Source organism: Indicator indicator, chromosome Z, assembly GCF_027791375.1.
Source record: "Indicator indicator isolate 239-I01 chromosome Z, UM_Iind_1.1, whole genome shotgun sequence".
Taxonomy (NCBI): Eukaryota; Metazoa; Chordata; class Aves; order Piciformes; family Indicatoridae; genus Indicator; species Indicator indicator.
The window spans coordinates 78922461-78994549 of NC_072053.1; the positions used below are offsets into that span (position 1 = coordinate 78922461).

Here is a 72089-nt window from a genome sequence, read left to right on the forward strand (position 1 = left end):
AAACTTGGAGCAGAAATCCTATGACTACAAGTTGTTCAGAAAGGACAGGAGAGGAAGGAGGGGAGGAGGTGTTGCCCTTTATGTTAAGAAATGGATAGGTTGTGAAGAGCTGTTCCTGAAGAAAAGCCAAGAGCAAATCAAAAGCTTAGGGGCAGAAATCAGAGACTGAGGTAACAAGGCTCAGAGGCTGTCATCCTGCTGAGTCAAGCACCCTGACATCTGCTGGGAAAGTAGCACAGCAGGCTGTAGATAATCCAGGAGACTCCTGGAGTACCTCAGTGATAACTTCTTAACACAGGAAACAGATGGCCCTACCTGAGGGGATGCACTACTGGATCTGATGGTCACCAGTGCAGGAGAGCTCATCAGGGATGTTAAGACTCAAGGCAGCCTGGGCTGCAGTGATCACACACTGGTGGAGTTCATTGTCCTAAGGAATATCAGCTGGACAAGGAGTATAACCAGAACCTTCAATTTTAGGAAAGCCAATTTCTGTCTCTTCAAGGATTTAGTCAAAAGAACCCCCTGGGAAACCATCTTCAGGCATAGGGGAGCAGAACAGAGAAGAGCTGGCAGAACTTTAAGGACACTTTCCTTAAAACATGCCCAGGTGTAAGAAAGATTGATAGGGCTCTGAGCACCCTGATGTAGTTAGGGATGTCCCTGCTAACTGCAGGGGGGTTGGACGACATGACCTCTAAAGGCCCCTTCCAGCCCAATGCATTCTATGATGCTGTGATGCTGAGATGCAAGAGGAATGCACGCATCAGTTGGAGCACGTTCCTAGCTTGTTCTGCTAATGGACTTGGGCCACCTGTTGCACCACTCTGGACCCAATTCTTTGTCTATCTGATTACTGTAGGAATATTGCTAACCACCACCAGAAACATTAAATCATTTCTGTGCTCTCTGAATTGCAAAGCAAGCAAGGATCTTGTGGCAGCCTTAAGATTGCCTCTCTTCCTACCTCTGGGATATCCTACCTTATATTTTGCTTGTGACACATCCTCAGCATTTAACAGCTACAGCTAACCTAGGATCACTACTCTGTCAGGGAAGCTCTCTTTTGCAGGGTCTCTTTCTATTCCTCAGGACACATGTAGATGGCATGTGAAGTTCTCTTATCTAGAAAGGTTATCAATGCATGCCATATGCAGTGTCTTTCAGTGTCCTTGTGAACTGCTGAAAATGAGACCATCCATTTGTCTGACTTCACAGGCTCTCCTTCAATCACCGTAAGCATACATATGTACCACACCTGCATCAGCTCCAGCTGCTGCAGAGACACAAACATCACTTTGCCCCCATTTCAGATGTGTTTCACACCAAATACATTATAGGACTCTTTGCAGTGTGCCTTTATGTGGAACAACTGATGACTTGACATGCTCCTAGGCAATGTTCAGGCAACATTGCTTTGAGCAGGGATTTGGACTACATGATATCAATAGATGTCAGCCAACCTCAGTCATTACCTGATTCTGAGGGAAAAAAATATCTCAGTGGTTCTATCACTTTGTCAATAAGCTGCACATGAAAGTATTTTCCAAACTCTGACCTACAGAGAATACTGTCCTGATCCTTTTTTAAGTTGGCTAACTGCCCACAGAGAGGTTTTGTGCATAATTGGCTTTCTGAACACCACCTTACTTTTCCTTCCATGCTTATACTTTTATTTCATTTGCACTTGAAAGCAACAGCAAAGGTGTTTCCATTTATGGAGCCTTACTCTTGGAAACAATGATTTTAGTTTTGATCTATAGAAGTCCAAAAGGAAGTATCTGGTTTTGTTACACTGCTAATTGTTTCAATCTCTGTCTCACTTCATCTGTCTCACCTAGCACACTCTGGATCTAACACACTCCAATACCTTCACAAACACCTATTTAAATATTTAGAAAAAAAAAATCACCTTTATATAAACCACTATTCCCTTCACATACATTCAAGTGACAGCCACGAGTACCATACTGCTACTGACCAGTGAAAAAAGACAGAATAAAATTATATTTAAATATACAAGAAGTGCAGGAAGAAGCAGAAGAGAAATTAACTTCTATTTTCAAATGGAAGTTACTTCCCACCTTGTATTTTTCCATACAAAATACACTGCACTTTTATCTTTGTACTGAGACTGCTGAGCATCTCACAAATAGTGCAGCAGATGGAACAAGACAGAGGCAAGAGTTCATCCCTTTAAATTGCCCATGTTCAGCCATGGACCTCATTCCAGAGGAGACTCACTGCAACAAGTGTGGGAAAGGCTGAGGGGAGGGAAGGGGAAAATTTCCTAGAGTTTTCCCCCCAACCCACACTTACCAAAGGCTCTAGTTCTCTGCGGTCTACGAGGTTGAGCTCTGTCACAAAGTAGTAAAAATGCTTGTAACAGGTATTGATGTGGGCCTCAGCCCCCATGAGCATGATACGGTCAAAGTGATGGATGTAGACGTGGACAAACACTCGAAAAAGACGGCAGAGTATCTTCTTGCACACCTGAAGGAAGTTCTTTGGGAAGGGAACACCTATGAATAGAAAAAGCAGTGTTTGTCATAACCATCCTTGTTATCTTCCAAAGAAAACAGTTCTGCAGCAAAGCATGAGTTTGTAACTGCAAACTTGGTTATGAATTCCTAGTCTCCTTTCCAACCTAGAGGATCACTTAATGCACACATTTACCTGATTGTTAGCACCAGAGATAACCAAATACTTAGACAACTTTAATGGATCAAGACTGGCAGGTACAGAGTTTTTTCCCTGAATAATTTCATAGAGGAACATCAAGTACTGTAACATCCAGAAATGTGGCTTTCCCTGTAGTGCACACTGTCCCATTAGCATCAATGGCTTTACACCTTCAGATGGATGTTCCCCATACTGATACATACAGAGCTTGTCCTACAAGTCACAGACACTCTTCTGTCCATCAATGGTGGGATTTCACATCATCACATTTAGTAATGAGTTTTAAATAACTGACCAAAACACAGACTTTTTTGCTTTCACCTTCCTCCCAGTTATGAGTACCAATTTGATTGCTCTCATAAGAGAAAAACTCTTTAAGAGACACAGGATGGCTCTTTCATAATACCTTAGAAGTTACACCACTTTGCAGCCAGGGACTCCAAAGCAGCACCAAAACCAACATTTGGAAGTAAACAGCTGTGCTTCTACAGCACAGAACAAATAATTCCTTCAGAATTTCCCTTGTTTAAAGACTGATCTTGAATAGCATTGTGTACCACTGAGGTGCTCCCAAAAACTTGAAGGATTCTTCTCCTTCTATCATTGTGCCTCAGATATGATGACTTTAATGCCCTAAAGTCTACTGCCACCTCACTTCATTGCACATCTCTCGATCTTCTGGTTATAGTTCAAAATTTAGTCAGATTTGAAGTACCTAACTGAAGTACCTAAACTGCTTTTAAAAAATGCAACAAACAAACCTCACAGCTAGGGAGTCCCATACTCCCTAAAAGGCCTATTTTATGCTCTCAGTAAGAAAAAGATTTATTATTTGCAGAAACAAGATAGAGGTATTGAATTAACACTGCTGCCAGCTTTCTAGCTTTCAAATTTTAGTCTCCTGTTACATAGTGCTCAACACACAGAAGAGTGGTGAATTAATGGACAAATTGCCTAATTCCCTGACGATATAGAGCGAGAATTTCCATGCTGAAAATAGATATTTAAATTACAGATTACTCAAATTATCAACTGTGCCTGTAAGCAGTCTGGGTCCTGTCAACAGAAACATGCACCTTATTTTGGAGTCGCTGGCTAAGGAGGTACCAGGGTGTATTCATTGTGTATGTGAACACAGCTGTGTCTGTTAGTATGCAAGTGGAGAAGCACAGTAGCAAGCAGAGGTGTCCTGCTTAGTGCACCCTGAGTACCTCTACATTTGCCATTCATGGAATCATGGAATGGTTTATGTTGGAAGGGATCTTTCAAGGTCTAGTCCAACCCTGCTGCACTCAGCAGGCACACGTGAAACTACACCAGGGTGCTCAGAGACCTGGACAACCTGAGCTGGAATGATTCCAGGAATGGAGCATCTACTCACCACTGCTGAGTAAGAAACAATGTGGGAAAGAGCTTCTGCACTGGGTTCACCAGAGGCAAATCCTTTTGATATAATTTCAGGTAGCTTTAGAAATGTAGTGCAGTTTTTCTTACTCACTATATATGAACAGATCTATCAAAGCCCACCTACTCGGTTTGCTCTTGTCTGTATTCACCTCAATGCTAAAGCTAATATTGGAGGTCATAGAGGAGGAGGCCTAAATGCTCCAGCCATGCTCCGAGACATTGCTAAACTATAAAAATCATCACAGAGTCACAGATCATTAGGGGTTGGAAGGTACCTCGTAAGATCTTCTAGTCCAACCCACCTGCCAGGGCAGGATCACCTGGAGTAGGTCACACAGGAATGTATCCAAGTGGGTTTTGAGTATCTCCAGAGAGGGAGACTCCACAATCTCTCTGGCCAACCCATTCCAGTCTTTTGTCATCTTCACAGTAAAAAAGTTATTCCTTATGTTCACATAAACCTTCTATGCTCCAGCTTGCACCCACTGCCCCTTGTCCTATCACTGGGCATCTCTGAGAAGAGCCTGGCTCCATCCTCCTGACACTTACCCTCCACATCTTTATAAACATTAATGAGGTCACCTTTCAGTCTCCTCTCCAAGATAAAGAGACCCAGCTCCCTCAGCCTTTCCTCATAAGTGAGATGTTCCACTCATAATACATACAGATGTCTTGGCAACATTTTAATCAAAACTCCATGCAATTACCTAAACACCTGGATTGTAACAAATGTTTGCCGTTATTTCCAAGGGCAAAATAAACACAGTCTATCAAAAAGCATAACAGAAATCCCAGTTAGCTGCTTGCTATACAGAAGGATCACATTTCAACCACCAGAGCTTGGCTAAATTCAGGAATGATTACAGCAGCCTGCTCTTTATTTTTCTATAAAACCTACCCAATCAGAATTTAAAAAATATGCCCAAGAAAATTTTAAGTCTTAAGAAAGGGAGAAGGGGGATAGCTGGTACTTGCCACTGCAAGCTGGTTCACTGAACTGAATTCTTAAAGGTACTGTAGTTTCTGATCCAGAACAGGCATGTCCCCAAATGGAGAACAATTAGTTTCATATTCCAAGGGCTGACACATGATTGCTCCTGAAGAATGTTACTGCAATGAAGAAACTCATAACTCTGTATTAACTGACTATAACAAGCTGAATAAATGAAGCTAAAAAATCCTCTCTTATCTTCTCTGCAGCCCTTGATAGAACTTTAGAGAAGTGTGGCCAGCAGGTCAAGGGAGGTGATCCTCCCCCTCTACTCAGCTCTGGTGAGACCCCATCTGGAGTACTGCATCCAGTTCTGGAGCCTCTATTACAAGAGGGATCTGGACATGCTGGAAGGTGTCCAGAGGAGGGCCACCAGGATGATCAGAGGGCTGGAGCACCTCTCCTGTGAGGAGAGACTGAAAGAGTTGGGGCTGTTCAGTCTGGAGAAGAGAAGGCTCCCAGGTGACCTTCTTGTGGCCTTCCAGTACCTGAAGGGGGCTACAAGAAAGCTGGGGAGGGACTTTTTAGGATATCAGGTAGTGATAGGATTGGGGGGAATGGAATAAAGCATGGAAGAATGGAATAAGGCTGGACATGAGGAAGAAGTTCTTCCCCATGAGAGTGGTGAGAGCCTGGAATGGGTTGTCCAGGGAGGTGGTTGAGGCCCCATCCCTGGAGGTGTTTCAGGCCAGGCTGGATGAGGCTCTGGCCAGCCTGATCTAGTGTGAGGTGTCCCTGCCCATGGCAGGGGGGTTGGAACTAGATGATCCTTGTGGTCCCTTCCAACCCTGACTGATTCTATGATTCTATAATAGAACTAACAGTTACAGGCAGTAAGTGCAAAGGCCACAGAGCAATGCTTCTGCTGCAACGGAGGACTTCCATTTGACAATGTTTTAGCAGCACTAGGTAGTCAATCTCGGAAGATGTAAATAAGACAGAGGAAACAAACAAAACCCAACAGCAATAACAAAAAATAAAACCAAAACCAACCAAAACCCCACAAAACAAAGCACAGAAAACAAACAAACCACACACGCACGCACACACACGCACACACAAAACCACTACCAAACCAAACAAAAGCAAAAGAAAAAACCCAAAACAAACAAAAAAGTCCCCAATCACAACTGCCTGGGATGCATAAAACACCTGCAGTGTTCTCCCAGCTCCTCAAGTGCATTAGGTGTTTCACAGGATCAACCAGGTTGGAAGAGACCTCCAAGATCATCAAGTCCAACCAATCACCCAACCCCATCTAATCAATTAGACCATGACACTAAGTGCCTCATCCAGTCTCTTCCTATTCAGACAAGCTGTGTAGTTGCACTTGCCATTGTGGAATTTCTCTCATTTTGCAAAGCTATCTGTGTTTTATCTACTCTTTAACAGTGAAAAACTGCTGTCACAGACTCATCACCTTGATACATCAGAATTCATAATGGGTCTCTGATTTCTCTGTCTTTCATGCAAAACTTTAACAAACTGACAGAGTGTCCCAAATAGTTAAAAAGTGCCTCCTGGTACCACTGAAATAAATTGGTAGCTGCACAGGGAGCTAATCTCTTCAGGCTTGGAGAGCCTGCCAGTCAAGTCACTGGAGTACAGAGGAGGCTCAAAGTCTGATCAGCCTCAAGGCAGAAATGAGCACAGTGACGTGGTGGCGGTACTGGCTAAAACATACATTCTGTTTCTCTTTGTGTTCAAAACAAGACAAAGGATGGTAGAAATTCAGTCTCAAAGAAAAAATTAATCTAATGCAATAACCCAGATCTGATCTCAATTACAGAACAATGAATGCAAAGTGATGACACTAAAATGTAGAAAAGCACAGTGTTCTGTGATCTAGATTTACCTTCTGAGATCAGAATTTGGCCTAGTGTTTTGTTCCTACTACAACTGCTATAGTTACAAACTAATCAACCACTGAACATATTCATTACAAGTGGCTCTTGGATTAGCTTAGATTTAGACTTAGATTTGGAGTCTTGACTTGTCAGGGAGTCTGTTCTCTGTCTTCAGCTCAGTCAGAGTAGTCTTTGTCTTCTCCCCTTCCAAGCCGGCATTTAATGTGGAATCTAGGTTTAATAAATCCTTTACTAGAACTTTGCAATTACACCAAAAAAAAAAGAGAGGAAGAGAAGAAAGAGAGAGAGAAAGAGAGAGGGAGAGAAAGAAAAAGAAAGAAAGACGGAAGGAACTCGTGAGGGACGGAGGGAGGAAGGCAGGAAGGAAGGAAGGAAGGAACTCGGAAGAAAGGAACACAGAGGAACTCAGAAGGAACTTGTAAGGAACTCAGAACTCATAAGGAACTCATAAGGAAGGAACTTGGAAGGAACTTGGAAGGGAGTGGGAAGGAACTCGTAAGGAAGAAACTCATAAGGAACTCAGAAGGAAGGAACTTGGGAACTCGGAACTTGAAAGGAAAGAAGAAAGGAAGAAAGGAAAAAAGGAAGAAAGGAAGAAAGGAAGAAAGGAAGAAAGAAAGAGAGAGAGAAAGAAAGAAAGAGAGAAAGAGAGAAAGAGAGAAAGAGAGAAAGAGAGAAAGAGAGAAAGAGAGAAAGAAAGAGAGAAAGAAAGAGAGGAAGAAAGAGAGGAAGAAAGAGAGGAAGAAAGAGAGGAAGGAAGGAAGGAAGGAAGGAAGGAAGGAAGGAAGGAAGGAAGGAAGGAAGGAAGGAAGGAAGGAAGGAAGGAAGGAAGGAAGGAAGGAAGGAAGGAAGGAAGGAAGGAAGGAAGGAAGGAAGGAAGGAAGGAAGGAAGGAAGGAAGGAAGGAAGGAAGGAAGGAAGGAAGGAAGGAAGGAAGGAAGGAAGGAAGGAAGGAAGGAAGGAAGGAAGGAAGGAAGGAAGGAAGGAAGGAAGGAAGGAAGGAAGGAAGGAAGAAAGGAAGAGAGAGAAAGAAAGAAAGGAAGAGAGAAAGAAAGAAAGAAAGAAAGAAAGAAAGAAAGAAAGAAAGAAAGAAAGAAAGAAAGAAAGAAAGAAAGAAAGAAAGAAAGAAAGAAAGAAAGAAAGAAAGAAAGAAAGAAAGAAAGAAAGAAAGAAAAGAAAGAAAGAAAGAAAGAAAGAAAGAAAGAAAGAAAGAAAGAAAGAAAGAAAGAAAGAAAGAAAGAAAGAAAGAAAGAAAGAAAGAAAGAAAGAAAAAGAAAGAAAGAAAGGAAGAAAGAAAGGAAGAAAGAAAGGAAGAAAGAAAGGAAGAAAGAAAGGAAGAAAGAAAGGAAGAAAGAAAGGAAGAAAGAAAGGAAGAAAGAAAGGAAGAAAGAAAAAGAAAAGAAACCCTACAAACCCACCAAGTCATAGAATCACAGAATCAAGAAGGCTGGAAGAGACCTGAAAGTTCATCGAGTCCAACCTGTCACCCTAAACCTTATGACTATCTAAACCATGGCACCAAGTGCCACGTCCAATCCCCTCTTGAACACCTCCAGGGATGGTGACTCCACCACCTCCCTGGGCAGCACATTCCAATGGCCAACCACTAAGTCCAAGTATTTTTGCTTCTTTTTAATAGTGAAAAGAATTTCCAAGAAGAAAGATGACTGTCTCCCTATCTGCAAGGTTTAAAGAGACAGAATGTAAACCTACCAAATTAGATTGCTGAGTTATGGCTATTAAAAGCCAAAGAAATACAAAGATGGCACTGGAATTTTTGACCTAGCTGCTACTTGCTGAAGAAGTTATTTCTGGATGAGTGAACTGGCAGCTTTGATTCATCTGTCAGGCTGAGCGCCAGTGCTGCTGCTGTATGAGGAGGAAGTAAGAGAAGGGTTCTTTTTGTTAACCTGGTATCCAAAACCCCAGAGCTCCCCATTATGTCCTAAGAGCGTGCAAGCAGCTTTTGAACACCCTAGTCCCATAGTAGAAGCTCCTTTAGCTCTAGGTTCTGCAGCCCATCCATCACTCAGATTCAGCCTGGATCTGTGCCGGAAAATACAATGGTAATCCAAGAAAAATTATTACAGACTGTGTTCAAAAAACTCGTGCAATGAACATGCTACAATGAGGGTAAAAAGCTAGACATAAAAGAAGTATGAAGAAATAGATGGCTGTTACACTCCATTTAACTATTACAGACTGACACTATGGTGTAGTGATGTTCAATACGCAGGACACAGATCTTCACTTATTTCTGCATCAAGTCATACTTTCTGGTTATACTGTGGTCAAGGATTCACTCATTGTTTCTCTAGAAATGTCACCTTCTGTATTAACAAAAAAAAAAAAAACCCAAACACCAACAACCTCTTCAATTGCTGCCCTGCATCAGTATCAGTAGATTTCTGCTTATGGAAAGAGAGTTAAGTTTACCGTAATGGATGGAGGATACAACTGCATTGCTCTCCATGTTATTAGTGTGTTTATTTTCCCCCTGAAAACATCGCTGTGATCAGTTTTCTACTGCTCCTGATTCAGAAGTATTTACCAGTGGGACTATTTCCAGGACAATGCACTTTCCAGTCTCAGATTGTAGTCAACATGTTCCAAACATTGTGAAGGCGCCAAGACATTCACATCCCACCGACTTTGTGCCCAGACCTCTGCAAGGGCTTATAATATCATGCTGCCTGGGGGAGTGCAGGGAACTCTTACAGCATCTTCACAAATATTTCTGCATGGACACTTTTCTTTCAGCACTTAAGTTCCTGGAATCTTTCAGCTGTGTGAAAAATGGGGCTGGTTTTATACACATGTACATACAAAAATTTTAAATATCTACCCCAAAATTAACTGCATAGTTTGAGCCTTCTCGGTTTTGCAGAAACTAAGTTTGAAACATGAACACTAAAGACAGAACCTGGAAGATTAAACAAAATTAATTCACCCCCAAATCTGTTCCCTTTCAGTCAAGACAGACTAAAGATTCAGGCAAAAGGTGCCTTTTAAGTTGTGTTTAAGTTTGTATACAAGACGACTGAAGAGAACACAGAGTCAATAGACTGACCCCATTGTGTGTCCATTCATTCAAAATTTGCTAAGTGTGGTCCTTTATAAAAATTTTTGATACAGTCTTAGAGCTCCTCCAAACTATCACTGAGTCACAGTAAGTCTCAACAGAAGTATTGCTGCTGCTGTAGAAAGTATCACTTAAAAACTAGACAAATGGAAAAGACGTAAAAAAAGTGTATATAAATATAAAAATTACATATAGATGTAAAGAGGAAGTTCCCCCTGAGTATAGAAGCAATAGGTACATTCCATAATACTTTAAATTCCTTCCTAGCAGCAACTTTTGGGTTAGAATAAAGGATACATCAATCCCTGCATTTGAGATGTTTGTGGCACCCTGACAAATCAAAAAGTCTGTTTACAATATAGACGTTTTCAGGATGTACTACTAAGCATTTAAGATCAGTTGCAGTATTTCCACAGAACTTTCCAGTGCAAATATACAGCAGCTCTAGAAATATTAGAGAGATAAACAGAAGTGTAAAACATGTGGCTTCATAAGTCAGCACACAGATCAGTATTTCAGATCTACTCATCTTTAAATTACTGTTTTCAGCTATTTAAGCTGATTCAACTGAGAACAACTGAAACTGCCTTTTTAATTTCCCTGACAAAAGCTAGATGTAACAAAAAAGGACCATTTCTGACATTCTGATTTGTAATTGCTTTAGAAACACCATAGTTTGGGGAAAAAGAAGGGCTAACATGACTTCCAAAGGCAACACCTCTTAAACCATTCTTTGAGTATGTGATTCCACTAAAGCATCACCTCCCTGTTGACAAAAAACTGGGGGGGAATCACCACAAACAAAACCCAGGTAACAAAAGGACAGCTGATGGTAAGATTCCCTAACACTGCCATTGCCCATTTTAGGTCTTTGCTCTTGGGTGTTTACGTGAGGAGGGGTGGTTGTAAGCACAAGCTTAATATTAAATATAGGAGGCAGGGCTTTGTGGAATCTAAATTACATCCCATCTGCTTTGTGCTTTCTCTCCATCTTCAGTCTGTCTTCTACTCTACCTACTTCACATTTTTCTCGTGTTAACACCAAAATATTGCTCCACGGTGGACTGCAAAGCTTTCTTTGTGTCTGCTGGCCTTCAAGGCTGGCCACTCTCTTCATCTTGGTATCTTGTAAGATAAGAAAACTTTATAGAATCAAACCATTTGACTAACAGTTTGATTTGGTTTTGATGCCCCACAAAACGCTTGACTGGTTTTGCACATATTCTTATGAATGTAAATTCATTTAGCATTTTTGTTTGCCTACAACTTACATTACTCTCTTATCACAGTATCACAGTACCTTAGATGTTGGAAGGGACCTTCAGAGATCATCCTGCCACAGTAGGATCACCTAGGGTAGTCTGCACAGGAATGCCTCCAGATGGATTTTGAATGTGTCCAGAGAAGGAGCTCCACAACCTCTCTGGGCAGCCTGTCCAGTGCTCTGACACCCTCACTGTGAAGAAGTTTCTCCTCATGTTGAGGTGAAATTTTCTGTGTTCAAGCTTGTACCTGCTGTTCCTTGTCTTATTATTATGCACCACCAAAAAGAGCCTGGCCTCTTCCACTTGACACCCATCCTTCAGATATCTACAGATATTGATCAGTCTTTTCAAGACTAAACAGCCCCAGGTCTCTCAGTCTCTCTTCATAGGGGAGGTGTTCAAGTTGCCTAATTATCCTCACAGCTCTCCATTGGATTCTCTCCAGCAGGTCTCTGTCTCCTGAAGTGGGGAGTCCAAAACTGAACACAGTACTCCAGGTGTGGTCTCACCAGGGCAGAGCAGAAGGGTTGAAGAATCTCCCTAGACCTGGTGGACACACTTTTCTTGATGCACCCCAGGATACCATTGGCTGTCGTGGCCATAATGGCATATTGTTGTGATGAGAAAACTCTAAACTTCATAAAACCTAGAGAAAAACTAACTATCAGTATTTTTTCTTAGATGCTTTTGGGCCTGGTTTGCATAACTGAGTATAAAGTAGGCAAAACTGTAACAGATGTAGTGAGGTTATCCTTACCCTTCTAACCTCCATACCTAGACACAGAGAGAAGCAATGCATATTGAAATTGCCATGAAGTTTTACTTGTACTACAATACGTTGAAAATCTAAGGTTTCTGATTTCTGGGTGATCCATGCAGATACACACACACTGCTCAGAACTGGAAAGGAAAACAATGATGCTACTTAATCACAGTATTTGCAAAAAGGACAACTCTACTTACCACCTACACAATACAAGCCCCAGGAAGAAATGGAACGTTGGAACAACTATTCTGCATTAAGATTTTCTGCACAAAGCTTTACAAAGACTCTTTACAAAGACTCTCTTTTGTATTTTGCATAAAATGCCTAAGGATAGTTCTTTCACTTGCAACAACAAAATCAGCATGCATGGGAGCCCAGGAAAATTATGGCCAGAATTCCCTATGATTCTTGAGACTTGTCCAAGAACTGAAAAAAAATTCTGTGGTTATTATTGCTAGTCCTTTGTAGTGGCAAAATATCCTGCCCGATCAAATACTTCAAAGGATAAAGGAGTACTTCAAGAAGTCCGAGAGTTCTTAAACAAGTTGGTTACTTTGTTCCTGTAAAACTAGAGGAGCTGCTGCACTATGTCACAGCTACTAAACACCTACGTTTGTAGGTGTGGCAAAGCTTCTTAAAATAATTCCATGCCCAACTTGAAGTCACAAGGACAAGTCATATAGGATGCTATAGTGCAACAGACATTTCTCACTGCAGTGTTACAAAATTTATCTTTGATTACTCCCCCTTGATAATCTTGAGTATTAGTAACATAGCTAATAGAGGAAGGAAAAAGCCTATGCTTTTTTAGTGCTCTATGTAGCTCTACATCAGTAACTCGAAGACCTACTACACTGCCAAACATAATGGAAATTTTCAGCTCACCATCCACATAGTTGTCTTCCCTGAAACTTATTGCTCTTACCTGCCACCTCATTCCCTTCACATACTTTGCTGTTATGACGATATGCATGTCTGATCTATTTCTGGAGCTGGCTTACTGTAGCCTGCTGCAAAGTGCAGCAGTTTGGGTACTGGTTCAGAAGCAGGGCACAAGGCAAACACTGTCTGTGGGAAGGATGAAAACAACAGCCCAGAACAGCAGCTGGGGTATGCTCCTTCTTGTTTCCACCTGTTTGTCCAAGCTGAATTAGATGTAGAGGCAACTACATTACATCAAAAAGACTTAATGAAGAATAAGCAATTTAATTCACAAGTGATGTGAAAACCACTGTTCTGGCTCAGGCCAGTACTCTACATATGATGCTTTCTCCTTATGCCCTCCTTGCCTTTGATCATTTTCTGCTCAAGTGATTTGCTGAGCCTACTTTTGCTTTTCTATTTAGTAGCCTGCAATGGATCTGTCAACAAACCTCCTCTTCAGCTACCACTTATATGTGACTTTACAGTTTCCTTTGCCAAGGTGCTCTGATGTCTGCCTGGCACTGGGTTTCTTGTGTGCCTCAGTCCCTTGGTGAGTTCTTGGGTTGTAAGGGCAGTAAACATGACAGTCCTGCTGGCAACATTGGTACCATACCCTGCTAGCCAGCTCGTCTCTCTACTATGGAGACATGTCTAAGACACTTCCCTGTTCCTAACTCAGAAGCATTTCTATACCTTTGCTCACCCTCGTTGACATCTCTGAAACTTTTCAAGCTTTAACATTACTTTCTGTGACGAGAACGGCAAAAAGGTGTGGAAGAAATGGATTTACACAACTGCATGATTGTGCTTTTTGTTTTGCTCCCAACATATTTCCTAGTAATTGTTCACATTTGGTTGACACTGAACTGTCTCTCTTGATCTGCAGAGCAACAGTCTCCTGTGAGATGAAGAATTTACACAGAAACCAGGACTGTTTTCCCACATGCATCACTTCTTACTTTTATAGTTCCTTTTTCATTGCTCAGTTACTATCTCACAGCATTACCTTCAGCAGTCCTTCAAAGTCAGTCACTGTCTTGCTGCCTTGAACAACTCTGTAACATCAGCAAATAACATCGTGTTGTTGTTCACTGTTTTTTCCAGCTTGTCAAGCAATTGAGGTCCCAGCATGTTGGGCTGCAGAACTCACAGGTTGATCGTCAGTTTCACATTGGAGGACTTCCAGCTATTTACTCCTACCCTTTTCTTCCTTTTCTAGCCAATCCTTTCTGCATTTGTCACATGCAGTCTCAACACTGCAAAGCAGCTTTTAGTAAGCAAGTATCTTAATTGTATCATGAGCAAGAAACCTGTTTTTTTCCAAGGGGATTTATTGAAAATGTATACAAAACAAGGACACGAGGAAAACCCTTTATACAGTGTTCTTCCATTGTTTTGATTCTTTAAAAAATAACCAGAAAAACCCTCCATATATTATGAAGTAAACTCAGACAATTATGTGACAAGGTGCCAAAAGTAAGTCAAAGAAAATCAAGTCATCCTCTTACAAAGCCTCTGAAGAAAGAGACATTAATGTACACAAGCAAATGATTCTGTGATGGGTTTTTTGAAACCTTTTCTGTTGGCTACAGCCATACCCATGTTACACAGATCTGTTATCCATTCAGTTGTCAAAAAGCAGTCAGTGCACCTGGGAAAGGCTCACATGAAAAAAATACATGGTGTGAGGAGAGAGACATGAATAAAGACACAAAAGGTAGCCAGAGAGATGGATTTCACTAATAAAAATAATATTTAAGTCAATTGGCTCGAGAGACAAAACAAAACACCATCAAAGCGGATCACAGGGTAACAACAAGCACCTAATGCCTAAAGCTAAGCAACGGGAGAAAATGTGGTTGTCCTGTTCCCTGCAGTAACATCTCATTAACAGGAATGGTTAATCTTTCTGGGAATAAAAGACCAACTTCAGCTGCCAGTGAAACTGAGTACAGTCTACTTCAGCTGCCTCTAGCTTCTGCTCCTTATTCTGTTAGCTCACCCACTAATAATCTCCTGGAGCGTTTAGCTTTCATTGACAGTTATTCATAGCCAGTCAGCTATGGCAGTGTAACCATTTTCTGCTATACCAACTTAGTGCATAGGCACGTGGCATCACTGAGAACTCATCCAATGCCCTCCATGTGCAGGACTTTCGTAAACAGCTCCTCACACTTTCCAGATTACAGAAAACTCTTACAACTTTCCTACAGCTCTCTACTCTTTCAGGCAGTAAAGTTTCACCATGCTGCTGGAAACTAAAGATGGCTACAGTCTCAGAAATATCTGGCACCTTCCCAGAAGCCCATGCAAAACAGATACAGTGCCCTGCAAGGAGAAGTGAACAATGACAAGGATGATGGTTCACCCAGACTGGAGGTGTTGCTGAGGTTTAGTTGGTCTACCCCCTGCATCAAAACCTCTTCAGTAAAGAATAAAAGACAGGTCATCGTCATAAGCAATTCACTTCTCAAGGGAGCAGAAGGCCTGACCTCAGGAGCACCCAAGAACAGCCACTTAGGAATTAGCCCTTCTTCCTGCAAAAATGTGGTAGGACCATTAGACTAACTGAAGTGCATCTACACTAATGCATGCAGCATGGGGAACAAACAGGATGAGTGTGAAACTGCTGTGCAGAAGAAAAGCTATGATGCAGTGGCCAACACAGAAAAGTGGTGGGACGTCTCGCAGCAGTGGAGTGTTGCAATCAATGGCCATAAACTCTTCAGATGGGATAGGGAAGGAAGGAGAGTTGGTGGGGTGGCCCTGTATGTCAGGGAGTGTTTTAATTGTGCTGAATTTAATGATGGTGACAGTACAGTTGAGTGTTTATGGCTAAGAATCAGTGGGAAAGCCAGTAAGGCAGATATCCTGGTGGGAGTCTGTTACAGACCATCCAACCAGGATGAAGAGACAGATAAAATAAGTATTCTTTAGGCACCTGGCATAAGCCTCAAGATTGCTGGCTCTTGCTCTTAGGGGGGACTTCAACTTCCCTGATGTCTGCTCTAAGTACAATGGAGAAGAGAGTGAGCAGTCCCAGAGGTGCCTAGAGTGTGTGCATGGAACCTCCTGACACAGATGGTGAGGTAGCCAACTAGAAAAGTCACTCAGCTGAACCAGCTGTTTGTGAACAAAGACTTGTGGGTGATGTAACAGTTCGGGGATGTCTTAGGCAGTGATCAGTAAATGGTGGACTTCTCAGTTGTTGGAGTAAAGAGACAGGTTAGCAGAACTGGACCCTGGTACTTTGAGTGGGCAGACTTCAGCTTGGAGACTGGTGGACAGAGTCCCTGGGAAGGCAGTCCTCAATGGCCAAGAAGTCCAGGAAGGCTGGACACTGGCTCAAGAGGGACGTCTTGAAGGTGCAGAAACAGGTGGTCCCTGTGCTGAGAGACAATTTGGCAGGAAAGTTTGGCCTGGCAGAATAGAGAGGTTTGGTTGCAGCTTGGGGGGAAAAGGACAGTCCATGATTATTGGAAGAAGCAGAAGGGCACTCAAGAGGATTACACTTGCCATGGAAAAGCCAAAGCCCAACTGGAAAGTCATCTGGCTTCAGCTGTTAAAGAGAACAGGAAATGCTTCTACAAATATATTAGCAACAAAAGCAGGACTAAGGACAATCTCTATCCTTTGTTGGATGCAGTGGGGAACAGAATGGTCAAGGATGATGAAAAGCCTGAGGTACTCACTACAAGAAATGCATTGAAGCACTAGGGGTCCAGAGGCAGTAAAGATGGTAAAGGGTCTGGAAAATAGGTCTTATGTGGGATCTGGGGTTGTTCAGCCTGGAAACAAGGAAGCTGAGGGGAGACCTTCTTGCTCTTTACAACTCTTTGTAGTGAGGTAGGTGCTGGTCTCCTCTCCCTGGTACCAAGTGATTGGATGAGTGGAAACAGCCTCAAGTTGCACCAGGGGAGGTTTAGATCGGCTGTTAGCAGGAACTTTTTCAGGAAGGAGTTCTCAAACACTGGAATAGTCCCCCCAGGGAGTGGGATGATTCGTCACCCCTAGAAGTATTTAAAAGACACATGGTGGTGAGTGAGGTGTTTTTGCATCAGACTTAACAGTGTTAGATAATGGTTGGACTTGATCATCTTAAAGGTGAAATGATTCTTCAATTCATTGTGCTGAATCACACGCTGCTTCTAATACATTCCGAGCATCCAGAAATCAAGGTTTCTTCACAGAATCTTTGATTTCTGGGATTCACAAATGACAGGGCTTAGACAATAATTTCTGACATTTTAGAAGCTATTCCAAACTCTTTCTTTTCCATTGAAACCATCAAAACAAAACCTAAACATTCAGAGAGTTCTATCCTTCTGCTTAAAAAAAAAAAAAAAAACAAACAAAACAAAACCTCGCACACACACACAAAAAAAAGGGTTAGAAATGCCAACAATGTCCAAAAACCAAGCAAAATATAAATTGGAACCTTTGAGGCTTTGTCTCTTGGGAAAACCATGTTAGTAGCAAGGCAGCGCATGAAGTTCGAATGTGGTACACAGATGGAAAGTTCAATAGGTATCTTGAAGTACCATTAGATGATTTTACAGCTTGTCCTTGGCTAACAAGGGGAAGTTACAATGTCGTGCTAAGAACCATCTGCCAAAGCCAGCAGAGGCTGGCTGGTTGAATTAGCATCTGGAATCTGCAGCTGAGAGTCCTCATGTTCATTTTTCTGTCTGCCTCAATCAGGAGTTAACAATACAAAGTTTAAAAAGAAAGCAGTCTCCATTTTGCTCAGCAAAGGACGTTGCGAGTTCACAAGGAAAGATAAAGTTTTGGGATCATATTCTGACAAATAGGTCGTAAGTCAGAACTTCAATCCCATGGGAACGGGATTTGTGGTGGAAGTTCCCAGGTTTTAATTCCTATCACGGTCACTTCATTTAGAACAGATGAATGTAGATACTACCAAGGAAAATGCTGGGGACACATAGCAGCCAAACACAGACAAAATATAAACACAATATTGTTCACTGCCATTTTATTCAAGAAAATATTATGAAAATCAAAATACAGTTTCATATGAATTTTCGTTACAATTACTGACAAAACAACAACAAAACAACTACCACCAAGTCGCATTAATCTATCACTACTAAGCCTGATCTTCAATATCCCCTTTTTTTTTTTTTTTTTTTTTTTGCAGTTAGTCACACTGCTTTAAAGGCAATTTTCAGTTTTAAACCATTCACATTTTAGCTGTGACTTGAGGCATGCTCTGTCTTTCCACCCTGTCTTTTTCTCTTTGCCTACAAGACACTGGTCTGTCCTCCAAGAAACCTTTTCTGATCAAGTAATGGTGTATAACTAGCTAGACTCTGGGAGGTTTTGTAGAAACCAGTTTTGCCTCCCACACCTTCTTCCATTTCTCCCTAGAAAGTCCCCTGCCTGTATCTCCCAGCACTGCTCCCAGCTCATGGAGGGCATTCCAAATACATGAAGCATAAGACGCTGATCAGTAATAGTCAGCATGGAGTAATTACACTTGTCCAGCCTGATGGCCTTTACAATGAGGTCACCAGCTAGGCAGATAATGGGGAGAGCAGCTGATGTTCTTTACTGCAACTTCAGTGAAGCGACTGTATCCTATAATGCCATCACAGACAAGCTGACAACATACGAGTTAGGTAAGTGGACACTAACACGGACTGAAAATGGGCTAAACCATTGAGCCCAGAGGGTTGTTACTAGTAGAAGGAAATACAACTGAACTGTATAATCCAGGAAACAATCACTTCTTCTCAGAATTTCTTACCTGAACAGCTAGTCATACATTACATATTATGTAGACTACTCTGATTACCTGAGCTTTGGTCTCTTATTTGATAAATTAAATAGTAACATCTACCTTGCTTTATAGGGCTCTTCAACAACTAAACCATTTAAAACTTTACCAAACAAGCCCTAAAACTCCAAGAGAAAGGCAGCCACAGTATGCAACTAATTGTGAAGCACATAAATTCTAAACAGATGTATTGTTCTAATGCCCAAATATTCACTGGCACTTTTCTAAAAGGTCTGTGTCATCTGGCACATGGTTTGGAAACGTCTCCATTACAGAGACGCTTGTCTGCAGCTTTAAGCTTTAGGGATTAGACTCTTAGAGGGCTGAGCTCTTTCTGATTAGAGCTTATGCTGTACAATTACCATTATTTCATCATGCTAATGTTGACAGCATATAGTATATATTGTTAAATACTATGTTTCTCAGTTCAGCTGAACATCCTCTTCTTAAAAGGTATGCTTCCCATATGCAGATGAGAATTTCATCTTTCAAAGACAAACTGTTTGTTGTCCTCCCTTTCCCCTACCAACTGTTAATAGAATTTGATTATTACTTTCTTGATCATCTATGATACCAGCAGCCTTCCTTCTGTTTCTCATGAGTCAAAGTCCCACTGATTCATGTTATACAGTGGAAACTTGTATTTTTTTGTCATATTTTCAAGCATATGAGAGAACACAGCCCCCCTGGTGTTACTCAGACATGTGATTCACAGTGAGACGGAGAGAAGAAAAATTTTCAGTCAGCACTGTCAGTAAAGCCTGTTTCACTCCATACCATGTTGCTGAGATGCTCTGAACATTTGTCAGATCTTTTCTAATATTTGACTTTGCTGTAAGTGGGGTTTTCTGCTCAGTCATAGAAACGGTAATTTATCAGGAACCACAGCCTGTATTTACCTCCTATTTACCTATTCCAAAGATTCCAAGTATGGCTCAGCGGACTTTCCAAGCAAAGCAAAACTGTGGAAAAGGGAGACTCATTAAATAGTAGAGAGATCTGTGTTTTAGGAAATTCCTGTGTCCATTTCCATGTGGAGGCATCAACTGCTTTGGTGCCTCATCTGCTAGAGAGGGTCATGTGTCAGTCTTTGTGGTAAATACAACTCAGACCTTGGCTTTGTGGTTTTCTTTACTTGAAAGCAATTCTTTGAGGTTAAATGTGTAACCACAAGACTCTGGGTCTTGTATGAACAGTGTCAAACACTAAAAATTCTTTGATATATCCCCAGTCCAGATGCTGCACAAGTGTGTTTTGTGGCACTCTGCCTCCTACAACTGAGGAATGTTTACTGTAAGAGTTGTTTAACCCTGTGACACAGAGCTTACAAGTCAGCCTGAGAAAGGCTGTCAGGCTACAAAGCCTTCTCTGGGTACCCTGTTGTAAATATGAGTTATGGGGGATTGGACTAGATGATCTCCAGAGGTCCCTTCCAGCCCCTATCATTCTGTGATTCTGTGAACAGCTGTCTGGCATCTCACAGTGCACTGCTTAGGCAGGCGGAAGCTTCATTAATCACCAGTAGAGGAGAAGGGAACTTTTTTGCTTTCATTAAGACAGACAAAGCAGTCCTGTCTACATGGCTGGTAGAAGGTGAGGGTGAAGATAATTACTCCACATTACTTGTGTGACCCATCAGATTCTTTGCAAGACAAGTGCCTTTTTTTATTAAAGCTATATTGATAAGATTAGTCTTCATCTTTTGGCTTCACACACCAAAAGACAGATGTAGGATGCACATTTTGTTTCCTGTTTCGCTGCAAGAGCTTCTTGGATTCCACTGAATGATGGGTGCAAGCCAAAACTGCCAAGTTCGAAGAAAAGACAATTTTGCCAGCAGCCATATATGTTACGAGGAAAATGAAAGAGGACATGAATTAGATTCCAGCTTCTGTTGTACATCTGTGCAATTCCAACAGTTAAGTAGCAGGTAGATTTTTTTGTGGGGAAACAGGTGCTGTGTAGAGGTACCCTGAGAGCAGATAGAAGATTTGATGGAGTTCTACAGTGCTTAAGAACCATGAACATGTGAAGTTGAACATCTCACACATACTCCCACAGCACAGTTGTTTTAGGAGCAAGGAAGAAAGTAATGTAGAAATACAAGTTTGCATGCGGCAGTGGACTGAAAAACACAACTCACATTATCAAAGGAAAACCCTAATTTTTTGCAGACACTGTCCAGTGTTACAAAAAAAAAAAAATTAAGTCATATGATTCCAGAGTCAACTTTAGATATAATCCCCACCTTATTATTTTTATTTTCTTCTACTAGGCCAATGCTAGGCTTCCTTCAGCTGAACAGAGACCACTAACCATGAATCCTGTGTGGTTACGATAGCTTGGTAACCATGACAAAGGATGCTAGCAAACTCTTCTCCATTACTGAGTCAATAATGACTTGAACCTGCTGTCAAGAATAATTCAGCTTTTCCTCAATGCAGAAGATACTCAGTCTCCAATGTGTTCTGTTTTAATGAATGGTAGAATGACCTAATAGAGTCATGTGGAAGAAAAACTACAAGCCTTGGTTGACTCTAATGAGGACAAAGGGACAGTGAACAAGCAGGAGGCTTGAATGTACTGTAGAAAAGTTTCTCTAGCAAAATGAACATTGTCCTTCACAATGCAAAGACTGACCTATGTTTTTTTTAATTCTCCTCTACTTCTAAGCAGACTCACATGTTTGTGTTCAGGTTTGCACAATCTTACTTTAAAAACCCAAAAAACAAAAGTCCAGAGACTGCTCCCTTTCCTGTAACCTGTTAAGGTTCCAGGACTTTCCATCAACCTTAGGAATCAATACAGTAGAAGGAACATAGCTACCTTCTTCAAGATCACATCAGATTTTCTTCAAGATACTAAATAACAAAGGCACAGGGTATTGACAAACCCCTATGTGAAGGACTACAGTGGCCCACATACCACAGAAGTGGTGAACCCAATGACCACAAAGTTAAACAAGAGTCACATTGAGACTCTGAAATAAACTTCTTCAGAACCACCCGAGCTTTCATTTTTCAGCCTTTTCCAATGTAAACACAAGCAAACACACTCACAAAGAAAAAATAAACCATGAGTGATAACCCTTTCCACAAAGAAAATTTTTCTCGTATAAAGCTGACCTTCTCCTGGTGCAACTTGAGGCCATTTTCTCTTGTCTTATCATTTCTTACTTAAGAGACCAGCATCCCACTTCACTACAACCTCCTTTAAGGCAGTTTAGAGATCAAGAAGGTGTCCTCTAGTTTTCTCCAAACTAAACTCCGGTTCCCTCAGCTGCTTTTCATACAGCTGTTCTCCAGACCTTTCATCAGCTTCATTGCCCCTTGGACACACTTCAGCACCTCAGTGTCTTTTTTCTGGTAGTGAGAGGCCTAAAATTGAACCCAGATTGCAAGATGTAACATCAACAGTACAGAGCACAGGGGGATGATCACTTCCGTAGACCTCCTGACCACACATTTTCATACACATCACTTTAACAACACAAGGGGATTTTAACCACGTCTTTTAAAAGTGCATATTGGATTTCCCTAAAAAAAAACCAAAATAAAAATCTATAAAAGACATGAAGATCATAAAAGAAACTAATGAGTTTTCCTGTTAATGTTTCTAATGTTGTTCTGTGTTCACAACCTTTGTGAATCTGGCAGACCAAAAATCTGTCTGAAAAGTGGACAAATTTAAAAGCAGTGTTGGTGCACATACCCCTGGCTGAAGGATACACTTTACCCTTACTTTAAAATTCCACAGGATCACAGAATGGTGGGGGTTGGAAGGGACGTGTGAAGATCATCTAGTCCAACCCCCCTGCTGATGCAGGTTCGCCTTGATCAGGCTGCATAGGATCGCATCCAGGTGGGTTTTGAAAGTCTCCAGAGAAGGAGACTCCTATGACCTCTCTGAGAAGCCTGTTCCAGTGCTCCCTCAAAGGAAAGAAGTGACAAATGGTGCCTCTCAGGGGTCCATATTGGGACCTGTACTGTTTAATAGACAGTGGGATCCAGTGCACACCAGCAAGTTTGCAGATGACACCAAGCTGAGTGGTGCTGTCAATATGCCAGAGGGGTGGAATGTTGTCCAGAGGGACCTGGACAAGCTGGAGAGGTGGCCGAGATGAACCTCATGAGCTTCAACAACAGCAAGTGCAGGGTTCTGCACCTGGGCCAAAATCCTCGCTATCAATACAGACTGGGAGATGAGCTGATAGAAAGCATCCCTGTGGAAAAACACTTGGGGGTGCTGATGGATGAGAAGCTGGACATGAGCAGAGAGTGTGCACTTGCAGCCCAGGCCAACAGCATCCTGAGCTGCATCAAAAGAAGCATGGCCAGCAGATCCAGAGAGGTGATTCTGTCACTATACTCTGCTCAGGTGAGATCTCACCTGGAGTACTGAGTCCAGATCTGGACCCCTCAATACAGGAAGGACATGGACTTGATGGAGTGGGTCCATAAGAGGGCCATGAAAATGATCAGGGGGTTGGAACACCTCCACTATGAAGACAGGCTGAGGGAGCTGGGGTTGTTCAGCCTTGACAAGAGAAAGCTCTGGAGAGACCTAATAGCAGCCTTCCAGTACCTGAATGGGACCTACAAAACAGCCTGCAGCGATAGGACGAGGGGCAATGGATTCAAACTAGAGAAGAACAGATTTAGATTGGATGTTAGGAACAAGTTCTTTACCATGAGGGTAGTGGACACAGTGGAACAGATTGCCTAGAGAGGTCCTTGAGGCCTTCTCATTGGAGATAATCAAGGCAAGACTCAACAGGGCTCTGGGCAACCTGATGTAGTTGAGGATGTCCTTGCTTATTGCAGAGAAGGTTGGACTAGATGACCTTTGGAGGTCCCTTCCAACCATTCTATGATTCTGTGAAGTGTTTCTGTAAGTTCAAATGAAGCCTCCTACATTCTAGTCTGCACTTACTGCTCCTTGTCCTTCCACTGGGCACCACTGAACAGCCCAGCCCTGTCCTTTTGACACCTGCTCTTTAGATATTTATAAGCATTGACAAGATCCTAAATCTTCTCTTCTCCAGACTAAACAGCCCCAGGACTTTCAGCTTTTCCTTGTAGGACATCTTTGTAGCCCTCTGTTTTCCAGAAGTTCCCTTAGAACCATACTACTGCAGCACTCCAGCTGTTTCACAGTGAAGTTAAAATAAGACTGTACTCTAAACATGACTGACATTTTATTTTCACACCTCTATGACCACACTTTATTCCAGTGATGGTTACCATGTGTCTGAGGCATCTGAAGACCCCACTGACAGACATCTCTTCCCTTGGTCAGATTCTGCATAAAATATGTCCCAAAGTACCAAAGTTCCTCTCAAAAGATTGACCTCAAGGATGAAAATACTTTGTGGGAAGAGGGACTACCCTGATGTGATGGTTTGAAACTGTCTTTTTAATTTTCCTTCTCAGAGTTCAAGCAGAGAAAGCAAAAGAATGTAAACAGATGACTACTGGGTGTAAGAAAGCAAACTAATGATTGTTCTAAACACTTCCATTGGATAGATAGAAATGTTTAAGAACCACTACCCAAAACAAAGTAGGGGCAGTCAGGGCAACTTGCCAGGCTGTCTGGCTGCTGCTGCTTCTTCTGGCTGAAGATAACAGTTGGTTGCCAGTAGTCTGGCAAGCTAAGTTAACAACCTCTCTGCTTTTAACTAACTCTGCTTTCTGCCAGGGGGTCTGAGGGGAGGACACCCCTGGGAGAAAGGCCCCTTGGGAGGTCCCCTCAAGGGGAAGCAAAGGGAGCTTGGTTGTGCTTTTCTGTTGATTGTATATATTTGTAAATGCGAATTTTGTATATTTGTACATATTCATTGCATTTCACCATAGATGGTAGATTTGCTTGTAAATACAGCTTTCATTTGCTTTCCAGACTGAGCTAGCCTGGTTATTGTCGGTGGGGAGGGATTTCAGCTCTCACACTGATACACCTGACTTCTTTACAGTATTTCTGAACTTAAGTAACTCAAATCTAGCAAAACAAACATAGGCAGATGTAGCCAATATGAGAGCTGATACTTGTGAATCTTACTGTATTTGTTTTCAAAAAAACGAACCAGCAAAGTCATTAAAATCTGTAAATGGTCCTCCTACATATTCAGCTTTGCAGCATATCAGACAAAGTCTGTTTATAAGGTTTCACACAAGGAGCTATTCTCCTTGTTGTCAGGGAAAGCAATGAACACGGCACTGTGGAACACTGACTTCTCAGTTCACACAAACTCACTTTCCAAGGCAACAAATGTTCAAGGTATTGAATTTTCCACACTTTTCAGCCAGGCACAAGCTCAACCCAATATGCCATAAACTGAGCACACTGTACATACCAGCCATGAAGTGAAGATAGCTAAAAAGAAAAGACCACAAGTTCAGTGAAGGAAGAAGCTGTGCTTGTGGAGTTGCATGTCATCTCAGAGACTAATTTAGGCCATGTCCCACAGCATATGCAATCATGATATGCTGGGGAGCTAAATTCCTTGAGAAAAATGGACCTGGCAGCCACCAGACAGACCACTCCAGTTCCCACATGAGAACCACACCACTTCTTGCAGGTGTTCTATATTTCTTTCTTTCTTCCAAAGCAGTTTCAGAGGTAACAGAGATCGTGAAACATTTCAGCCTTTGCAAAGCCAGCTAACACATTCCTTTCCCCATGAGAGCTTTTTCTCCACCATTCATTATACCACTTAAGTGGGTTTTCATTAAATTTCTTTAGCATAAAGAAAGGAAGAGATCTGCTGAGACCTGCTTTTCTAAGTTAGCAGAAGTCCTTTACAGCCCTTGTTGACTGCCACAACAGAGTAAACCTGGCACATGAGGCATCAGCCTTCTAATATGCTTTCCCCAGGTGAGGCAGCATTCCTTCATACCAGCAGCACCAAACCCCTCTCACAGAAAAGCAGAGAATGTGCTAAAGAATTTGTACTTACTTTCTATGGCACATATTTTCTATTATTATCAGAACTTGACTGAAAAATGGGTTAATTTACATGTTTGGGCTGGAAGCAGACCTGTATGTTCCTCTATTGGCACATCTAGCATTCAGTCAAGAGGGTACATGGGAAGACAGCTGGGGAGGATAGTTGTTAGCAGCAGTCACCCATTAGTCAGCAATGATTTGGCCTGAGGATTGTCTGGACTACTATTAGTTTCAGTCCCTGTTTCTTGTATAAGCACAATGGTTAGATACCAGACAAAAACAGAGAATCAGATTGCTCTGAAGTACAATCAGTCAGCAAGAAAGTAATGCATCAGTTAAAAGGCAAAATTGATAGCTATCTAGTAAAATACATCACCCACCATACAGATGGGGCCAATACCATTTGCATCAATCTTTTTTTGATGGTACTCTTGAGGTATACTAGGTTTGTAAATCAGTTCATCTGCCAGCTTAGGTTACACAGAAGTATCTACTAGATCTGAATCACAAAACAAGAAAAAGAGGGGAGGAGGACAAAACTCCAACATACAATCTAGTTGTAAAATATCTACATGATATCATCCATATATTTCTAGGCACCAAACTTTCTAAGCAGCTATTGCATGGCTTGCAAAATTTTCTTTATTTCATTGGCACAAGAGATTAACTCAAAGCTCTTGGCAAATACATCCATGCTGAAGGAGAGACCAAGAAAGGGTAGTAACAGTGAAAAGAATTCTTTAGCACAAACCCAGCACTGGTGTGACAGGTGTAGAGGAAGAAGAAAGGGTTGTTTGGAATTTACAAGAATCTTCAGCTGGTACCCAGAGCTATAACCATTCACTACTAGGTGACTGAATGACCATCAGTCTGACTCCTTCTCACTTCAGCTTCTGGCAAAGCTTAGTTTTAAAACGAAAGAAACAAACCAGCTGTAGAGATTGTACACATTTTATTACAGGGTGGGTGTGCCTGAAGCAATGGCCATTCCTAGATCATGCCATTGTAATGGCAGCAAAGAATGAGGAAAAAATGTATGCAGCAATGTCAGCAAACATCATTTAGCCCACCCTAAGGACACCTCCTTATACTTTGTAAAAGACAGGTTGAGTTGTAAGACAAATTCACTGATGTCAAACACTCCTCCTACATTTTTACTGGCTGTGCTCTGGGGAGGTCTTTACTCATTAAGAGTAGATGAGGAGTCTATCCATAACTACCGGTCAGATGCTCTCCTGCCCCTGCAAGAAGGTGCCTCATCAAATAGTAACTATTATTACTGGCTAGAGAACCAGAAAAATTCTACCACAGTATTACTAAGAAACAATTGAAAACGTTTATCTCTTGATTTAGTGGTTATTTTGAATCACATCCATCAAGGCCCTCTGGGGTCTTGGCCTGCTTTTGTAGGTGCATTGTGGGGACATACTGGGCACTTCTTTTGGAAGTAATGTCACACATGCTCTGTGCAAAAACTCTGAAGCTGGCAGTTACCAACATTTACTACTTAAGCATAGACCAGGCAGTGTATCTCTAAAGACAACATTCATTTTCCAGCCTAGGCTTTATACACTTCTAAGAAGCACGCTTTCCTTTTGATCAGCCATAACTAAGCTATTTGATTACAGTAACCCAATAACCTCTGAAATCCTCCTCTACAAAACTCCCACAGCTTAAAAGTGATTCTGTACTTTCATTAAATGCGAAACTGCAGCTTCTTAAACTGCTTAATCAGTTTCTAACCAATTTAGCTCTTGTTCCTGAAACAGCCTGTCAGTGCTGCAATTGGAATTAAGAACCACAGGATAATTCAGGGTGGCACAGATTTTGGAGGTCTGTGTCCCAGCTTTTGGCTTTATATATCCATCAGATGATGTTGTTCAGAGCTTTATCCAGCCTTGTCTTGAAAACCCCAAAGGATGAAGACAACATAACCTCCCAGAGTCCCCTCTCAGCTGCTTTACTGTCCTCATTGGGAAAAGTTCTTCATTATGTAAAGTCAGAAAAGAAGTTCATGTTCTTGTTTATTTCAGCAGAACTCTGTCTTTTGACTGTCTTCTCATTTCAAACTATGAACCTAATGAAGAAATCATCTGGTGATGTTCTCTGGTCTGTGTTATGCTGAGGGTCAGATGAGAATAAATGAAAAATCCCCTGTGGCCTTAAGTATCTGGATATCTTTCCCAGTGACTCTTAGAACCAACAACAACAAAAAAATTCTACTCACTGAAAATTCAAAGACAGAACTACTCTCAATTTAAGGCTGCAGTGAGTAGGATGAAAAAAAAACCAAGGCAACTGAATTTATCTTGTTTGGAAATCTGGGTCTGAAGAAAGCACAGCAGTAGAGATCTGCTTGCTTGCTTAGCTCCTTTTGTGACACTGCCCAATTGTGAAAGCTGATTGGGCAGATGGGGGTGGTGGTGGGAACCCACTGCTTTTGAGGCTATGGAGTATTTAAGTTGTCCCTATAAGCCTGGGAAATACACATCCTCAAAGGTGTTTAAACAGTGAGACTACTAGGTGCCTGGAAGAGCAACTAGGATTTACTGAAGAAAAAGATTTTACCCTAAAGATAAATAAAACTCTGGCACACTACAAAAATTCCTGCCAGGAACTAATATGAGTAGCTTCACCAGAGTGGCCTGAGCAGGCATACAGTGTTCTGTTCCTCCTTTCCCACTCAGTGAGGGCTGAGATAGGTCACTGTATCTGTGGTTATAAACAACATGTTTACAGAGCTATGAGACTTTTACATGCCTTAAATCCACTTAAACTGGATAAAGGAAATTGAGAATAATGAAAATGAGAACAAGGACATAATCACGTTAAAAATCCTCTGCAGGCTGTGAGAGCATTTTACAAAGATGGTCCTTAAACCTTTGCTGTACAAAGAAGTGGTCCTAATATTCAGCACCTGTTTTTACCACTTGCACATAATTCTTTACAGCTCTTTGCTCCTACACCAGCTCCTTTTCCTGCTGCCAGCCAGTCCAGAATTCATAGGATAGTGGCTGCAGGAAGAGACTCTTTACAAGCAAATTAATAGACCAGAATGCCTGCCTGCAGAAGGCAGAGAGGAAATAGCACCACAGAGAAACACCACCACTGGAAAAAAAAAAAAAAAAAAAACCACCAAAGCCTGGCTGTCCTAACCCTACTCTGAAATTATTTTCCCTGAAAGTAGCTCCTCAGTGAAAACTGCACTTAGACACAGCTTTTGAAATCCCTTTTCAGCTAATTTGCATGAAATATGTCAAATGAAAGAGGACAAGTTTAATAGCATTAAGTTGAAAAAGATATGCTCAAGTTTCTGTGGATATCTCCTACGGACCACATTATGGATCTCTTCAGGAAACTCTTTTGCTAATGGAAAGGTCAGCCCAAATCCCATCCCATCCACTGGGCATGCACTCTTCCCAGAGTAATTCTCTGCACACCATATGCCACAAAGATTCAAAGCAATGAATTAACCTCTCTTAAGTTATAGCCATCCAGTGCTTTAAAACTCTTGTTCTATTAGTAAGGACATACCTAAGGCTGTTTTGTTTTTACATCCGAGTGTATCATCTTTCACGATCTATTTCAACTACTTTGAAGAATGAATAATCTACATTTTAACCTACATTAATTTCTTTGAATTAAAACAGAGTTTTGCAACAATACTCAGTCTATGGTGCATCTCACCAAAGGCTGCTACAGAACACGTAGGAACAAACAGTACCCAACTTAGCAAGAAAGCTTCTCTCTTTGGGCAACAATGAAAAGCAAACAGGTATCAATATACAGGCTGGATGACCACATCTCCTTCAACAGTATTATGAGTAGTACAACACTCAGAGCCTGGCAAGTGTTACTGTGTCTGCAGTACAGATAGAAGACTGATGTGCAATCAAATCAGAAAGATTCCCTTGAAAGAAAAGTAATTTACCGAGGAACAGACCCAAACTTCCCTTTCACTGTTCTGGGTGCTGAGAGAGGAGGCCCAGAAGGCAAATTCATCACAGCGTGCACGTACGTCTGAATTGTAAGATCTAAGGCCACCAAGGCAACTTTACGAACAGTTTCATACCACAAACTAGTGAATCAAGAAGATAATGAGGACTCTGCAGGTATCTGCAATGAAGGCCCCGGAGGGTGGAACAGTAGAACAGGGATGCAAGTGCTGGGTAAAATGATCCATTTATAAGAACTCCCTTTCTCCTCTTCCCATTAAAATACTCTTTTCATCCTTTTTCATCTATGGAAAAATGCTCCAAAGAGCAGATATAAAATCTCTATATGGAACTGCCTTATCTTGTTCTGTAATACAGCCCTGGTGCAGTCCACCACTCCATGAGGGCTTAGGCAGTATTTTCCCCTTCATTTGTATCAATTCAGAGTGAGATGAAGATTTTCCATTATAAATCAAGCATTCTTGTTCTGACTTATATTGGGTCCAGGCCCATTCTAGAGACCACAAGCCTTTCCCCTTCCTTAGTTTCTTCAGATCTGATTTAATTTACAACAGCAAAGATGCTGCATGGAGAAAAACAGTAGATAAGAGGGTATTTACTAATTCCATCCTTAGGCTTACGATAGGCAATTCTTCAGGATAAAAGTTCCTCCAGAAGTGTCTCACTGCATACTGAAAGCTTTTGTGTCAGATTCTGTTGTAAAGCCCACCAGCACACCTGTATGTTATCTGTTCCCCATGCCTGCAGACAGGCCACACTTTCTACACATGCAAACTGCAAGAGAACAAAGTAATTGATACTGGAATACTCCAACATCGAAATTTAGTATAACAAAAGCCTGCAGAAATATCAGTGGAAGCCTGTGATAAAAGATGAGTTGTCATGGAAGAAGTCTGGCCTAGATGAATAGAGATGCTTGGTAGCAATTCAGGGGAAAAAGAACAGCTTATAGGTTTTGGAAGAAGGGGCAGGCCACACAGGAGAACTACACTGTTGTCATGAGGCTATGCAGGGAGAAAATTAGAAGGGCCAAAGTCCAACTGGAAATTCATCTGGCTTCAGCTATTAAAGAGAACAGGAAATGCTTCTACAAGTATATTAGCAACAAAAGGAGGACGAAGGACATCCAAACTTGTTGGATGCAGCAGGTTACAGTGGTCAAGGATGACAAAAAGCCTGAGGTACTCAATACCTTCTTTGTCTCAGCCTTTAATAACACAACCAGTTGTTCACTGAATACCCAGCCCCCAGAGATGGAAGTGAGGGATGGAGAGCAGAATGAAGCCCTCAGAATCCAAGAGAAGGTGGTTAGTGACATGCTGCACAAGTTAGACATACATAAGTCTATGGGGCCAGATGGCTGACACGTAAGCGCACTGACGGAGCTGGCTGAAATGTTCACCAGGCCACTTTCCATCATTCAACAGCAGTCCTGGCTAACTGGAGAGGTCCCAGCTGACTGGAGATTGGCAAACGTGATGCCCATCTACAAGAAGGGCCAGAAGGAGGATCCAGGAAACTACAGACCTGTCAGCCTGACCTTGGTGCCAGGGAGGGTTATGGTGCAGGTTGGTGGCTGGTCCCGAGTGGTGTTTCCCAGGGCTCAGTACTGGGGCAAGTTGTATTCTGTGATTCAATATCTTTATCAACAATCTGGATGAGGGGGTTGAATGCTCCCTCAGTAAGTCTAGCAGAAGGGAGTGTTGATGTGCGTGAAGGTAGGAAGGCTCTACAGAGGGACTTTGGCAGGCTGACTGAAGGTCCAAGGCCACCTGTATGAAATTTGACAAGGCCAAATGCTGGGTCCTCCACTTGCCCCACGAGACCACCATACAACACTACAGGCTTGTGGCAGAGCAGCTGGAAAGATGTCTGGCAGAAAAGGACCTGGTTGGGCTTGGATGTCTTTTCCAAATGAAATCAATATGCTATTCTATGAAAATTAAATACTTCACTGTACCTTCAGCATCAAAAATCATTTACACTGACGAAACACAAAACAACAAATGCTTGGGAAATCAAACCCATTTTGCACTACACAAAATATATGGTACTGCTTCCTTTGAAATCTGCTTCTTGCTGTGCTAGCCAAGTCCATACATAAAAATACAGTTGCTGCCTTCTTTCCACCTATTAGTGTGGAAAAGGAAAGTGACAGGAACTGGGAAACAAAAAACAAATAGCTGTCAAGGACAAGAATAAGGTATTTCATAAGTCTGGAAACACCTGACGGAGACAACCTCTTGGTGTATCATCTAGTAGTTAGCAGCAGGCCCTGACTGTAAATAGTGAGCTCAACTAATTTTAGCATGTGAGCTTTTATTGTGTTTGTTACTTTTCTGGGCCACATACTTATATATAACATCTCACACTTCTTACATCACGTTCCCAGGTTTCCCAGTTACAAAAAAGTGAATCAGGACACATTACCTAAAACTGCTAAAACTTACATAAGTTCACTGACATCTCTAAGGTGTAAAATCCCATCTTTCTTATTGCCTACAGCCACAGCTAAAGGCTGTCTATGCAACACAATGCACCCTTCTGCAAATTCCTCTTCAACCATAGGGAATTATTGCAGCAAAGCTACTTCCACCTACTTGCCCCACTCTTTAGAAAAATTAACTATACTTTTATAAAGGGCAAATTGTGTTGCCTCATCCTAGTTTTGCTGGGATAGAATCACTATTTGCAGTTTAGAGTCAGCCAGGAGCTTTAGCTGGGAGAGTCAAATGCCAGTGCAGCTAACTCAAACAGGCTAACAGCTCTACACCAAACCATACACGTCATGCTCACTACAAAGGCAGAAGTTTGCAGAGAATGGGGTCTTCACCTAGACCTGTTCCTCCTCCTCCTGCTCCTCTCCCTCCCCGATGGGCTCACTTATCATCCCATTACTGAGGACTGCTTTTCCATTTATTGCAGCCACTGTACATTCTCTGGGCTGAGTACGACTTTGTATACTGGCATTGGTATTAGTTTGGCTGTTTCATTAAATCTGTTTTCGTTTCAACACATAGGTCTCCTCTCCTTTTCCAAATCCCCCTTCTATGCTGGGAAGAGGTTATCAAGTGACACAGCAACTGTTACAGTTTAGCCCCAGATATGGGCTAAACATAGGCATGCCCTCAACAGCTCTCTCATCTGAGCTTCCTGGTTAAATCACAGCAAAGTGTGTTAGCTATATATAATCTTAGAAGAAGTTAATTTATAGAATAATTCACTTCCCAATTTGTCAGCTTTGGATGGGAATTCAAGAGAGGGACAGAAGGCAGAGCTCACTGACTCTCCATTGCCTTGCAGTGAACAGAGCTGTACAGGCTTCAAAGGGAGAACACCACTCTTCTTAGGCTTTTCTTCCCAACCAGTGGACAGGCAAGCCTCAAAGCAATGCAAACTTGATTAGCTGTCAACAAGCTAATAATACAGTGCTGACCACCCTCGGTGGTTAGCCTGAAGAGGCTTACCAAGGACAAAGGGGTAGAATGAAAAAAATTTAGGCTAACAAACCCCACCAATCTGTCAGACACAGTTAACATTTCGTATTATTTCCTGCAAGACACCCTTCTCCTCTTCCCCGTCTGCTGCTTAAGGGCTTGAATTTCACAGTCTCTAAAAATCAAAGTGGAAAGAGAGCATGCTTAGTACACAGAATGAAAGTCAGTTTATGCTTTCGGATTTCTCTGGACTTACCTACATTTGTAGGAAATATACTCTCGTTGTTGATTTGAAGCTCGATCCAATCCATGAGAAGATTCATATACTGGGGTGCTGGCAACGCTGTGGGTTTCTTGTACTTGATGTCGTCCTGCCACCGGTACTCATATTTAGGGCCTCCAGACATCACTGGGCAGGTCTTCTCTGTGCAAAATTCACAGATAGTTCCATAAATGAGGTTGATCCTATTGAAGAAGTCAACTACATGGACAGCCACCCAGTCATTTAGGTCTTCTCCATTTGGTAACTGCACAGCCGCTTTCAAGTCCACACCTGAGTTCAGAGAGGCCTGCGCTCGTTTGTGAAGTTCAAACCTCTGGGTTCCAGGTTCAAACTTGCGTTTGGGGCGGAAAGTCTTGTCCTTATTAAAGACTTGCTTGAGCGCTATGGACATGTCTGCTAATCTGCTCCGCAGCAGCTGACACAAACACGCAACTGAGATTCAATGCAGGTATCTGAAAACTGTTAAATTTCTTTTAGGGGTCCTCCAGGTCCTTCTCTTTTTCTCAGAGAAGCTTATATCAGCTTCAGAGCAGACTGCTACCTCTTCTTCTTGAAAGTCTTCCCAAAAGGCTTCTTGTCCCTAAGGATATGGAAACAACATACATTAGTGATAAATTCGGGTCTGCTTCATCAGTTTGCTATTCTTTTTACCATCACTTTTCTGGTATTATAAGCAGAAAAGCAAAATATATAACAAGCTAGCTGCAAAAACACGGCCAAACCCTAACTTGATGAACATTTAAAAGAAAAAAAGAAAAGAAAAACCCGCTTAAAAAAAATTCTAAGGAATTAACGTCTCTGACCATTTTAAACACCTACCCACATGGAGGCTCTTCAGTTATGTTAAGGATAGGAACTTAATAAGTCTTGCATAATCTTCCCATCTTTAGATCATTTTTAAACCAATCTTGCAATTGTGCTGCATTTTGAGAGACTGCATACCATGCATAACACACCTATAAATTCAGTAGACAAAATACTATCTAACAGTTCAGGTCTTATCTAACTGTTCTTAAAGCTGACAAATAGTGCCTCTAGATGTTTTCCACAGCTTCAGTCCTCTTCATTGACTGTAGAAAAAAACAAAGATAACCAACCCCAAAACCAAAACCTAAGCACGAGTTTTCAATATTTGTTCACTATTTTTAATTAATGATCTATTTGTTTTTGCAAAATTCACAGAACCTAGTTAGAGTAGAACCTACAGTATTGCACAGGAGTAATTCTGTTTCCCACAAAACTGTACAGAGATTGTTAATTTCTTGACCCAACTTCAGGAATTCCATAGTGGTCTTAATTTCCTGTTGGACTGTGGAAAATGATTAGAAAGCAATGATGAAACTGCCACTTTCTTTGTAGCTGTATTTATCTTCTCTATAATGGAATGCAGAACATAGAATTTGCAGTCTTCCATCTCAGCTACTCTGGCCACAAAGTGTAGTTTTTAACAGCCAGTCTGACTGAAAAAATAAATTACTTCATTAGAGTCTTGGTTGTTCTTCTATGCATGTGCAGAATAGTATTACCTTCAGTAAAAGTGGGCAATTAGTAGATGACGGGGTAGAAAAGGACTACCTCAGATAGACTATAGTAGTGAAGGTTTTATGATTAATGACAGACCAAGCATCTCATGCTGTGCATTTTTTAAGCTAAATAACACGGTATGTTTTAAAGTTGCACAGCACTACAAGAATTCTACTCTGTGACAGATGAATTCTCATCATGGGGTTATGACAGGCTGAGAGAGTTGAGGCTGTTCAGCCTGAAGAAGGCAAGGCTCCGTGGAGACCTGATAGCAGCCTTCCAGTAGCTGAAGGGGGCCACCAGGAAAGCTGGAGAGGGACTGATTACAAAGGCCTGCAGTTATAGAACAAGGGGCAATGTTTTTTAGCTAGAGCAAGGTGGACTTAAATTGGACATTAGGAAGAAGTTTATAAATAGTCATTCTTTCTGTGCTCCCAGGGAGACAATTGCTGTATCTGACATGTCCCTTGGAGGAACAGGTGAATACTGCTGCACAGACTGAGCTCGTGACTGACACACTTTGAGATAGTATGCAGCCAATGTCCCAGTCTACAATAACAGGGATTACAGCTCCAGAGTTTTTACACCTCAGGTAACTACTTTTTTTTTTTTTTCCCCCATCCACCTGCTGCTCTCATGTGGCTATTTTGAATCCCTTCCTCATCTGTAAATATTCACTAGAATATGCAAGGACTTACTTAAAACAACAAGATGACCAGCAAATAAAACTAATCTTCAAAAAACCTATTTTGAAACACAGCATTCACTACTGTTAAAACTTTTCCAAGAGAAAGAGAAGACACCATATTTTATAAGCTATTTTTCTACTGAATTTGCAGACATAATTATATTAAACATGTATTCTTTCCCACTCCTCTCCATACACTGAGTAAGTCTGCATAAAACCAGTTAATGCAAAGAAAAAACCAAGCAAAACATTCAGAAGGAAAAAAAAAGTATCTCACGTTTCTGTGTACAAGAAGTAACATGTTGAAATTGTCTGTGCAAGCACACATAGTTCATGGTAAAATTCAAACCAAAGACTAAGCCAAAAGATTACTGTGCACCCAGATGAAACTGTTCTTTAAATCACCAATGCAGAATGAGAAGAACAAGAATTTCTGATACATTTCCTGTCTAGAAAGTCCTCCATTCGGCACCTTGCCATAAAAGCTAAGACTTCCTCTTTCATCTTTCTGTTCCTTTATACAACACAGAGATACATACTACCTTTACAAAGCTAGACTGTAGAAGCCAAAGTCAGTGTTTAATTTCTCTTAGAGATGCAGCTCTGCTGAGAGCTGATTTTTTTCCTCTCTCCCTTAATATGTGACTGAAGGTTGTGCAAAGCCAGGAAATGGATACACTTGCTTTCTCATGTTCTCATAGGCAAGAATACAAAACAGGAGAGTGTATAACCTGAATTTCACATAAATACTGCAGTGAATCAGCCTTCTGAAATACTTTTTGGTTCCTGAGGGTGTTTGCTATCTAATTGACCTTTGTCTTTACTCAAAAGCTAAGAAAAATGGACAAAAAATAAACAAGAATCTTGAGACTCATCCCCTCACTTCTGAAACATACTGCTTTTCTACAGATTACAAACTGCCCTTACTTCCCCTATGCAAACAACCATCTTGGTTAGGCTTTTCTAAATAGTTACAAACATCATGACCATTCCTTCCTTGGAATAAAGAAGCTTTCACAATACTCAAGAGGCAAAACAGCAAGCTCACCTGATTTTCAGCAGAGATTAAACACAGACACTTCAGGTTCAGATCCTTCACAGGCTGAGGCACATGGGAAAGCTCTAGGCAAAGTCTGTGGCCTCTAAAAGCAACTTCACTGCTTAGGCAATAGTGGCAGTAGTTAATGGTAAGATGGCCACTCCTCTGCTTCACATTGAATCACTAAGTCACTGCAGGAACTCATTCACCATTAGAATTTCAGCATGATGCTTCTTCAGTCAATAATCAGTGATGAGAGGTCTGTCATTCCATCACAGATTACATACTGTCACATAAAACTTTGCAGTGTTGGATTTATAAAGCTAACCTACTGCTTCAAAATTGCATAGAACTAGCAAAAGGAAAACACATCAGATAACTCATCAACAAATGGTGAGCAAAGCCTGATTTTTACAGCACTAAGAACGTGACTTGGCTTGCTGGACACCACTTTCACTTCCAGGACAATTCACCTGATGAGAATGAGAGATGCTCTCTGTTCTATTATTTCAGTCGGTTTTGGTAGAGTGTGTTGGTGTGAACTGAAATTCACCCCCCCACACACTGACAATAACCAGGCTAGCCCAGACTGGAAGCAAGTGAAAGCTGCATTTACAAGCAGAGAAATGCAATGAATATGTATAAATATACAAAATTCACAACATTTACAATATATATATATATAATCAACAGAAAAGCACAACTGATCTTCCTTTGCTTCCCCCCAAGGGGACCCTCCCAAAGGGGCCTCCCTCTCCCAGGAGCTTTCCCCCCAGACCCTCCCTTGGACAGAAAGCAGAGTTAGTTAAGCAGAAAGTTGTTAACTTAGCTGCCAAGGTCAGTACGTGTTATCTTCAGCCAGAAGAGAAGAAGAAAGAGCAGCCAGACAGCCCAGCAACTGCCCCCACTGCAGAACGCAGAATGTGCAGAGTGCCTACTTTGTTTTGGGTAATAGTTCTTAAACATTTCTATCTATCCAATGGAAGTGTTTAGAACAATCGTTATTTTGATTTCTTACACCCAATAGTGACTTATTTACATTCTTTCACTTTTCTCTGTTTTGAACTTTGCAAGGAAAAAATTAAAAAGACAGTTTCAAACCATCACATAGAGTTACTCCAGAGATAAAACACTGTGAACAGTGTTATGGTATTAGACTGGATCATAACGCCTTGAAATCTGTGGTACAGTAGCACTCATTCTCCTTCCACATAAAATGAAATTTGACTACTGTTAACCTACATTTTGCAATCTCCTCTCATATAGCAATAATGTCAGCAGAACTGCTCCTGACTTATACCTGCATCAAAGGCGATAGATGCCAGCATCAGACCTTTTAGACTGGGTCCTAAATACATTACAGGGCATAAAGGATGGCATTGCAACTCTTGATGTCTGGTGGTATACAGAGACAGTGTTCTGGCTGATCTTCTCAATTACATGCTTGATGCATATCTGTCCTGTATGGGCAGCTCAGATAGATAACTCCTTCCAACATCTGAGCTTCTTTTATTTTCAGAGCAGTGTATTTCTGAAGATGTGTGACAGTCACCAAGCGCTTTTCCTGAGAGACTATTCCATGGCATGAATAAGGCAGCTGGGTGAATTCCCTTGCTGGCAGAGCCATGATTGAGGATGATCTCAAAACAGAGCTAGGTCCTCACAAGCTTCATCCATGCCATTATCACTACGTAAATCAATGCTGTCCCCAGCCTTATGCAGAAACACGCACATAGAGAGACAGAAACTCAGTCTGAATATCAGGAATACCAAGTCAACATATAAAAGTAATAAACTAGTCCTACGCATGCAGATAGGTACCACAAAAAAACCTGCTCACAACAAACCACACTGTGATCACCACCATGTCTGAGTCACTGCTCAGTTAAAAAATACTTTCTATGAAATCACAGGTAGTATGGATGTTAAGTGACAGACTGCTAATAAATACACACCTTTCATCACTGCACTCAGTATTAGGCAAGCTTTAGAGGGCTGCTGAGAAGGTAGTTGGTATAAATCTCATTTTATTAATTAAGTGAGGAGACATGACTTCTCCAGAAGCATAGTAAGCTGTCCAAGACACTGTCTGAAAGCTGGTTTTTACATTTTTCTCTTTAAAATATAGGATTCCATTTTGAGCACTCGCATAGTATGATTCAAAGCCAGATGAAGCCTGTAGAAAAACACACATTTGATACAACTCCCATTAAGGCCAAACATTTTGAAGATTTCCCATGTTTGGCTTCTTACTTCACTGTCCTTACAAGGGGCCATTTTATTACATCAGACAACTGAGGCATCATATACATTATACAGAGGCACATACACATACCATGCTCCTTTCTGACTGAGCAAATGTAGACCTTTATTTCCAGGCTCTTCTCCAAGAGCCAGTACTATTGCATAGTACGTTAAACACATTGAAGTATGAAGAATTATCCATAAGGAAAAGCCTGTCCTTTACAAAGTAAAGATAAACCAAGAAAGCAGAAACAATAGTATTCCATGTGTCTTATTCAAATACTTAAATTTGTGCAGTTCAGCTAAGTGGAAATCACCAGAAAAAAAAAAAAAGTGCAATTATTTGTGCCATGCCGGAAGACAAACTCCTAGCCTGTGGCGCTGAGGCTCCCATCCCTACCTCAATTACTCACATCAGTTATACTTACACAGAATAATCTACTACAGAAACCAGGATTTTCCAAATTCTGCTAAGCATCAACAATCTTCTGTTTCTTTCAGAAACAAGTATGAACACTGGTACTATATTCTTCACTACTTACTAAAAGGAAAAACAAAACAAAGCAAAAAGAGTCAAAATGAGGCAAATCTGAAACATTCTGAATATGGAAAAATAAAGTGGTGACTTGCAATGCAAGATTCAAATATATTTTGATCACTCTATTGAACAGGAGTTAAATTAAGCTGGCAACAGTACAATGGTCATGACTGTATATTTTCAAATAAGAAAATAAAATAACTATCACAAGTCAGAATCACAGAATCAATGAGGTTGGAAGAGACCTGCAAGATCATGAAGTCCAACCGATCACCCAACCCTATCTAATCAACTAGACCATGGCACTAAGTGCCTCATCCCGGCTTTTCTTAAACACTTCCATGGACATTGACCCTACCACCTCCCTGGGCAGCTCATTCCAATGGCAAATTACTCTTTCTGTGAAGAATTAAGATCAAGCCTAAACCTCCCCTTGCACAGCTTGACACTCCTCTTGTTCTGTTGCTGGTTGCCTGGGAGAAAAGACCAATCCTCACCTAGCTACAACTTCCCTTCAGGTACTTGCAGGCAGCAATAAAGTCTCCCCTGAGCCTCCTCTTCTCCAGGCTAACACCCCCAGCTCCCTCAGCCTCTCCTCACAGGGCTGTGCTCCAGACCCCTCACCAGCTTTGCTGCCCTTCTCTGGACACATTCGAGCAACTCAACATCTTTCTTGAATTGAGGGGCCCAGAACTGGGCACAGTACTCAAGGTGTGGTCTAACCAGTGCTGAGTACAGGGCAGAATGACTTCCCTGCTCCTGCTGGCCACACTATTTCTGATGCAGGCCAGGATGCCATTGGCCTTCTTGGCCACCTGGGCACACTGCTGGCTCATGTTTAGCCTACTGTCAACCAGTACCCCCAGGTCCCTTTCTGCCTGGCTGCTCTCCAGCCACTCTGTCCCCAGACCATCTCCAAAAGTCCATCCATACCTCTCCAAAAGCCTGAGATTTACTTAATTATATACATAATGATAAATCTTGAGAAAATAACAAAAATGTAACAGTGCTTCTTGTGTGCTGTTTAAAGTCGAATGTAATTTAGTGAAGAAGATGACATCTTTAGGGAGTTACAGATGCAACATACAGCTCTTCTGGCCTACAGAGATATGCAGGTTCCCTTCACATACTATAGCTTTCCTTCTAAGCTTGTATATTTGATATACTTCCAGTTTTTCAGAAGACACAGCCACAGAGGCAGAATATAACCCTTAATTTTAAATACACATCCAACACACCTTAAACCAAATGACCAAATATTTTGCAAAGCTCCACAGAACAACTGTCATCTGTGTTATGCTAGACACATAAAACTTTTTGCTTGTTGACAGCAGCCTTTGGATATACTGACTCACATTTCATCTGTGTGGCAGAGACACTGTATCCAGACAGTGAAACTGCATACTCCATACCTGAACTGTGCCTGGCACAAAAGAGATTTCGACATACGGTTGCTAAAGGGTAAGGGGTAATCTTATATGCTCGCTTCTGATCTGTCACATCCCTTTGTCAGTAGGAGTGTTAGATTAATTGCATGGTTTATTCCGGTACCCAGCAGATGTTATGGAACAACTTCACTGAAAAAAAAAGGCAGAAAATGTTATGGCAAGCATTATACTTCTCGTCTGCTTAAGACTTTATAGTGTTTTAGTTTCCAAGAGATTATCAGATGAATTACTCTAGGGTGCAGACAGTGCACTGCCTTGAGCATAAAAGATGAGACTATACTGGAACAGATTCCAAGAGTACTGCAACTCAAACAAGTGCCTATGTTCAGCTGCACTTTTTTTTTGGTGTGTGTATAATGATATGACTGAAGAAAGGGGACATCAGTGGGGAATGCAAGGAATCAACTCATTATTTCAGGCCTCAGTATCCCTGAAAACTTAAAAAATCCCTCCTGTAATCCTACTATCTGCTTTGAGTTGAAACAGTAGCGTGCACAGAGACAAACCTCCAGGAATAAAACTTTCAGTAAAAAGGCAAACTCTCATTTAAGATATACTTCCTCCAAGCAGAGAATAATACTGAGGTAAAAAGGAACATAGAATATCACAAAACTATCCTGTAGAGACTTGTATTAACCCCACAATCAAATTAAGGCCCTCTTGAAGTAAAGCATTAATCTTTCTGTGGGTAAACACATTCCCAGTTAAGTGCACTTGCAATTTCCTCTTTATGTAATATTGTTCTAAACCGGCCCACTAATGGTAATTTTGTCTTTCTACCTAGCATAAATGCTAAGAGATTTGGAGGAAAAAAAGAACTGGCTTTTCAACATCAAAAATCATGGCAGAAATACCATTTTGATGGATCTGGGTTTTTTGTGTGTTTCCCAACAAACACTTTTGAAAATAACTCCTAGAAGCTAAGAGTCCTAGAAATGTCTGGAAAATAGCTTTCACAATAGATGAAATACGCTGCACTACTGTACATTCTTTCCATAAGTTTAAATAATAAAACAAGACTGACTTGTCTAAAAAGCAGCTAAGATTTAATTACTAAAACCAGTATAGATTGCGCTGAATTTATTGCCCGACTGTGTTACTGCAGCAACATAAACACAGTGATCAGAACATAATTAAACCCGCAATTTACAAGTGACGAGGCAATATGAACAACACAGGAATGTATTACCTAGCACAAGCCCATATTAAGAGTAATTAATGGCCTTGCCTTGGAAATCTAATAATTACAATTAATAACTCCCCAACTCCGCCTTTCTGGACTAAATGTCAGATGACATGGCAGAATAAACAATTGCAAATATTAAATCAAATAGGTGTATGAACAAAGCTCCTAAAAGACAACTCCAGTTATCTGACAGCAGCTTATTGGGTAGGAAATCTGGAGAAGAAAGAGTATATAAGCTTTGCCTCTGGATTGACATTGCCCATTACAAGCTAATTTCTAACTGGGCTTTGGACGTAACATGTCCATGTTTTGACTGTATGAGTTACAAGCACAGCATAATTCCAGCCATGAAGCTACTTTCATACTGAACACAGCCTGATCATCTAAAGCACCTGACTTAGTCAGGATTGATAAACATTCTATCATTTACTACTACAGAGAAGAGACCAACACCCACCTCACTACAACCTCCTTTCAGGTAGTTGTAGAGAACAAGAATGTCTCCCTTCAGCCTCCTCTTCTCCACAATAAACAACTCCAGTTCTCCCAGCCAGTCCTCATAAGACCTCTTCTCCAGACCCTTCACCAGCTTTGTTGCCCTTCTCTGGACCCTCTCCAGTGCCTCAATGTCCTTCCTGTAGTAAGGGCCCCAAAATGGAACACAGTACCCAAGGTGCGGACTCACCACTGCTGAGTCACTTGCCTGGTCCTGACAGGCCTGGATGCTGTTGGCCTTCTCGGTGACCTGAGCACACTGCTGGCTCATGTTCAGCTGCCTGTCAACCAACAGCCCCAGTTCTTTCCCTGCTGGGCAGCTTTCCAGCCACTCTGCCCCAAGCCTGGAGCATTGCATGGGGTTGGTTGTTGTGACCCAAGTGCAGCACCTAGCACTTGACCTTGTTGAACCTCATACAACTGACCTTAGCCCATTGATCCAGCCTGTCCAGATGCCTCCACAGAGCCTTCCTACCCTACAGCAGATCAACACTTTTTCCCAGCTTAGTGTTGTCTGCAAACTTACTGAGGGTGCACTCAATTCCTTCATCCAGATCACCGAGAAAGATTTCAAATAGAACTGGCTCCAGTACTGAGCCCTGAGGAACAATATTCAAATGGTCTTATGTAGCCTCTACCCATGCTCTTACAAGTACAGTCTCCTTATTTTCACTGTACTGAATAGGTTACCATGAGGCACTAAGCATTATGTTAAAAAGCTGTAATCAGTTGAATTCAGAGTCTCAAGGCTAAATCCTTTACCTAATAAATTATATGCACTCTCTATTATGTTCTCTTAGACAACCTCAAGCCATTACAATCTTTTAACCTTAACTATTTGCTAGATGAGAACAGTGTTATGTCAGACTTCAGAAAATAAGAGGGTATTGGTGATGACTGGCACACCTCTCTGTCCAGGTCTTTATTTATTTAGTGAGTTCTGTTTTGTTACCATGTTAGCTTAAAGTATGATGCAGAAGATGGTACACGGTAAAAATTATATCAGTTCACAGAATCACAGAATATCAGGGGCTGGAAGGAACCTTGAGAGATCACCTAGTCCAACCCCCCTGCCAGAGCAGGATCACCTATACCAGGCCACACAGGAGCTCATCCAGGCAGGTCTTGAACATCTCCAGAGAGGGAGACTCCACAAGACCCCTGGGCAGCCCATTCCAGTGATCTATCACCTTTACAGTGAAATAATTCTTTCTCCTGCTTCCATGGAACTTCCTATGCCTCAACTTCCACCCATTGCCTCTTACCCTGTCATTGGGCACTGTTGCAAGACAAGATCTCTTAAAAATATTGTCAAAAAAATTTTGTTTATGGATTACAGTGATGTGTGATCAGTATTCTAGATGCTTTACATTACATTTTAGGACTCTTCCATCCCCTGCATGCCCAACAGAATCACACTGTCCCTATAATCAGCCATATTTGGTGACGCTGCAAAACCCACTAAATTGCTACCTCAAAGCACTAGAAAAATATAGGTAAGAAGGTAGGTAGCAGGTAGAAGCTTACATCTACAAGCATAATCATCCGTACAAACCAAGAGAAATTTTCCTTCTATAATTGTTCTAAGGCCACTAATGAATCAAGTTATATTTGGTGTCTTTATCAGTAAAATAAACAAAAAAAATCAGATCACAAAACCTATTATAATAGTGAAAGACCTGGTTTTCGAAAGACCCCTCTTCTCTCTGCTGCAAGATATAACCACAACATTTTTATCAAAACAAATCACACTGTCTCCTGTGTAAAATATCTTCCCATCAGCAGGTGGTGGTTGGTCTCAGGAAGCATGCCTTTCTACACATAGTGGTTCCTCTGGAGGACAAACACCATGGACTAATATCCACCCCTCTTTCTTCTTTCACTTCTTTCTTATATCTGAGCTGACGTCATATGGCATGGAATATCCTTTTGGCCAGTTTGGGTCATCTGGTTTAGCTGTGTCCCTTCCCAAGATCTTGTCCACCCCACAGGCTGTCAGGGCTTGGAAATAGTGGAAAAACACAGCCTGGATATTTGTTCAGCAGTAGCCAAAACACTGCTGCAAAACAGCTTTGAGGAGAATTAACTCCAGCTCAGCCAATCCAAATACAACTACATATGGTACTAGGTTAAACTTAAACTTGTTCTGAGCTCAGACAGGTATTAAAAGAGTTAAATTTTCCTTTTCCTAAAATTATTGTCCAAATTGTGAATGGAAAAATAGGTGTACTTAACTGCATGATAGCAGACAACGTTGTTTTCAAACAGAGGCTTTCAGACCCAGAAGTGCCTGTTTCAGTTAAAAAAATTCAGGAAACATATTAATTCCTACATTTTAAGTAATGACACAACAAGCAAGGGACACAGTGTGGAATCCTGCTCTTCTCTACCAGAAAGTCTGCCTGTTACCTTCTGAACCATAGCTATTGAATGAAAATAGTTCTCTTTCCTCCTTCTCAGACTATCATGGTATAAGCAATGACGCCACTGCTGCAAAGGTTTTCCTTACAGAACGTTTTTAGTTTATTATTTTAATTTGATGTAGCATCAAGGTAATCAAAACTGACACACCTGCCAAAACAGTGGTGCCTCTCAAGAATTTGCTTTGTAACACCTTGTGGTTTGGGACCTGGAAGAGAAATTTCAGTTCCTTCATTCTTTCAATACAGGGGTGTTGCACAGCAGATAAATCCTGCTGCATAAATAGCAGCCCAAGGGTGCATTCATAATAAATAACTTCTAGCCCCTTCAGTATGTTCTTACAAGGCAGGTGTGTGTATTATTACATCTGACAATAAAATACTGCTACCGATTTGAATTCTTCATTAGTGCTAAGATTCTGGTTATTGTGTAGTCAGGAGAAGTATTGCACCAAGAGAGGACTCATTCCCTGAGCCCACTTGCAAATCATCAATCTCCCCCAAAACTTGCTAACCTCACCGTTAGAAGTAAGTGAGCATTTGAGGCTCACAGCTGCTATCAGCTTACAGCAGTTAACATTCATTCCAGCAGCAATGCTGACACAAATCCATGCAGACAATTTGAACTGTCATTCACAAAAGGTGACTGCAAGGCCACTGGAGTGAAGATGTAGTTGTCCAGTCAGTGCCAATCACTGTGGAACAGGGCTGAGTAAGTTTACAGCACTGCAGTCTGTGGTGGCAGTTTGCCATAGCATCTTTTTGTCTAACATGCAAGTGTCCAGACAGACACCCAGCAACTACACTCTTTATTTTATCAAAGGTTTTTAAACTGTCCTCCTTACAGGTTTTAAAATAAACTCAAAGGTGATCTGGATCAGCTTTGGCATATCAAAAGCTCCTGTGGTCAGATGCAGCCCAAACATCCGTATGCCACAGGCAGGCCTGCTCCATTGCTTGTTGTCTCTGCTGAGCATTTTCAAAATAAGCACTGTCACCAAAAGCCTGGACCACTTGCCCGCTGCACTGCATTAAAAGGCACATGCAACAATTCACTCACACCAGAAGCTGTCTCCTTCCATCATTCTAAACAACGTCTTACTGAGCAGAGACTGAGAAAAGGCCAAGAAACCCACCCAGCTCTTCCAACAGAGAGACTTCTGCAAAATTTCAAGCAGCAAAACACACAACACAAAACAGTTCTTTACTCTGGAGTCACAACCTGTACAGCAAAAGAACTGAATGCTACTGGATTCACTGCTGGTCTTCATGCAGGAAGTCTGAACTATTTCTGATGTAGTGTGAGAATGGATGGTAGCTCAAGGACTCCTTTGTACATGGCAGTTGAAACAGATATAGTTGTATTTTCATTGAGCAACATGAGCTCTGACCAACTTGGAACCCTCCCTGCTACAGGAACCTATGTGATCACACACTGCTGTCAAGGCTTATGAAAGCCCTCAACAACTTTGCTACTTGATAATTCATGCACCAGGGCGAGAAGCAACTCTGTCATCATTTAGCATTTACTCTTTTAGCCAAGATCATTACAAGGTGGGCTGTTAGAAATGCTGGTAATTATCATTTTCAGGATGCAACGATCCCAGTGTGTCAATGGTTAGGGCTAGGCCAGCCACTAAATGAATGATAGATGATGTCTATTAACCCCTCTCCTTCCAAAGGAGGAAAAGAAAAGGAATAAGGGAAAAAGACTAACGGATTGGAGAAGAAAATGAAAACTATTTTAATGACATTAATAAAAAAATGAAATATATATATATATATAAAGATATACAAAACCAATATTGAACCCAGCACTCCAGATGAGTCACCACTGATGCTATGGCAAAAGTCCCAGTCTGGACTCAGCAGCAGCTGGGAAGCGGATTCTTGCACTGGATTCAGGAACTAAATGGATCAGCATCAAAAAGCAGAATGGACAGACACTTCCGCAGACACTGGCCATTGAAGAAGAGGCTTGACCCTTGTGATCCCTCAGCTTTATACTGAATATTACAGGTATGGAGTGGAATACCTTGTTGGTCAGTTTAGGGTCACCTGTCCACTCCTCCCTGCAGATATGGCTTTTTACTCCACATTCCCCAACACGGGGCACACAAGATTTAGCAGTGACCCTGGTCTGCACACTGATCCTCCATGCTAACTAGAAACATTGGGCTTTATAACTGCTAGAAGCAGACATAGTCTGTGAAATCATGCCATGAAATGCAGAAAGTGCAGGTACTTAGAACAGAATCAGCAAAAAAGTAAAATCATTGCACAGAATTAGTTCTGTTCTAATCCAAACCAGAACACAGAACAAATTGATATCTGGGGGTCAAGGCAGGGGGGTGTGTGTGAACCAATAAAAACCAAACAACAGGAAGATGGCATGCTTATTACTCCTGTTGTCAAGCCAAGTAGATGTTAATACTCTCTCCTCATCTTATTCCATGTGTTCACAAAAAGTTAAATGCAACTACACTTGACAATAATGCTTAGTACTAAAGACATATGTTTATGTGTGTTACTAACTTCTAACAACCTTCTAAAGGAAAATATATAATTATATCTATATTACACTGAACCGATTTCCTAGAAACAAGCCACTGCACAATCCAACTGTTTGTCTTGCTTCCCACAATAACTTTCCAAACCATCATCCACCTTCAGTGATGTTTGAGAGACCAGTTCAGACCGCAGAATAAACACTGTCCTCCGGACTTCACAAAATTAGCAGCTGGACAGGGATAAAAACAAGCCTACTGACCTCACTTAGGAAAAAACCAATCACTCAGCATATGTGAAGCTAAAAATTAGTTACAGTATGTTCTCTGCCTTACCTTCTGAAAACTGTAACAGACATGAGGAGAAGGAGTTAGAGAATCAAGTGAAAGGCAGTCAGAAACCACGTTTTATTTATTTATTTATTTAATAATTAGTAATAAAAATAAATATTAAATATTTATTTATTAAAGTTCTTAAAATAAAGTTTTAAAAATTATAAACACACCTAGCACATCCTAGTCAGGTCTTCACCTCACCTCTGGGCAATTCTGCATCGCTACACAGTTAGCAGTCTTTCTACAGTTGTGTGTACATTGTTCAAGACATTTCTAACAAGCAAACTGCCATGCTGAAATGAAAAGGATTTGTAACATCAGAATAGCAGTTACCCTCCACTCAATGTGAGGAGAAATATTCTGTTAGTTGTCATTATGAGGATAATACAGGCTGGCCTACAGAATCACTGTATGCATATACTGCAGGTTTGCAGCCTCCTGTACAGGCCGATTTGTATCTGGCTCTGCAAGAGAGCACACAGAACAGTCAAAAATGTCCAGTTAAATTGGTACAGTGCTAGCTTTTTAGTAGCTTCCAGCCTCTTAGTCTCATTCCTCCTTTTAAAAAGGGCTGACAGCAAAGAGACCTGATTTAAATTGTTGGCATCACTCTAAGAAATTAATTTTTTCCCTCAGAGATACTACCACAAGAAATCAGCAAGATCAGATCAGCCAAGCCTAAACATACTACCTCAGCTGATGAAAACAGGTCCTGCCCTCACACAGTACTAGCCATGTTTTTTTGGTCATCCCCATGTGCTAGCACCAGCTCTACTCTGATGAGTCAGTTTAAGGTAGAAAAGCAGGCAAAAAACACTCTCAGAGAAAGACAAAGGGATTTGACTCTTAGTTAACATCAGTTTCCCAAGCTTTAAGGGTCCTAAGGCCAAACAGGAGAGAAATTGAGAATTTGGGTAAGAGCTATGAGATTAACCTGGCTATGTGGTAAAACTTCGCCCTAAGCTCAACACCATCTTTGCCTTCTTGGAGGCTTGCTCCTAAGAGTAATTTAACTCACAGAGATCTCTCAAAGTACATGCAGCATGAAACATTTCCTCTGCATTTGGGGGTAAATAAGGTGGCTGGGTGGAGTTTTCCCTTATCATTTATTGGATTCTGTGATTCAGGCCTAAGGGGCTGTTTAGTCTGGAGAAGAGTATTAAGAGGAATGGAAACAGATACAGCCACCAAAAGCAATGACTCACCAAAAATATCTGTGGCAAATCCATGCATTAAATCTCCCATAGCCTTCCTGATTCTCTGTCCAGTCTTTCAAACACAAAACCATCCTCCCCACAACTTCATCATTAATAAATTAACTGCTCTGGAGAGCTCTGAGTGTAGATAATTTATGAGAATACCACAATATTACTACAGCATTAGCGGCAGAACAAGAAGAATAATCACAGGAGCAATAATATATTAATAAAGTCCTACTGTGTAATTGCTGAAGTCATCCTGAGGCTTGCTAAACAAACTTAATCTGAATCAATCTTCCATTCTGCCACATTCCAATAGGTCCTCCCAGGCATCAACAGGATATTTTGCTAACAAAACACCTTCTAAGCTCAAGAGCATCCAGGAGTTCCTTCGCTGCTAACAGCAAACATTCCTGAGTTGCAATATTTCAAACTTTAGAACCAGGGGAAATTTAAGTTGAATATTAGAAGAAGATTCTTCATTGAAAGGGTTTCTTAAACACTGGAATAGGTTCCCTAGGGATGTGCTTGAATCCCCATCCCTGGAGGTGTTTAAAAGGCAGTGATGTGGAGGTAAGGAGCATGGTTTAGCACCAGACCTGGCAGCTAGGTAATGGTCATACTTGATGATCTTTAAGGTCTTTTCCAAACTAAATGATTTCTTACACTCTTTTCCAAATATCTCTGGAATTACACAGGCCAAATTACATAAGGGCATGTCCCCTGGGTTTCTAAACTCTGAATGACTCAGTGTCCAAATCACTTTGGTTCACATACAGTCTCATCAATCCTTAAAGATTCCTACAAGAAGAGAAGCAAATATGCCCACTAAAGGCCTTATAACTTCTGAGTATCTTAATATCATTGTCACAGTCTAAGCCCACCCAGATGGCACAAAGCATCACACAGTCACTCGCTCACTCCTAAGTGCTCTGGTGGGACAAGGAGAAATACAACAAAAGGCTCAAGAGTCAAGACAAAGGGTAGGGAGGGATCACTCACCAGTTGTGTTCAAGGGCAAAACCCGACTTGATTTGGTGAAATATCATCAAATTAATTTGAACAAAATCACCACAGAATGAGAGTCGGATAGTACTGAAGGGGGGCTTCCAGTATCTGAAGAGGCCCTACAGGAAAGCTGGAGAGGGACTTTTTATAAGGACATGTGGTAGTAGGACAAGGGGTACTGGCTTTAAACTAGAGAAGGGTAGATTTAGATTCAGCATCAGAAAGAATCTCTTTACTGTGAGAGTAGTGAGACACTGGAACAGGTTGCCCAGAGAAGTTGTGGATGCCTCATCCCTGGAAGTATTTAAGACAAAGCTGGATGAGCAATGCGGTCTAGTAACTGGTGTTCTGAAGGAATTGATTTAGGGACCAGAACTCCAGACACTGTCTTACTGATAGAAGGAGATGCTTTAACCTTGATGGGTGGCAAACCCTGGGAACAGAGCGCAGCTAGAAGGAAAACACAGACAGGTTGACTCCCTAGAGACCAATGTGACCTAAGGGAGTTATGCAGGGACCTGATAACAAGAACAAAGCAAAGCTTGGGACAGAATTATGGAATCCCTTTATCTCTTGCCTGACGTATGCTTAAGCCTTCTGAAAAATATATGTGTTTGTGTGATACTTTCTCTCTGTAGCCAATCATGAATTTACAACTGTAGTATGGACATACTAATGACCATTTACAAGCTGCCTTCTGATATTATGTTAACCTATATAAAGAAAAAGCTTTGTACAATAAATGGACACTTGGCTTGCATCAGGCCTCATCCCGTCTCTCACATCACAGCCCCTGGCAGGGGGGTTGGACCTACATGATTTTTAAGGTCCACTCTAATCCAAGCCATTCTATGATTCTACAAAACACCTTTCCTCCACCCTTTCCCTCTTCCCAGGCCCAACTCTGCCACTGATTCTCTACCTTCTCCTCATCACCAGTGCAGGGTGTCAGAAACTCTCTCTCATGCTGTTTCTGCAGCTCCTCCTTCCCGAGGGCTAAACTCCTCAAAGTTCTCTCCTAGGGCAATGTAGCATCCTAGACAGTCCTCCACAAACTTCTTAATGTAGCATGGGTCTCTTCCATGGGCCTCAATCCTCTCAGTGATGGGCTACTCCAATGTGGGCTTTCCTAAGACTCATGGACCTCTTTCAGATCAGTCCACTGCTGCAGCTTGAGGTCTTCCATGGGCTGCAGATGGGATTCTGTTCTATTGTTGATCTCTAATGATCACAAGAGCTCAAACCGCCACCTCACAAGGGGCTGAAGGGGAATGGCCACTCCAGCATTCCTCCACTTCTCCTTCCTCACTGACCTCAGTATCCACATGGTTGTCTCTCTCATATCCCACTCCTCTTCAAATCAAAATAATATCCAAAACAAAAGAACTTGCCCAACAGGTTTTTCCTTTCTTATATATGTTATCACAAAGACATTGATTGGCTCAGCCTTGTCCAGAGGTTGATCTGGATGGAGGATGGGAAACCTTCTTGAAGCTTCTTACAGGAGCCTATTCAGGTAGCCCAAATAAAAAAAAAACACTAGACACAAGCCCAACACACAGACACAATTTTCCTATTCAATCCCCAGTGAGTTCTAATACTGTGATTACAGGAACCAGTTCAAAGAATTGATATCACACTAGAGGAAGCCAGTAGCACCTAGGAATATGACACTTTACTAGTGCATAATCAGGAACCAACCAAGCACTTTCACTTCAAGCCACAGTGCTTATGTAGCACTATCTTAGAGCTACCATCACAAAAAAAAGAAATTGTTTTGAGCCCTTACAGATAAAATGCTGGTGGCAGCCACCTGCAGTCCTGTTATAAGATGGCCCAAAGATTTCCTGTGTAGGGAAGCATGCTAGCCAGACACTGCAAGACATGTTCCAGCACTACATTGGCTGGGGTAGTCCTGAAGATAGGACATTTTGCTACCAACACAAGTAAATTCAGTCTCCTTGAGAGCTTGTCTTCACAGAAAAAGGCTTCAGAATATAAGTTTTCTTACTCTGAAATGCAATGCATTTTCTTCTTTACACAAAAGCATGCTTTCCTTTATGGCTTTAAAAATTTTGGCCAATTCATCAAGGGATGAAGTAGAAGAAAATTTCTCAGATCAGCAAACTATCAGAGATTTTAGAGGAAAAAGCATGTCTTAAGAGTTGTATATAATTCTTTGCTAACACAGTGACAGCAACACATGCCCCTGGTGAGCCAGTGTTTGTGTTAACAACAGGGTTATTTTGCTAGTAAAATTTAAGTCATTCCTCAAGCAAAACGATTTGTTCTACTAAAACAACACACTGGTTTTTAAATAACAAAATGAAATCTTGCTTTGAGTGCATAACTGCATAGCTGTTAGCTAGGGATATGACCCTTCTCCAGAGTCTTTGCCAACTTGAGCATTAAAGTAAAATTGCTCAGCATAAAGGAAGACTATCTGTTCTAGTAAGAATACAAGAGGATGGCATGCCTTTACCAGACTGTAACTTGATAAACCGGTCATGTCCTCTGACTGACCAGATTGTATTTAATTGAAAAAAAAAAAAAAGCAGTTGAGTCAATCAGAGCAGAAATGAGCAAAACTTTGCAACTGTTTGAAATAAACAGCAAACTTTGGCAGGATCACCACTGATAAAAATGCAATTCCTACAAAATGAGTAACACTCATTGTCATACTGAGACAATAAATTCAGAGCCATGGAAGAGAAGCACAGAGCACAGACAAGGCAACCAAGACACTGCAAGCTTACGGGTCTGCAAAAAGGCAAGGAAAACAGTGCTGACTACTTCACCAGCATGACCATGTTGGTTCACAGGAGTTTGCTGCGAGTTGGCATCACACTGGCACTGTACATCAAAATCTCACATCCTGTTTGCCTTTTCCAAGGAATCAAAGCAAACTACCACAACATGAACCTTCTGCGCAGAATAGGCGGCTATTTTTCTCAGCAATGTCTCAGCCAAACAACCGATTTCAAGTTCCCTATGGAGATTACCAAGATCACAGAAAAGAACGTCACATTGATCATCTATGAGTTCCTCCAACAGATCTTTCACCTATTTAGCAAAAATCTCCCACCTGAAGCTTGGAGCACAAGCCAGATTGAGAAATTCCAAAATGGAATTCATCAGCAAATTGAAACATTAGAGGTTTGTTTGTCAGAGGAGCAATCAAAAGCAAGAAACACCTTTCAAACATGGACCCTAAAGAGTGCTACGATCAGTACAAAAAAGTACTTCCAAAGAATCACCAGCTTCCTAAAAGATAAGCAATACAGTCACTGTTCCTGGGAAGTCATCCAAATGGAATTCAGAAGGTGTTTTCTAATTTTTGACAGTCTTATGAAAAAACACATGTCATAAAGAGGTAAGATCTTCTATTTTTGGATTTTTTGTAAGAATCTGATTTTTTCCCTTTTGATAGGTTTTTAATTTTCACATTTTAATAATTTTTAAATTGATAGTTGGGGGTTGTTTTCAAAAAGCATCCAGTGCTCTAAGTTAAACACAGAGTACTCAAATGAAGGGGCAGCTGGTATCACCACTTCTGTAGAAGAGAAGATCTTCAGAAAACAAGTGGCTGTCACTCCTCTATATTCTTGCTTTGCACTATAGCAAATTATTGCGATTTTCCCACAGAATATGCCAACTATTTTACAACTTAAAACTCTTGCATTTGGATACTGCGTGGATTTTACTTTTGCATTACTTCACTAATGCAGCAAAAAGTACAAGATGCAGACATGCATAAGGAAGGCAGACCCTCCTGGAATCCTGAATGCTGTTAAAAAAAAACAAAACAAACTTAATCTACGCAAGATACAAGATTTTGACATGATTTGGACCTTTTTAAACTGAAAAATAATGATAGATAGACCTCCTGAGCTAGAAAAGTCAACTCTTTATTTCGCAAGGAGACTTATCTCTATATCATAAGAGTATTCAAACCTCATCTTTCTATATAGCATATTCAGTGACAATAGCACAGATTTTTAGTATATGCTGGTTCACACTGGTATATAAACTATGTAACTATTCTATTTGCTTTGAGTGCATAAGCAGACATGATCACTCTGAAACTATTTATTATATGGACATATATAAACAAGTTTCTTCCACTCCTCTCCCACATTTCTTAATACAGGCAGAGTCAAGCAGTGCTTCAAGCCACTATCTTCCTCAGTTTAACTGCTACTACAGAGACCTTGAACATCCTCGTTCTCAGTATCACTCCCTACATATTAAAAGACTGAGTAAGACCCATCATGGATTCTTTTCCACTTCACACTTCTAAGCAATTCCCAAAATACGTTTACTATAAGTGGAACATGTTGAATTGGAATGAAAGATGGAAAGGGTTAAGATACTTCTGTGACTACATGGAACTGGGGAAGAAAAATGGAATATTTTGAAGAGAAAAAATTCAATGTAGTGTTACTATTACCTGAGGACAGAATTTCAACATTTGCCTGAGAAGTGTAAGAGCTGGACAGCAACTTTAATCCCATGTCTTTCCTTTATTTAAATGTTTCTCAAAAATCCTTTCCCATTCTGGGGAAAAAAAAAAAAAACAATGACAACAACAACAAAACAAACACCAAACAAAAATCGAACAAATAAAACACACACACACCCCTCAAAAAAAAAAAAAAGGTAAACAAAAGAAAAGAGAAAGGAAAACTAATTCTAGTAATTCTGCTTGTAGCAATTGTAGTGGAATGATACGATTATTCCTGAACAACCACAGGATACTTACAACTGCCTAATTTTAGGCATCTATATTAGACACTGAGCTAAAGTGATCAGGTCCACCCACTACACACTCATTCTTATTTTACAGAAACAGGAGGCAGAGAGAATGAGTTTTAGAGCAGCATGTAATTCTCCTTTCAATCACCAGTATAAGAGTTCAGTTCTTTAACTGCTTATACAGGGAACATAAAATCGAGCTGGCATGTTGTTAATGTTAAATTCCCAACAAGCTTGTTAATCAATCTCTGGAATCCCTGTCTTGTTAATTTAAACACTTTGCAACTACACTGACACTATATTGATGTTTCATGGCAGCAGTTTTGGTTTGCCTTTTTTTTTTTTTTTTCAAATTTGCTGCGTTTTATATACAGTTACTGTGGGGAACTAATACAGCCAAAATTTGGATACTGAAATTTAGGAAGTTGCTGAGCTGAATCCCATGAATTTGAGGTTTCCCTGTGCAAGATGATGTCTAGTTGTATCTATGTACCTACACTGGTACTGGACATACCTCTTTTTGCTCAAACCGGTATTAGATTTTGGTCTCTGAAAATCCAGGAGTCAGAAAAGACTTCACCAGAAAATGACTGGACACATTCCTACACCTTCTGCTATATTTTATTAATCTTTTCATGGGATCACAGCATATTTTGATTAGGTAATGACAACACCATGAAAAAAAGCTGATCCCTGGATGGTGTGTAAACATTTGCTTCGTCTGCTCTTCTGGGGAGGTTATTTTCATTCATCTACAGCAGATATTTCTATTAACTCATGTATGCTTTATTGTCAGTTGTGACTCATTTCAAGACACAAGGTTTATTTGAAAGGGGGAAGTAAAGACATTGTAAAACCATACACCCAGTGAGGTGGTATTTTGGGGTATTCAGGTGAGCTAAACTGACTGGTGTCAGCTAAGGACTTACACTGAACAATTTATATAGTGGTTAAGAACTGCCTATGCTAGCTTTCTGCAAAATATCACTGCTTTTACGATTTAAAGTTAATTACATCTTATAGAAGAAAAGAGAAATTACTGTAGCCAATATTATTTCCACACTTCCCACTTGGAATTCAGTGTTAACCTTCAGTGAAGGTACACTTGCTGCTTTCTTTTTCCTGTGGGAAGAACTGCACTGCCTGAGACTGAATAAGGTCTTCTACTATTCAAAGTCAAATAGCTTTAAATGTCAACCTTTTTCCTTACAGGAGTATTTAGAAATGAAGTACTGCATTTCTTTGTTCTGGATTACTGTTGTTCCTGTTACTATTGTTATATGTAACTTTTACTATTAAACTTTTTGTAGCTATTGTAACTTTTCCTGATTAATCTGAGACTCACAGAAACAAAAACCTATCTATCTGTCCAAGTTTTTTATTAGGTTGTTGTTTTTCATGCCACTGTGCATATACCTTCAGTGCTTGGGTAAAAGAAGAAAAAGTGGAAGTCCATATTTTTGAGGGAAGCAGTATCTGAAATGTGCACTGCCAGCATTTGTACCATGCTGTACTGATCAGTGACAGGTTGGATCACTTTGAAATATAGTCAGGAGATAGAAAAGGTAAACTGCAGTCCTCTCAAGATTTAGAGCTGCAGCAAGGAATGCATGATCAAAGGATGAGAAAACGGAGCTTCATTTCTTCCAGCCCTCAGCCACACCTCTTTGGTTTCAGCACACTGAGAGCACCACCCAGTCACAGACTGGTGTGAAGCCCCCCACAACCTGTTTAAATGCCTGTTCAGCACTTCCTCCAGACCCTGATTTAAAAACCGTGCATATCCATCTGCTAGCATTTTTTTAAAACTACAGAGCTGCAAAATGATGAAAGTTTGCTGTTGTTGTTGTTCAGGTTTTGTTTGGTTTGGGTTTTCTTTTTTTGTTGTTTGTTTGTTTTGGTTGGGATTTTGTTTGGTTGAAGGTTTTTTGTTGTTGAGTTTTGGGGGTTTTACCCTGGAATGGTAATAAGTGTAAAATTAATAAATAAACAAACAAGCAAGCAAAAAAACCACCAAAAACTCCACTCACCCAACTGAAACAAAACAACAAACATAAAACAAACAAGCCACCAAACAAACAAACCCCCCAAAACAACAACAAAAACCAAGCCAAATGCTCGCTACAGTAGAGAAAGTCTTGTTTTTAAGACAGGAGGGGCCTTCCATTACCAAGTACCTGGATATACCAGCCATAGAATTTGCTACAGTCTTTTTGGATTAAAAACCTGCAGCTTTTGATATCATGAAGGTATGTTCAATCTTCACACAAAAGCAGAAAACCCTTTTTTTCTGATTGTATTGGTCCAGTAAGGAAATGTCCTCAACAGGAAAAGCAGCAGCTATCTTAAATCAAATCTAAACACATTTCCTAGATCAAACAGATCTTGGAAAGACTTGACTGAGGAGCCCTCCACTCTTAAAACATGTGTTCCATATTTGATTAGATTAAGTTTCTTTTTATCTTTTTGATGTAAATAAAACTGAAGTTATGGTTCACAAGACAAGGTGACCCAAGTTTATACATTCTCTTCTTCCTTTCCCAACATTTGATCCCACATTCATGCCCTGCTCCAATACTTTTTGAACCTTTCTCTGAGCTCACCAGACCAACATGAAATTTTCCAAACAAACAAACAGAAAATCCATTCTTTCATTCCAAAGTAAAGATTTAAAGCAAAGCAGGGCAGAACACCCACTGTATATGAAAACGAGCACAGCACAAGAGAAGCAAGACTTGTGTAACAGCCACAGGAAAACAGTGAGCAAAACCTCCCCCTTCTCTTATTAACTAGTCCAAACTCCCTCAGAAAAAGCTTCTCAGTTACTCTGTGCACAACTATTAGAACTTCAGCCATATCCACAGTGAATTTGTAAGCCTTTTCCATTTAATATGCTAATGTGTTAATGACCCATCACCAAAGAAGCTTACTGCAGTAGCAAGCTGGCAATTTCTCTGAAAGTACATTCAACTGTATGGCAGTTAGCATTAAAATCCCAGCTACGTATTACTGATTTCAGCTTGCTGTCTCCATATTACCTGCACACCTGCCCAGAAGAAGCTCAAAAGACTCACATCTGTCAATGGTACTAGTGAAGCAACTAACCCCAAGATAATATCCTAAAACAGTCAAACAAAAAAAAAATGGCAACAACATTGTGTTTTGTCTATGAACTATTCTGCCTGAGATCTCAGTTTACTGGACTCATTAAAAAGACTGGATATTAAACAAAGGCAGTACCACTTTTTTCCTGTAACATTTTTAAACAATTGCTATTCCAAACAGTTCTGTGATCCATGTTCCCAGGGCACTTGGCCCTCTCTGCTTCTATTAGTTTCTTTTCTAGAACATGAGTACCTTCCTCAGGGATCTCAAATGATGCTGAGTACTTTGCTGGCAGCTGATAAAGAAACATTTATCATGAGAGAAATATCAGCAAAGGAGATGAAGTGATTTGGTTCAGTCCCAAGTTTCCTATCACTCACTAATGCACTCTAAGCAGCACCAGCTACTCTACTAACACTGCAGCAAACAGCATTAAATCAACATTCCAAGCTGCATGGTGCCAAACAATATCACACTATTCTGCATCCACCTCCTCTTGCTCTTTAGCATTTTCTGGAACTCAGTATTGCTTGACTCTACCCATCTACTTCGTGTTGCTCTTCTACTCAACATTCCCCTCTCTGAGATGTACATACTCTGTTACAAAAGAACAGTTTCCTCCCTCTTTTTTTTTTTTTTTGGGGGGGGGAGGTTTGTTTGGTTGTTGTTGTTCGTTTGTCAGTTTTGGTGCTAGAAATGCTCTTTACCTCAGAAGCAGAGGAGAAGCAAAACTGTCAAAAATGCTGGTCCACTCAGAAGAGTTTTTAAATCTTAGAATATCGTGCTTTACTATGGTGAAAGAGGCTGTCTGTCTACCCAGTGCAAAGCATCTAGCCCATAAACTCTCTAGTCAGACAAGAATGTCCAGATTTTCTCATGAGTATCCCTCATTATGCACAAATTATATCTGTGTGTAAAAGCACACTTAAATGTCTTGGAGAACAGAACAATCCTGTTGTCTATATAAGAAATCACTGCAATCTAAGCCGGAGTAGAAAGGATCCTCAACCACTACTTATTGATAATCATACAAGTTCTTGCACTAACTTAGTTTAGGACACACCCCCGCATCAATTAGAACATTTTGTTTATGAGAGATGCCCAGAACCATCCTCAGAACAGGCCGACCTGACCATCAAGTGGGAGCAAGAAGGCCTCTACATCTTCAAATGTCAGCTGGCAGCAACTTTGCCAGAACGATCTGCAGGGTCAATCAGCTGCAAGCAGAACTCTTCAGGAGCCCTGCCAACCAGGACCGCTCTATACTCTCACACCGCAACTGTTCTGCAAGCCCACAGTGAGGGTACCTCTACGGTTTGCCGTTCCTTCCAACGACAATTAAACTCGTTTCTTCATAACGAGCCCTGGGTCAACCGCTGAGCTGTCAGGCTGTCACACCGCGATGCTGCAAAGACTTGCAGAGATTTCAATTCCTGTGTTCCACTAGTGAACAAGGAGTTCAACACAAGCCATTTTTCACTGAGCCACCTTGCAAACTAACAGCAAAATAGAGCACCCTGAGCCTGTCTCTCCACAACCAAACGACCTGGCAGATCCGCTGCACGGCAGGTTTCTTGAGACACCAACTTCATCCCAAACATGAAAAGAACTGCAGCGAAACTGCGTTTTAATAGGCTGTGCCGCAGCGTTTGCCATGCCGGAAGACAAACTCCTAGCCTGTGGCGCTGAGGCTCCCATCCCTCTGCCCAACACGGCACGGCTACAACGGGACCAACAGGCAAGAGCTCTGGATCGCACCTTCCTGAACCCGGAGTACGGCGCAGAAAGGCAAAAAGGAGAGTGGCCTGGTGGGGGGACGGACACACACCATACCGCGTTTAAAATGAACAGGGAGTGGGAAGGACAATCCAAAACCAAGTCTGACAACTACCTGCCTCCTCCTTTCCTTCTTTAATCTCCGTGCACTCCCTCCCGCCCGATGCCTGACACGGCGGGCGGCAGGAGACCGCCGCGCCCTACCCAGGGGGAGGAGGCTTGATCCCGCCAGCTTCCAGGCATCCACTGTGCGGCAACAGGTCTACAGAGCCCGAGCAAGAACCACCAGATCCCGAGAGTTCTAGAGGAAAGCACGCAGCGACCCAACTTTCAGAGACAGGGTGGGGAAAGGAAGGCAAAAAAGCCCGAGGAATATGCACCGTTCCTGCGGCACCGGGCCAGTCGGAGGCTGCACCGACACAGCGCAGTGACCGGGGAACCAAGCGCCTCTCACACGGACTGCTTCCTCCTCTCGCACGGCGCCCACCTGCCGTTTTCGCTGGGACAGAAGGGCACTTTTTTTTCCCGTTCGCCACTTTCCGAAGGAGGAGGCTCGAGGTCGGCGGGGCACAGCGGCCGCGAGAGACCCTCCTCGGCGGGGTCGAACACCGGGGCCGAGCCCCCCCGTTTGGCAGGTGTGGACCACCCCCACGCCAGGCTGGAACTGGGCAGGCACCTTCATTTAGGTTGTACGGGATGAAGAACTGGCGAGCCTCCCATAGCGGAAAGTTTGTGCGGCGGCAGGAGAGATCCCTGCCCTCGCAGGGGCCGAGCCGTCCCCTCACACGGGCGGACTTCTCCCCTCGCACACATCGACCTGACCCGCCACCCCTGCAGCCGCCCTCGCCTTACCTGCACCACTCTCGCCTCTCGCCCAGGTGCCTCCCCCGCCGGACAATCAGGGAAGGGACGCGATACCCCGGTGCGGCTCCGCCGTGTACCACGAGCCTGGTGGCTGCAGGACGCTGCCAACTGCCCGCCGCCGGCCCCAGCTCCCGCTGCGCGGCCCCGCACGTTCGGCTCGGCCCTCGGCGGAGGCCGCCCCCTGGCGGGCGCGGAGCAACAGCAGCAATAGCGGCCGAAATGGCGGCCCTCCCCTTCCTCTGTCTCTTGCTTGCCGGCCAGCTCCGCCGCAGTGACGCTGCCCGCACTCGGTGAAACACCCTGCCTGGCTCTGAGAAGGGGAGTGGGGCTCACCCCCGGCGGCTGCTCCCCTCAGCTTCCAGGGCTGCCCGAGGTCCCTAAGCCCAAGCCGCCGCAGTGCCCTCCCTCCCGTGCGGCTCAGTCCGAGGCGCAGCCTCTTTCCCCACAGTTGCAGAGTTTGGTGGAAAACTTTCCTCAGTTTAGGCAGCAAATGCAGAACTTTGACCTGACATAGAGGCTGTTGCGAGCAGCAGGAAACTCTCAACCCCCACGACATTCACAGGTTTCCTTGTAGACGCAAGGACTTTACCCCACACAGCACTATCGCTACACCACACCACCACAGACCAAAACCCACAGTCACTGGTCTGAAAAGCTTGAGGGTAAGAGTACGGGGAAAAAAAAAAAAAAACCACCAACAACCAACCAACCAACAAACAAACCAAACCCCAAGAAAACAAAAAAACCCCAACCCACCAACCACAAAAAACATTCTCCCACCTAAGTAAATACAGTTTGTGCTCAGCTTGGACATACACAGCTTGTATATATACAGCTTGGACAGAAAGGTTTTAATTTTCCATGCTGACGAAGTCTTTTGGATCTTAGAGCTGCCCATCTGATCCATCTTTTACACTGTCAAAAAAAAAATTGTAAAGGAGAGGCGAGAAGGGTAGTAACAGCAGAGAGCCGTTTCAGTGTCACTTAAAATAAAATGGCTATGTGCCAACATCTTTATTCTCAAGTGGAAATATTTCAACCCCAATGGTAATGGTAACTGAATTTGAGAAATCCTATTTTCACTACACATCTTAGAAGGCATAGGGAAGATGACTCCCCACTTCCCAGGTTTGCAAAAGATTGCAATAAATTAGCAAGATTTGTCAAAGGCTGGCGTTGCCTCTGTTCCCACTGTGAAAACAAAGGAGGGTGACCTCTTTTTCCACCACTATGGACCCCAGCCATACCATTGCAGAAGGGCCAAACTTTTCAAATGACAGATGGAGTGGGGCAATAGCTCTCATGTGGCAGAGGAGAACATCAAGTGGCCTAAGGGAAAGACTGAATCTATAGCCTCGTAGGTGGGATCTTGGCTTAGGACCTATTTGTTGCCAAACCAGAGAAGAAAAGATGAGTTGGTAACTAAGAAGCAGCAAGCAGCTTGTGACTTGGGGGTAGATAGAGTTGCTTGGAGGAAATACCTTATTGTGGCTTTCCAACTGTGTGCAAATAAAGATAGTGGAAGCAGCCCTTGTACCTTCACAAACACAGCACCAACAGCATGAGAGCTTACTGCTTTTCAAACAACTTGTTAGACTTAGTGGGCAGCTGTTAGATGTTTCTCATGAGCTATCTGAACAAATAGCAGTAGACATAATCTTTCTAATAACAGAAGGACCAGGTTTAAAACACTGGTAGAACTGCTTTTTATCTGATTACCAATTCCCTGCTTTCAGACAGTGAGTCTATCTTTTGTTTTTCTGAGCTGAAGTCTGGTTTGACGTAGAATCGTGGAATCATTTTGGTTGGAAAAGATCATCAAGTCCAAACATTATCCAGCTCTACCAAGTCTGGTGATAAACCATGTCCCTTGGCACTATATCTCTGTGTCTTTTAAACACCTCCAGAGAGGGGGATTCAACCATGTCCTGGGGAGCCTATTTGAGTGTTTGATAAACCCTTTCAGTCACAAAATTTGTTCTAATACCCAATCTAAACCTCCCCTGCTACAACCTCTCACCCTATCACTTATTACTGTGGAGAAGAGACTGACACTCAGCTCACTACAGCATCCTTTCAGGTATTTGTAGAGACCAAGGAGATCTCACATCACCCTCCTTTTCTCCAGGCTAAATGACCCCACTTCCCTCAGCCTCTCCTCATAATATCCATTCTCCAGACCCTTCACCAGCTTTGCTGCACTTCTCTGGACACACTCCAACAAAAGGTCCTTCTTGTAGGGATGGCCCTGAAAGATAACCCAGTACTCAAATTATGGCCTCACCAATGCTGAATACAGGGGGACAACCACAATTTTTTGCTTGTCACACTATACCTGATACAGACCAGGTTGTTGTTGGTCTTTTTGCACATATCCCTATACAAGAAATTTAAGACAGTAAAATACACATACAGAGACTATGTGGGATCAGGCCCCTAAGAAGGAGTAGGTAAGAAAGAGAAAATACCACATTCAGAATTTTCTTAAAGTATTTGGAAATACTTAAACATAGTATTGGGAAAAAGATAGAACAAAACCCAGCAACACAGTAAAACATTTTTCTGACAAGTTCCATCTTAAAAACAACTGAACAGCCTACATAAGTTACAGTCTTCCCATTGTTTCAGAGTCCTCAAAAGTTTAAAGTTTGCATCACTCAAAGTGCTACATGGAAATATGTTTTTAAAATGCAGTAGGTGTGGTTGACAAGATCCCTTTTATCACATGTGCTCAACAGGATAGACAGTGTCTTTGAGGACATTAGCATTCAGCCTTCTGTGATTCATAATCATTAAAGTGTACCACAAACCTGCCAGCTCTGCCTTGAAAGGATTTATTTTTGGTAACAAACTACAGCCCAGAAAGGACAAATTATAGACAAAATTCTTTTCCTGAGCTCTAATCCACGACCCCATTTTTCTTTTCTAACCACCACAGACTGCTAGAGGTGTTAGTGTACTCCAGCAAGAACAAGACATGAAAGGGGCAAAGTGCTCAAAAGCAGGTCAAAGACAGCTGAATTTCTGAACAGGAAGAGGCCTGCTCCTCCCTTCTCTACGGTCATGTTGTACACCATATCATTACCGCATTCACCAGCCCACTCAGATGGAAATTTTTTGGTGTTTGAAGAGAAACCAGAGACCAGGATTGTGAACCCAGTCAGTCAATTTACTTCAGCAGAATTGCTCTGGATCATTTTATATCAAGCCAATGGAAGCTGGTGTTAAATACTGGCTGCAGAATCACCTGGGGCTTTTAAGAAATTCTTGTCCACTTATGCAGCTTATTGCATCCCATTTGGTGATGATTAACACCTCTAAAACTGAACTCACTTTAACAAAGAAGAAAGTATCTTCCTTTACTTGAGCCACTGTGAATGGCAGCTCAGACCAGCTGATCTTGCACTGAAGGAGGCTCTCATCTCAAGGGCTTTGAAACAGCATGATTAAAAACATCTTGGAAAAATAACTTAAACAACTCAACCTGGTTTTGAAGTACATCTTGGTGTTTACCAGCAGCCAATTCTGTGTGTATTAGGACTGGCCTTTCTACTGATTGTATGTTACAGAGCTTTAGTGAAACCACAGGACTATGCCATGCTACACCCCCTGAGCCAATAACATATAACTAAGCTGCTATCAGATGCACTGTGTTTGGAAGTTGTCTTACAAGTTAAAACACTTCCCCCCCCAAAGTATTTTTCCCCCCAGCTATTAAAATTAATACCCAGGGTACAAGGGATGCCTTGTGATATGATGGAGTAAGAAGGAAAAACTACAGCAAAGTATCTTAATAGTTCATGCCTACCTTTTTATTGGTTTGTCTCACTGACTTGGATACATTTATGCAGCAGAATGTCTTGAGAGAAGGAAGAGAACACTATGTACACTTCCTATTTATAGAGGACATTTTCCTCTGTGGTCACCTTTAAAAGAGTTTTCCTCTTCCTCTTTTTTACTCACCAGCACGACTTGACTCCCTTGTACCATCTATAGAAAAATTACACAGGAAAAAAAATTGAAAGCAGACAAACAAAAAGATCAACACATACAGATAATCTATTAATTAAATCCTAAATAGGTTAAGGCCACAATGCATGCAAAATTAAACATACTTTCCCATAACATTATATCTCCCTAAACTCTTTTGGTAGGCTGTAGGGTACTGTAGGTCCCATCACAACTGGCTCCTGGTTTAAACAGCTCATCATTCACAGCATAGCTGTGCTCTGCACAGTGCCAAGCATTAAGTTCTGTCTTACCCCTCAATTACTGCACAGTAAAAGCCTGCTGCCATAAAGACAAATTCAACACCATAATTCTCTTTCACACCATACTGTCCCTTTGAGACTCCTATGTATGGCAGAGGTAGATGCTTCTCAAACAGTTCTGGCAACATAAAGAGCACTCATGAACCTAGGCAAGGCCACAGGAGGCAGTAGGTTAACCTGCAGTGGCTTAGACTGCAAATAGCTGTGGCTGCACTGCTGAAATGCCTGTGCCTGTGCTGAAGGTGAGCTGATGCTGGTGTTCACAGATTCACAGAATGGCTCCTGAGAGAGAGTCTGAAGTGCAGTGAGGAGGCAGGAACTGGTCTCCTAGCAGTGGCTGCTACTACACGGCTTGCATCTGCTGCTGCAAACAAATGTGTTTACTCCACACACTCATTCCTACCTTTGTTTTTACTCCCTAGCCACTTGATTTACACGGCCAGAACAACTCAGACCTAAAAGAATGGTCTTCACCCTCCTCTCATGTGGGACAGATAGACAATTTAGCCTCCCCACCATAGAGGTATGCATTTGTGATTACAAACAGAAAGAGGCTGTTTCGCATAAAAACAACATCTAGAAATGATACATTTATTTATAATCCAGCAACCAGCTGGCAGGTGCTGTAAATATTCTTAATAGAAAGTCTAAATACCTACTCTAATGTCCCTAGACTCACATGTTACTGTGTTGTGTTTTTTCACTAAGGTTGTTTGCATTAGGCATAAACATTTCAGCAGTAAATCTTCTCTCTGTTATATTTAGGAACTGTGCCACCATGCCCAATGTTTCACTTATTCCAAACCATCACACTCAGGAAGTCTCCCACTGATATACCTGGTGAAAGAACATGGTTTTGCAGAGGGGATTTCAAACAGTGTCCTTGTTATAATTAGTGGACACAGATTATTACATAATCATGGGGGTTTTGTATATTGACTTATAGAATCATAATGAGCTCTAAGCTCCTTAAGTCTGACCATCAACTCAACCCCACTGTGCCCCAAAGTGACATGTCTACATGGTTTTGAATGTTCCCCAGGGGTGCTGACTCCACTACCTCCCTGGGCAGCCTATTCCAATGCCTGATCACTCTTTCAGTAAAGAATTTTTTCCTAACATCCAATCTAAACCTCCCCTGTTGTAACTTGAGGCCACTTCTTCTATCACTTGATAGAACTTTTCATTTTTTTCTCATATACTGATTTTTTTTTCATTTAATATGGATTTCTGCAATCTGTAGATGTTCCAGCCTGTGCAGTATGGTGGCAACCAGCAGCAGTGAATATACTGATGTGAGAAGCACTGTAAGTCTGGCTTTGCTATTCCTATGGGTCACTCACAGAGCATCCACAGCCATCTCCTGTGTAAGGACTGCTACTTGTAACCAGAGCTCACTGTTCCCAGACCTGCTGAGAAGCAGAACACAAGAAAGGAAGGTACAAGAACTCTGAATAAAGGCATCTGATGGTCCCACACAGCATCATTAGAGCTACAATCCTTTTTTGTTGATGTTGGCCAGATATTATGATGAGCCTGTCAAAAGACTGTTTTCTGCTTCAATGATTCAGAAAGACAGCTATTCCCTCTCCTGATTGTCCTGATAATTATACTTGTCGATAGAACAGTACATTTCCAGCAGCTGAATGGTATCAGAAAGAACATTTGGTGGCCTCATTGTGGTGCCAGAAGCCTGAGCATATTTTGGTGCATGTGTGCCATTGGTTGCCTGCTCTATGCTCTTTACTCAAGCTGAACATTTGTTCATAAATAAAAAGAACATAATCCATAATTATCTGAAGTCTAACACCAGTGATAGCCTGTGGGCAGGGTACACTGATAGAATTATTTTTGTCAAAACCCCCAGCACTTTCTTGCTGAAAGAGTCCTGTTTCTTTTGGAGAACCAGCAAACTGAATTTGCTAGTGGTTTAAGTAATGAAACACTGTTGAGGGCAAGAGACCTGCATGAATCATCTTGTATTCCTTTGCTGCCTACCTGTTTCTGCATACCTGTGGGATGTTCTCACAGGTTGCTGTGTCTGACAGTGGATGGGAAGAGGCAGAGACTTTTGTAATGCAATGTCTTTGGTGTTGGCTAAGCAGTGTATGATGCTATAAAACTAAGGAGGAAAGACAGTACCTACAGGAAAAAGGCAGCATGTATCCATATCATTAGCCTTGCTTTTGCACTGAGGAAACTTTTCTAGGACTCTCCAATTCAAAATATAACCCTTCTGCTGGCATTAGGTAATGCCTTCCAGATTTTATCTTGAAGAAAGTTTGGCCTAATCTCAGCAGCATAAACCAAGCAAATCTTCCACTCCTAGCAATGAAGTGATTAGACATTTATATGAAGGTGACCAAGTGTGGAACTCAGTGCCCTTTGTCCCTTCAAGATTAGAGTATTGTTTGCCACACCTGCCCAGCAAAAAAAGTAAACAGCAAAATCCAGTTACTGTTTCCTTTAACTCAAACACTGCTCAAGGCTTCTCTCAGGACAATAGTTGTATTCAAACTGCTCTCTGTACTCAATTCTGCTCTTGTAGTTGTGGCATCTCTTTGGGATTCATTTGACAAAAATGAGTGGATCAGAAAGTTCTATATTCCTACTACGTTTTGACAAAACAGAACAGTTTTTGATCCTTGCTTCCTCTTCCCTATGAGCAGCAGAAAGAACGCTTTTCTGGAACTAGTGGCAAAATTATATTTCCTCACAGGGTTGCTGTAATATTAATGTAGCATGAAAGCACTCTGTCACATCCACAAAGCACACAATGGTTCAGTTTCTGGTTTCATTAAGAGCTATTTAACTGAGGGCTGTTGTTTGGGTTTTTTTTTTTCCTCAATCACTCAAGTCACATTATAGAAAAGGCAGGGCCAAACTCAGCTCTCCCCAGTGGTCCAATATAGCTGAAGGATAAAACTGTGATTTCTCCAGCAGGTGAAGGCCATTACATCCGTTAGAGCACCAGGCAGGATTGGCTGCATGCTGATTAATCTGAGAACATCAGCTGAACTAATGACCCAAGCTTTGTGAAGTAGAGCCTTCTTTTTCAACCCTTGCTGGCAGTGTTTTGTGAGAGAATGCAATGCACAGCAAGATTTTCATGAGAGGAAGCAAGGAGCTCTCCAGGTAACATCAATCCTCAACCAAGCTTGTATTTGTACTTAGGCCCAAACTCCCACCAGCATTTGCTACATAAGGAAATGAGAAAGAAGAATGTTCTGTTTGTTACAGAACACACATAGATGAAAGATCTAGCTATGACATCTGCAATATGCAAGAGAATCACTCATGCTCAAAATCCAGTCTGACTCATTCCTTGTGTATAGAGCTACTTAAATACTTCCCTAAGCATGACTGCTACTAGATTTGTCTCCAAGTTTTCTCCTGATCTATTCCCTCCATTCTTAGGTGTTCCTCATTCTTAGTTCCTCCTTAAATATACCATGATCCCTCCTCCACCTGTGCTGAGAGCAGATCATCAAAGAACCATATACAAAGTCCTGCAGACTGCTTTCTGCCTAAGTTCCCAGTGGTCCCAGTACTTAACAGAGTTGTTATTTTTGATTAGGCTCTGAATAGTTTCATGCAAAAACCAGTGAGTCCATGCCATATTGACTTGGCCTAGCATTATGTGGCAAATACTTCAGGAAGGAGTGGGGGAAATGTGCAGAATTTTACTGCTCTGTAAACTTCAACCACATTTTGAAAGGAGAACCATCACCAACCCACTGTCTGCCATGGTTTGTCACTAAATATTTGACAACATATATGTGATACAGAGAAGTTTGTGGTGTCTCTTGGGTACTCTGTGTAATTAATGACACAATGGAACAGTTTGAGTGTGAACATACACTTAAAAGACCCTCATATGCACCATGGCAAGTATTTTTTTCTTGGCATTCAATCTGACCTGTTGAGTGTTGACATAGCACTTCAGCACTTTTCAGAAAGATGTACATGCAACTGAAAAAGCTGTGGATTAATGTTGCTTCAGATTCAGGCTGTCCCTAATCTCTCCTTCTATTTAATGACACCATTCAGATGCCAGAGCTAATTTGGAACCTGGCAGTCCACTTATTAAGTGGGACTTTACAACAGGAGAGCATTATGCCGCTGCCCAGACAGCTGCACTGGCTGCCTGGAAGCCTCCAGGGAAAATTCAAAGCTTTCAGGGTCCTAATTGTTTTGGCTCTGGGTTATTTTATCAGCAGAAGAGGCACTCAACTTTGAGAAGCTTTGATATAACAGAGAAGTTGGTGGCAAAGACATTTGGGTATTCAGGTCTGTTTCTCCCCAGATTGATCTCCCAAATGTATTATTAAAGTCTATTTTCCAGTCTGACAACTGGGAGAGGGAAGGTTAGGAGAAGCTCTTTGCAGCATATAATTAGTTTAGGTGCAGTAGCATCAGCAATTGAGTGCAGTAGCATCAGCTGGTAGAATATCTAGATGATGCAATTCTGTTACTTTGAACATCATTAGAAATGAGGAATACTGTTCAATCCTTGGAAAGACATTTCTGGTGTTCATGCCTTGTAAAACCTACCTAAATAAAATACACTCATGGAAGTTACTCTCTGAGGACTCAACCAATCCAGAGCACTAAATAGCTTGGATTCACACCATTATGACAAGACAGACTACAGACCACATTGTCAGTGTTTCCTTGAAAAAGCCAAACCAAACCAAAACCCAAACAAACAGCTACTATATCATTAATTCACTCTTGCATCAAGACAACACTACTGTCTTCTGTACAAGGAAGGATGCCTTGCAGGCCCAAACGTGGCGTAAGTGCTGGCTCAGTGAAAAAGATGCACTTGCTTGAACAGCAGACACCTGTTCAGAGTGATCCATGCATAGTGAGTGGGAGCAGAAAGTACTAAAGTTCATTCTTTACCTGTCCCCTGATGCTCTCTTTCAGTCTGAGGGCTGCAGCCTCAGAGTATTTCAGCTTTCCACAGTGATGTGCTGGCCAAGCTTACATGCTGTGGCTAGCAGGGCAGAGTGTCTGCTCTGTTTCACTGAGTATCTATAAGAAACATCCAGAGGAACACAACCACTCTTCATTGCACATACAGCAGTATTGCCTGGTTCCTACTCATTTTGCAGTTTTTCCTGCTGTAGCAGTTGAAGGAAAGGCAAGAGCCCAGTACTGCTTTCAAAAGTACACAAGATGCTCCTTCACAAACTGAAGGAATCAGATAGATATAGCTCCAAAACACAGTTAAGCCACAAGGCTTACATGTTCCAATCTGACTATATCCTTCAAACAACATCAAGGACTCACTTGACAATAAAGACAGTATTCATAGCCTGAAACCTCATCTTAAAACACATGACTTCCTCTTCTTAATTAAGTTACTGGCTTTATTAATAGTCCCATCTCTCAGAGCACCAATTTTATGACTATAGGTGAAATATGATGTACTTATTCATTAAAAAGCAGGCAGCAACACACCTCTTCATCTCACTGAGATGTGGAAATGTGAAAAGGAAAGGGAAGAGAGATGGGAATGCATTTCAAAATACAGAGCTAGCCTAGACATCCCTGTGATATATCTTCAGGGATACAATTTGCCTAGGAAATAGAATTCTCTAAGGAAATGCAGAGAGCTTTGAATAAATGAAAGAAAATGTGCATAAGTGGACCCTGCCTGAATGCAGAAATCTTCTTGGTGTAACTCCAGTGGGATTTAACAGACCTGAGCATGAACCCTGTCCAGACACTTTAATTTGATTTCAGAGTGAATAAATTACCAATGTTTATGTAAATGTATTCCCAGGCTACATAAAACAATCACTGGTTATCCATATCCAGATGGCCAAATAACCTCTTTGCATCAGTCTAATGGGAAGGACTTCAAATCACTCTGAGTATAAAAGGAAAGTGAAGAACAAACCTCAGGTTGCAGTTCCCAATGCCTTTTTGCACTTTCACTGAGAAAGTTCTATCCATGCTACCCTGTCCTTGCTGACTGTGCGGGGAGGTGGTTGAGTTACTGTCTCTGGAAATGTTTAAAATAAGACTGAATGAGGCACTTGGTGTTGGGTGATAGGTTGGACTTGATGATCTTGAAGGTCTTTTCCAACCTGGTTAATTCTGTGATTCTGTTTCTGACATGCACAGTAAGTTACAGAATGTGGCAATGCTTTAATTCCTTCCATCCATGGATGTATGGCACTAAAAAAACCTGTCCTTTCTGGTACTGGAAAGCCCCAGTGGCCTCTGGATCATAAATCTGATACTCTATGAAAAAAATGTTAGAAACTTTAGAGAAAAAAGACCATAAGTGTCAGCCCCAAAGTGTCCTTATATATAAATTCCATACGTATTTTTAATTCACATACTTGTGGTGCAAGATGTTCCTGTCATCATTAATTGCAAAATCTCACAGTTTTTTAGTCAGCATGGGAACTCTAGTTTTGCTCACCAAGTTCCATCATTAATTTCTTATTCATGCAGCTCTCCTGAGCAGCCCTGAATCTGCTGGGTACAAAGAAATGTGTTGTTTAAATCAAACCATTAATTCAATGAGGTCTTCATTGTCTAAGGAAGATCATGAGTTAAGCCAGCTCATGAAAATATTATTTACAGTTGCCTCCAAAGTAAAGAAAGAGAAGACATATCTGAAATACCTGGAAAGTACTTCCACTCACAAACCATGATCCAGACTGTGAAATCCCAACTCCATCTCCTTCAGAGAGGACGGAACCAAAGGAAAAGCTGAATCCTAGTCTGAAACTATTGGAATTTACCCTTGTATTACATCAGAGACAAAGTTTTCTTGGTATATTTTTTCCAGGTGCATGTCATTCTGGAGTGTTCCTGACTATATTCACTAAATAGCTTTCATGAATTAGTGGAAGTGGGACATGGTTCCATCAGGACCACTCCAGTCCAACTAGTTCTGTGATCATTGTACCTGAGTGGGGCCCAAGGGTATAGTAAACTGCATGCAGAATCATGCAAGGGGGTCAGAATGCCTGAGAATAAAGAACAGAGACATTTTAGTTTCTCAGTGGCTCTTCAGCAAGTGAGACTGCTGCTCCTGCAGGTCATAACACTCCTTGTAAAACCCAGATAACATGGAGTGTCAAAAATGTCCTTGCAAGCTTTGAAATGAAAGAGCAAAGAGCTTAAGAGAAGTTATTTCCATTACATTTTTCACGCTTCAACATAGCTGTAGAGAAAATGAAGGGCAAACAAAGTAATCTCAGCTGAAACAGCTTTCACAAAGAATTGTTTTTCTGATTTTGTTTAATCAAAATTCACATG

The 72089-nt window shown here is 41.6% G+C and overlaps 1 protein-coding gene across 1 annotated transcript; it reads right to left on the minus strand.

Annotated features, from left to right (window-relative positions):
* Window positions 1–328: 328 nt before the first annotated feature.
* MOB3B (MOB kinase activator 3B) lies at window positions 329–33790 on the minus strand. The gene is made up of 3 exons (XM_054397635.1): window positions 33373–33790; window positions 2320–2522; window positions 329–430 (listed from the first exon to the last, which is right to left on the minus strand). Exons 1-3 carry the CDS (start codon window positions 33788–33790, stop codon window positions 329–331), a joined length of 723 nt encoding a protein of 240 aa, XP_054253610.1.
* Between the last annotated feature and the right edge of the window lie 38299 nt (window positions 33791–72089).

Excerpts from the sequence above, each read along its gene's own strand:
- MOB3B (XM_054397635.1), bottom strand. The coding sequence starts at position 33,790 with ATGTCCATAGCGCTCAAGCAAGTCTTTAATAAGGACAAGACTTTCCGC. Across the intron at positions 2,523-33,372 it reads TATATTTCCTACAAATGTAG|GTGTTCCCTTCCCAAAGAAC; the intron begins GTAAGTCCAGAG and ends TTCTATTCATAG. Across the intron at positions 431-2,319 it reads GCAGAGAACTAGAGCCTTTG|GACAATGAACTCCACCAGTG; the intron begins GTAAGTGTGGGT and ends GATATTCCTTAG.